Below are 72089 nucleotides of genomic sequence, written 5' to 3'. Positions count from 1 at the left end.
AACGAACGAGAATTGCTGAGACAAATCGATGAGAAGTTGAACACAGCCACAACAAACTTGAATATAATTCAACATATTCCAGCCGTCAAGGAATACATCAAGAATGTGATGGAAAGAGGACTGGCAAGTGAAATGATGAACAATCAAGAAACACAATGCTCTCAGAAATTCATCTTCAACCACATTCCAATCTGGAGAATTGAATTTATTCCTAATCAAGGGCTGACGAAACAAGTGAATTCAGGGCTGGGAAAAATACGCACTTTAGAAACAGACCACAGGATGAGCACTATTCAGGTGAAATCTGAGACAGAAGCGTTAAAGAAAGAGATGCTAGTGTTGATAACTAAATCCTTTACAGGAGAACTCAATCATGATCCAAGGGATGTTATAGACATTCAAATCAAGCCTGAAGAAAATGTGAAAATAGAAAAGAAATATGTGAGAACTGATGGTAAAGTAGAAGTTGAATTCATGGCTAAAGTAGCTGGTCAGTTGACAGCAGAGGTTCAAGTGAATGGGAATCATGTATCTAACAGTCCACTAGTGGTGAATGTCAAGCCACAAGAGATGAGAACAACAGGACAGTTTAACATGAAAGGTGTAAATATTAGATCAAGAGGTTTGAGAGCGATAGCGAAGAATAAAGACAACAGCAGGATCGCTGTTTCAAATGATTCTTCTGACTGTGTCCATGTATTCACCACTGATGGAGATCTCTTATTGACGTATGATAGTCAAGGTAGTGAACAGGGACAGTTGTCTGATCCTGAAGGTTTAGCATTTCTGAATGATACAGATTTAGTCATAGCAGACTGGGGTAATGATAGAATATGTATAGTGAACACTACAACAGGGACATTGGTAAAAACCTTTGGTAACCAAGGTAACGGGGATGGACAGTTTGATAATCCATGTGGAGTACACGTTGATGACGATGGTAACATCATTGTGTGTGATCGTGGTAATCATCGTGTTCAAGTCTTCACAAGAGACGGTGACTATCAATATCAGTTTGGTTTGACAACACAGGACGAGTTTGATCCAATTGATGTGATAACACATGATGGACTGTTTTACGTCAGTGATAATAATAATCACGTTATTCATGTATTTGAGAAGAAAGGTAACGTACCGACTAGAATATCGACGATTGATGGTCAAGGCAGTGCTGATGGTCAGCTAGATGGACCATGGGGCCTGGCTATTGATAATGACCATCATCTACTGGTGTGTGATTATGGTAATAACCGCGTACAAAAATTCACATTGGATGGTCGTTTTGTAGGAAAGACTTGTGACTGTAATCGAGAACCCTAGCATATATAACTTGTTTTAAAGGATGGTCAGTTATTAGTTACGCATGCTTCAGGTGTCTGGTGTGTAAAGTAGAATTTGGCTAGTTATTTTACAGTAAGTTATTTGATCGGTATGTCATATTGCATGATATCCTAGTGTTTGACTTGTGCTAAAATATGACCATTTCAAGTTTAAACATTTAATATCTATTTTTATTCTTTTTTACATTTCTTTGCTTGATTTTTTGCTTGAAATTTCAGCTTACACTTGCTTGACAAGTGAAACTTCACGAACTGTTAAAAGCTTAACCTAGATATAGAACCCTAGATATATAACTGTTTTAAAGGATGGTCAGTTATTAGTTAGTACGGAAGGTTCTGGTGTCTGGTGTGTAAAGTAGAATTACCCATTATTTTCTGGAACATACTTTGATTTGTTTGACAAATTGATATCGCAGTGTTTGACATGTCCTAAAATATGATCATTTGGAGATTAATATGCATTTTATATCTATTTTTATTATATAGTTAGGATAGTTCGGGCACGGTGATTAGCCGAAAACTGTGCTTTATTTAGTGAACGGGGCGCGCCAAGTGCTGCTAGATCCTGCGACCGTCGTTCTTTTTGCGTAAGTAAATTCAAAACCCAAATAAAATTAGTAATTATATAATAAAACGAATAAAAAAGGTTTTTCTGTACTCCGATCAGCGCCATAAGCACTCAAGAAGTGTGAGAAGCACTCGCAAACTGCTCGTGCTTCTCCTTATACTTCTTTCGTGCTTACTCTACGAATCACGAAAAAAGCTGTTTTATTTGTTAACTAATTATTTTTTACTTTCCATTTCTTTTGTTTTTATTTGGTTTCTTTTGCGTCGTTTCTTTTATTTTTGTTTTATTTTTACTACTTCTTCCTTTTATTACTTCTTATTCATTTATTAATCGTTTTTTTAGTTGCTTATTGTATTGGCCGTGATATAATTTGTCATAATAAAGAGACTCTCATTATTTCCGATTTCACTCTATTTGTTGTTTTGAAAAATATATATACAAAAGTACTTTGTAGTAGTGAATAGCCGAACTTCGTGCTATTTTTATCTCCACGTGTATAATTTTTTATCGCATACTATTAACCTTAATTTGAATAAAGACTTTTATAGTTCAAACACTAGGTCCAGAGGTAATATTCGTAAGAAATTTAAAATTAAAACTTAATTAGTGTCTGTGGACAACAAACATTTTTGTACCTGGGCCCGGTTGTACAAAGGGGGGATATCGCTATCCGACGGATAAATCCTTCTCCAGTGGATAAATCGATACTGTTTTCCAATAAATCTATCTATCAATGGATTGGATATATTCGTTGGATAGCGCTATCCGCCCTTCGTACAAGGGGGCCTTACGATTGGATAAAATATATATATTACCATACGAAATGCATCTTGTTGAACTCATCAGTATTTAGTTTTTTGCAGTAATGTCTGGTGGTGATGATGATGGTAGTGATGGTGATGATGATGATAGTGATGATGATGATTAACAATGTGGTGGTGGTTGTGATGAAGGTGATAAAAATGATGCTGTTACTAATGGTGTTTATGCTTCATGTTAATGATGATGTCTTGTTTGTTTATGATACTGATGATGATTGTTTGTCAAAGATAATTATGATGAAATTGAAGCTATTGATAATGAAATTAGCTAGCGCTATTGTTGATATGGATGGTAATAATATGATGTTGATGATGGTAATCATGACTGATGAGGGCCGATGAAGAAAATAATTTAAATATTAATATCTTTTTTTTCTGTCATTTTTTTTGGCCGATAAGTTGTGACATTTTGTGTTGTTCTTATTTTACCTCGCTAGAAAAAAAAAAAAAAAAAGCGAAAATAGACAGAATTGATCTCCCGATAGTTTAGTGTATGTTATGTGTCGAAACGGAAGACTGGATGATAAGTATGGAGTAAAATGTATTTATATTTATTTTGTCATATGTTTACCACACGTATCATTGGAAAAAGAAACGAGAATAGACGAGAAAGCTAAGAGACGTAAGTTATGCCGTCCAAAGTATAATGTTACAGGGATCTACGGCATAGGACAAGAGAAAATGAACAAAAGTTTTGGTATTCATGTTTGTAACCATCATTGGCACCGTTTAATGCTATTTTTAGAATCATATATTATTTGCCTTTTTTTTTTTCTTTTTAGAAACAAAAACAGTAAACAACGTAGCCACGAAGTTCGCGTGTGCAAACTATAACAACAACAATGGATCAAAGGAATGATTCAAAAAATATAGAGAGTCAAAGAGTGCTTATTATGGAGAACGGGATTCCTTCTCTCAATTAATTTTCTCTTGCATATGCTTATTATATAGAAAAATTCTAAAAGCAAAAAGACTGGTGTTGACGTTATAGCCTTGTAGCAGCTTTACGGCAAAACGTTCTCGTTTGTTACTCTAGTAATAAATGTAGTATTTTGTCTATTCATTTCCTTTCTTTATTTTTTCCTTCTTTGCTAAATTTTACCTTCCTTCTCATTTTTTCTTCTCCTTTACTCTTTCCTTGACCTCTTCTGCGCATTTTCACAGGATCACCAAAATTTCTTTTTGTTAGAATATAAATTCTACGCCACAGTGTGAGGTATCCTTGGGGGGCAGAAGGAGGGGAAGCGTTTGTTAAAGATTATTTCCATAGACTTAGTCTCCACTCAACTTTTATTACCACAGGATTACCAGAACAATCCCTGCGTCTCCTACGTTATCTTTACCAAGAAACATCCAAGAAAAATAACACCAAGTTAATGCACGACTTGCACCGATCAACAGAGCAATAATAGATAGGAATTATAATAAGTGTTTAATATTTTTGTCGATATTTATTTAAGATTATCATTTAAGATCAATTGATGATCTAGAATATTTATACTTTTGCTAATATAAACAATTTTCAGATAAACCATACGTGCTCAAAAATCTAGATGCATGAATACCAAGTCACAATGAACTCCGTACTACGCATGACACCAGAGGAAGACATTTCAATCTCGTACCCAGAGCCTGCGTTTCTTCTGGCCTGCGGTGAAGAACTAGTGCTCTGGCATAATTCATTTTTTGAAGACCAGGATTTCTTGGACTTCCCGTATAAGAGCGCGCATGCGTTCAAAGACTTGCCAAAAATAAAAAAAGGATGTTCCCGATTTCTAATTTTTATTTTGAAGGGAAGTACACACCATCTCTGCCTTAAAGGATGGTTTTCATTGTTTATATTTCGATTCACTTGCGCATGCGCCAAAAATGGATTATGCCATAGCCCTCGTTTTTTGCCGCAGGTAAAAAAAAAAAAACGCAGGCTCTGGGTGCGAGATTGAAGACGTTTGCTCCAAGTCTACATGAAAAGGAGTCTACAATTTTCTTTCATTCTTGCTTGACAAATTCGTGGTTCCGGCTCCACTTAGTTACTTTTGCAAAACTCCTTTTACTGTCCTGTGAAATAAAATAAAATTGCCCCGTAATCCTCCTAGTACTCTTTGAAGCAGATACTTTGAAGTTGTTTGTGGGACAATATTTGAATTTCATTGGGAAAACTGCTGCAATGGTGATTAGTTCAATTTTGTCCTAGTTGGACCTGTGAATGGACTACACATGCATATAACTAAATAAGTTATTGAAAAGTCTTCCATATTGTCTTATGTAATATACTGTATCTTGGGCTTGCAAAAGTAATCGTAAGAGTATATTTGGAGAAAATGAAGATCATTTTTAATACTGAAGCGATCTTTATATCTTAGCCAGAGCCCCCTAATTCCTTTTCTGCGCATGCTCGACAAAATGAAATGCACGTATGGGGAAACTAGTGTGGCTAAACGAACAAGAACTCATTTCACACCGGTTTAATCCTTTGAGAATTACTATTTAGTATTTATTACAACTGAGAATATACATAAATATGAATATAGTTTTCAAATAAAGGATCTTATTCTGAAGGGAATGAAATAGGAAAACACTTCACCCAAGTCACTTGAATAGTCTAAAGTTGTTGATCTCAAAAATTCAGGTTTTGCAAAGGGTAATAGCTCGCATAATTCATAACACTTAATGTAAACTGGTCGAATGAATGTAACTATCTTATAGCTGATTAGTGGAAGCATACCATTGCGCAACAGAGTAGTTGCATGATAATTTAAATATGATTTTGGGGTTCTCATACTAAGTTATTTACCTTCGCAGTTTTTGTTCGTAATAATCATCGTTACTTATACTGTCATGATTTATAATTTTCGTTTCAATTTTCTATTTATTGTTAAAATGATCGTGTATTTGAATGCAAACAATGACTTTTTGTGTGGAATATAAGACAGACTTTGATTCTTTAAATTTTCTCATTTTGTTGCTTTTTTGATTTTGTTTTATTTATTTGTTTGTTTTCGTTTATTTATTTGTTTATCTTATCTCATTTTGTTGTTTTTTTATTTACCTTGTAAACCAATATTTATTTAAAATTGTTTTGATTTCATTAAATTTGAATCACGTTGATATTTTTCATACTTTGACATTCTTATTCAAATGCATATATAACATTGTCACAGTACCCACCAACGGGATCCAAGTGTTCTTCTAATGTATGTAGAAAATAAACGTCACAAAAAATTCCATGACAATTCCGAGACAAAGTATTAAATTATACATTTATGGCGTGACAACATTTCAAAGAAGTAACGTCACGCTCATTTCCAAGAATCGCCTGTCGACAATAGACTGACAAACAACATTATTCAAAAAACTCCCTCAGCTCGTCTCGTCTCAACTCCTGAAGACATGGAATCGTTTGTTGAAGATCTTAGGAAGGAACTCCAATGTTCCCTGTGTAATGATACTTTCACTGAACCAAAGATCTTACCTTGTTTCCACACATTTTGTAAACCTTGCGTCAAACGACACGCCGAGCAAGTCGACCAAATCAACATCTTCAAGTGTCCTCGATGCAAATCACAGACTTCTCTACCAGAACTAAGCAGCGTCGAAGATCTACAGCCAAGTCTACTACATTCAAGAATCGTGAATGGTCTGGCGTTGATAGAAGGAGAAAAGGCTTGTTCTGTTTCTGAGAGTCATTCGTCAGCTTCTTGGTATTGTTTTGATTGTGATCATTCACTGTGTCAAGAATGCGAGAAGAGCCATTCGTTCTTCATTAAAGATCACAAGGTCGTTCGCCTGGCGGATTCGAAGAAAGAAGATATTCAGTTCGTAATCACAAGAGAATATCCTTGTTCAAGTCACCCTCATTACAGACTAGAGTTCTTCTGCGAAGATTGCGATGCAATGATTTGCGTGACATGCTTGAGACACGATCACAAGGATCATAACACAATGTCATTAGATAAGTTTGCTTCGATCAAGAAAGCAGTATTGTCAAAGCATCTGCAGGTACTAGAGCAGTTGAGATTAGATGACAAGGAAAAGCAACAACAAGAAAAGATTGCTATCACAATCAAACAACAAGGAGAAAAGGCAAAAAAAAGAAGTCAAAGACAAAACCAAGAACATCATCCAAATACTACAAGACAACGAACGAGAATTGCTGAGACAAATCGATGAGAAGTTGGACACAGCCACAACAAACTTGAATATAATTCAACATATTCCAGCCGTCAAGGAATACATCAAGAATGTGATGGAAAGAGGACTGGCAAGTGAAATGATGAACATTCAAGAGACACAATGCTCCCACAGATTCATCTTCAACCATATTCCACCATACTCTAGAATACAATATGTTGCTAATGAAGAGCTGATGCGACAAGTGAATTCAGGGCTGGGAGAAATACAAACTTGTTTGAAAACAGACCACACGAAGAGCACTATTCAGGTGAAATCTGAGACAGAAGCTTTAAAGAAAGAAAAGCTGATAGTAACGACTAAAACCTCTGTAGGAGAACTCAATCATGATCCAAGGGATGTTATAGACGTTCAAATCAAGCCTGAAGAAAATGTGAAAATAGAAAAGAAATATGTGAGAACTGATGGTAAAGTAGAAGTTGAATTCATGGCTAAAGTAGCTGGTCAGTTGACAGCAGAGGTTCAAGTGAATGGGAATCATGTATCTAACAGTCCACTAGTGGTGAATGTCAAGCCACAAGAGATGAGAACAACAGGACAGTTTAATGTGAAAGGTGTAAATATTAGATCAAGAGGTTTGAGAGCTATAGCGAAGAATAAAGACAACAGCAGGATCGCTGTTTCAAATGATTCTTCTGACTGTGTCCATGTATTCACCACTGATGGAGATCTCTTATTGACGTATGGTAGTCAAGGTAGTGAACAGGGACAGTTGTATGGTCCTGAAGGTTTAGCATTTCTGAATGATACAGATTTAGTCATAGCAGACTATGGTAATCATAGAATATGTATAGTGAACACTACAACAGGGACATTTGTCAAAACCTTTGGTAACCAAGGTAACGGCGATGGAGAGTTTGATAATCCATGGGGAGTACACGTTGATGACGATGGTAACATCATTGTGTGTGATGGTGGTAATCATCGTGTTCAAGTCTTCACAAGAGACGGTGACTATCAATATCAGTTTGGTTTGACAACACAGGACGAGTTTGATCCAATTGATGTGATAACACATGATGGACTGTTTTACGTCAGTGATTATGATAATCACGTTATTCATGTATTTGAGAAGAAAGGTAACGTACCGACTAGAATATCGACGATTGGTGGTCAAGGCAGTGCTGATGGTCAGCTAAATGGAGCATGGGGCCTGGCTATTGATAATGACCATCATCTACTGGTGTGTGGTAATAACCGCGTACAAAAATTCACATTGGATGGTCGTTTTGTAGGAAGGACTTGTGATGTAATCGAGTACCCTATATGTATAACTGTTTTGAAGGATGGTCAGTTATTAGTTAGTACGTCGGGTTCTGGTGTCTGTTATATAAAGTAGAATTGCCCATTATTTTCTGTAACATACTTTGATTGGTTTGACAAATTGATATTGCAGTGTTTGACATGTCCTAAAATATAACCATTTGGAGATTAATATGCATTTTATATCTACCTTTATTTTATAGTTAGGATAGTTCGCGCGCGCTGATTATCCGAAAATTTTGGCTTTATTTAGTCAACGGGGCAGTGCTGATGCCCTCTGCGCGCGCCCAGTGCTGCTAGATCCAGCGGCTGTTTTTCTTTTTGCATAAATAAATTCAATACCGAAATATAATTAGTAACTATATAATAAAACGAATAAAACAGCTTTTTCTGAGCTCCGATCAGTAATAAAGGGCTTATTAGGCGCCATAAGCACTCAAGAAGTGTGAGAAGCACTCGCAAAGTGCTCGTGCTTCTCCTTACACTTTTTTCGTGCTTACGTGACTTCCTGAACGGAGCATGGAAAAAGCTGTTTTATTAGTTACATAATTATTTTTTACTTTTGATTTCTTTCGCTTTTGTTTGGTTTCTTTCGCGTAGTTTATTTGAATTTTGTTCTATTTTAACTCGTTCTTCCTTTTATTAATATCTTATTCATTTTTATCGTTTTTTTGTAGTTTTGTATTGGCCGTTATATAATCTTTCATGACAAAGCGGATCGTATTATTTAAGATCTCATTTTATTTGTTGTTTTAAAAAAACTATAGAAAAGAACTTTGTAGTAGTGAATAGCCGAGCTTCGTGCTATTTTTATCTCTACGTGTATATAATACTTTTACGCATACTATTAACCTTAATTTGAATGAAAACTTTCATAGTTAAAACACTAGGTACAAAGGTAATATTCGTAAGAAATCTAAAATGAAAACTTAATTAGTGTCTCTGAACAACAAACATTTTTGTATCTGGGCCCGGTTGTACAATAAGGGTGGATATTGCTATCCGACGGATAAATCCTTATCCAGTGGATAAATCAATGCTGTTTTCCAATAAATCCATCTATCAATGAATAGGATTTATCCGTTGGATAGCGCTATCCGCCCTTGGTACAAGGGGGCCTGACGATTGGAAAAAATATATATATTACCATACGAAATGCATCTTGTTGAACTCGTCAGTATTTAGTTTACGGCTTGTTTTTGCAGTAATATCTTTGATGATGGTGATGATGACGATGATGATGGTGATGATGACGATGTGGGTGATGATGATGGTGATGATGATGATTAACAATGTGGGGGTGGTGCCGATAAAGATGATGAAAATGATATCGTTACTAATGGTGTTTATGCTTGATGTTAATGATGATGTCTTGTTTGTTTGTGATACTAATGATGATTGTTTGTCAAAAGATATAACTAGCTAAAAACTAGTGTGAGCTGCGTCGGTGTTTCTAATGAAACAGTAATGATGAAAAGGTAAATTATACACCGTGAAAAGATGAAAAAACTTACTGACGTTTCGGACGCTAGTCCTTCGTCGGAGTAAAAGAGAAAGAAGTGGTAGAAAGGAGTGTATATATGATAGAATAAGACAAAAGAAACCAATGAGAGCAAGGTAGGCAAGGAAACAAAAACAAACAATCAAAAGACAAAAGAAAAGGTTAGTTGAAAATAAAGCGTTCATTAATTCCGTTGGGACTAAGAGTGCCCAATAGGTGAATAAGCCGCATTTCTTTGGTCTTGCGACAATCATTGTTGCCGTTAAGCAAAGAAAGACAGAAAACAATGAAGTCAGAAAGAGAATGGTTGGCTAGATTAAAATGGCGGGAAACTGGTTTGGTGGGATCGTTATTGCGAATATCATAAAGATGATTGCAAATGCGATCACCAAGACGGCGGCCAGTCTCGCCCACATACAAAAGATTACAGCGGGTACATTCAATACAATATACAACATTAGAAGTGGTACAAACAAAATGGTCAGTGATTTTAACAGTTGATTTAGGACCGACAACAGAAGTGTGAGAGACTATGTGAGGACAAGTATAACAACGTTTACGAGAACAGCGAAAAGTACCAGGTTCTTTGTTAGAGGGAAGAACTCCCTTGACCAAGAAAGAACGGAAATTACGATCACGTTTATAGGAAAAGAGAGGGCGGTTGTTGAAAATAGCAGAAGTGCGAGTATCAGGAGTCAAGCAGAGAAAAGTTGCGGTTAACAATGGGTTTAATGGAAATGTTAATAGGATGATACGTAAGAGTGAAAGGAATGCGGTCATTAGAGGGACGAGTGTGAGGAGTGAGAGCGGTGGTACGATCAATAGTAGAAACTTTACGAATGGCGCGATCAATAACATGAGCAGGATAATTACGCTTAAGGAAGAAGGAACGCATCTCAGAACATTTAACAGAAAAATCAAGATCATCACTACACAAACGACGAAGACGAAGAAATTGCGAGAACGGAATAGCGTTAAGAGTGTGCTTAGGATGAGAAGACGAGTAGAGTAAATAAGAATGAGAGTCAGTAGGTTTGTAATGGACACTAGTGCTAAGACGGTCGTCATTAACACTAAGCAAGATGTCAAGGAAAGTGACTGATGTTTCACTAACCTCCCACGTAAAGTCTAAGGCAGGGTGAAAAGAGTTAACAAAAGAGATGAAAGAATCTAAGTCATTACGCGAACAAGAAGTAGCACCAATACAATCATCAATATACCGTCCAAAAAACTCAGGTTTAGGTCCAGTATATTGTTGAAAAACAAGGTTTTCGATATAACCAACAAACAAATTGGCATAACTAGGGCCCATCTTAGTACCCATAGCAACACCGTTTATCTGCCGATAATACCGATCACCGAAAGAAAAACAATTAAGAGTAAGAACAAGTTCAGCTAAGCGTAACAAAGTGGGAGTGCTGGGCTCGAGGACAGGACGAAGATCGAAAAAATGCTGAAGAGCACGAAGGCCCTCATCATTAGGAATAACAGTATACAAAGATTTGACATCCATAGTAAACAAAAGCTTAGAAGAGTTATCAGGAAAGCGAAAATCATTAAAAATACTAAGAGCGTGATTAGTATCCTTAATAAAAATTAGTTAAAGACCACTGTTACAACTCTTTCATTTCTGATGGCTCTTTACCCTCCACTGCTAAAAACCCTTTTTGGTGATTACTCCCTCGAATTCTCACGTCTATTTTCTTTTCTCTTCCTAAGATTTCACAAAGCTAACAACCCTGGCCGTCCTATTGTTTCTGCTGCTTGGTAGTTGTCCCTACCCGAACTCATCTCTAGCTATCTAGATTCTCTTCATGCTGCCTATTGTTCAGTCCTTTACCCTACTTATATTAAGGATTACTAATCACGCTCTTAGTATTTTTAATGAGTTTTCGCTTTCCTGATAACTCGTCTAAGCTTTGTTTACTATGGATGTCAAATCTTTGTATACTGTTATTCCTAATGATGAGGGCCTTCGTGCTCTTCAGCATTTTTTCGATCTTCGTCCTGTCTCGAGCCCAGCACTCCCACCTTTGTTACGCTTAGCTGAACTTGTTCTTACTCTTAATTGTTTTTCTTTCGGTGATCGGTATTATCGGCAGATAAACGGTGTTGCTATGGGTACTAAGATGGGCCCTAGTTATGCCAATTTGTTTGTTGGTTATATCGAAAACCTTGTTTTTCAACAATATACTGGACCTAAACCTGAGTTTTTTGGACGGTATATTGATGATTGTATTGGTGCTACTTCTTGTTCGCGTAATGACTTAGATTCTTTCATCTCTTTTGTTAACTCTTTTCACCCTGCCTTAGACTTTACGTGGGAGGTTAGTGAAACATCAGTCACTTTCCTTGACATCTTGCTTAGTGTTAATGACGACCGTCTTAGCACTAGTGTCCATTACAAACCTACTGACTCTCATTCTTATTTACTCTACTCGTCTTCTCATCCTAAGCACACTCTTAACGCTATTCCGTTCTCGCAATTTCTTCGTCTTCGTCGTTTGTGTAGTGATGATCTTGATTTTTCTGTTAAATGTTCTGAGATGCGTTCCTTCTTCCTTAAGCGTAATTATCCTGCTCATGTTATTGATCGCGTCATTCGTAAAGTTTCTACTATTGATCGTACCACCGCTCTCACTCCTCACACTCGTCCCTCTAATGACCGCATTCCTTTCACTCTTACGTATCATCCTATTAACATTTCCATTAAACCCATTGTTAACCGCAACTTTTCTCTGCTTGACTCTGATACTCGCACTTCTGCTATTTTCAACAACCGCCCTCTCTTTTCCTATAAACGTGATCGTAATTTCCGTTCTTTCTTGGTCAAGGGAGTTCTTCCCTCTAACAAAGAACCTGGTACTTTTCGCTGTTCTCGTAAACGTTGTTATACTTGTCCTCACATAGTCTCTCACACTTCTGTTGTCGGTCCTAAATCAACTGTTAAAATCACTGACCATTTTGTTTGTACCACTTCTAATGTTGTATATTGTATTGAATGTACCCGCTGTAATCTTTTGTATGTGGGCAAGACTGGCCGCCGTCTTGGTGATCGCATTTGCAATCATCTTTATGATATTCGCAATAACGATCCCACCAAACCAGTTTCCCGCCATTTTAATCTAGCCAACCATTCTCTTTCTGACTTCATTGTTTTCTGTCTTTCTTTGCTTAACGGCAACAATGATTGTCGCAAGACCAAAGAAATGCGGCTTATTCACCTATTGGGCACTCTTAGTCCCAACGGAATTAATGAACGCTTTATTTTCAACTAACCTTTTCTTTTGTCTTTTGATTGTTTGTTTTTGTTTCCTTGCCTACCTTGCTCTCATTGGTTTCTTTTGTCTTATTCTATCATATATACACTCCTTTCTACCACTTCTTTCTCTTTTACTCCGACGAAGGACTAGCGTCCGAAACCGCAGTAAGTTTTTTCATCTTTTCACGGTGTATAATTTACCTTTTCATCATTATTGTTTGTCAAAGATAATTATAATGAAATTTAAGCTATTAAGAGCGACTGTCAAGAAATATCGAGCACGGGGCGTCCACAGTCAAAAAATAAAAGTTCATTTTTGGTCTGTAGACACTGTTTGATGAGTTTATGAACGTACTGGGGTCGGTTTTTCGATCTACGTAAAAAATCCGGATTTTTTTGAAAAAAACGATTTCACCACCTGTCGGTCTAAAAATTGCTCAAGAAACGGCTGCGAATTACGCTTTCAAAAACATTCTCGCTCCAAGTGAAAACCCAAGTTACAATCAAATTTGCAACTGAATTCAAGAAAAGGGGTGTTGAACAATTGTTCCAGGTGATTTTAGACGTTTTAAACTAAACTTTAGATAGAAAAAATTGCATTCTTCCAGCACAGTTATTCACAGTCTCGATTTTACCTCACATTTATAAAAGCGATTTTTTGCATGTGGCCATTCTCCAATTTTTACAAAACTCAAGCTGTACAATGTTCAAATGATAGAATAACACGAACTACAAAAATTAGTTTGGGTTTTTCCACAGGCCTTATGAAAACTTTATGCGAAGTTGGAAAAATTTGCCATGCAAATATGCAAATTAGCAGTTTGTTTACATCTCCACACCACAGATCACGGCCGCGAAAAAAGTCATCTAAAATAGTTTTAACAGCTTATTAATCCACACATTAGCCTATCTAAGGACTATGTAAGCATGATTGGCCTTTGTTATTATTTTAAACGATTATTTGTTGAAGTTAAGCCTACACTTCCGGTGTTGAAGACACTCAGCTTGCTTGCCTCGGTGGCATTCCATCGGTGCGTAGTAAACTTAGCAATCATAAATGACTGTTAACATGCTCTATAAACGTTACTATTCCTCACTAGTGGTATCCAGCTTATCACATAGTATTTTCACATACTGAGTATGCTTGAAAGTTTGCATTACTTTGTAAATAAGCAGGGATCAAACCTGTCAAAGCGGATTATGTGAGCTGATGGCGTGACAAACGACAGTTTGCGCGGAGCCGGACGTGACGTCGTTTGGTACAGTACGTTTTTTATTGCCTGAACATCTTGTGATTTTGCATAAACTAAAGAGAATCACTCGTTATCAAGATTTGTTTTTTTTTAGCTGTCATATGTTTTCTTGCCTGATCGAAGTCATGTTTAAAATTGGTTACATGTATAATGAGTGCAGTTGTAGACTGATATGCAATTCCCCCTCCCCTACCCCACTAGCTTCATGGCTGTACAATAGATCGAATGTATGATAGACTCGCCTGGTTTCGTGGAAGCGTAAATCTGATATAAGACTATGAGAAAAAAGAAAATACATTTTAAAGTATATATATTTGTATATATATATAACATTTTATGTCGATAGTGCGATTTGATAGAACTGTGATCTGAACATGACGCGTGTGTGGCCGAAATGTCCAGGAATTTGATATAGTTTCAATCAAATTCCAAAAATTTGTTGTACATTACCAGGTAGACAAAAATAAAAGCAGCATTTAACAAAGTGTTTATAGTCAGTATAGGAATTTGTTAATTATGGTGAGCATCAGTTATGGAGGCTCGTGAATCATGTTCTTTTCAAGCTATCATTGGTGCATGGTCATTGTGGGTTTGACCCAAAAGAAAGAAGTAGATCTGTCACTAACGTTCCTTTGACAAGATGTAAACGGGATATCGCCGAGGACAAACGATGTTTTAGTATAGTTGAAGTTGAAACCGAGGTCGAATTAATTCTCGCAAGTGTATGTATTTTTGAGCCCTCTAGAAACATAGACAGCCTTACAATCTGTCGGAATCACCGTGCGTTTGGGCGTCAGCTGGAAACGGAAATTAGCGAAATGTTCTGTACCCGTAACTCTTTCTCAGCACAAAGCCGATGTCAAAAGGAATCCAAAAGCAGAGTGGGGTTTGAGCAAAAGTGGATCGAAAACTGTGTTAAAAGAGACTGGTGTTTTTCTTACTGTTGGTTCAGAAAGGTTGGTGGATTGCTAGCATTACATTGACTAATATAAATACGGTCTATACGACGCCATGACTACTTGCGCAGTGCTCAGTTAGGAAATTGTGCAAGCTTGACGCTACTACATCATTGATTAGGGACTGGTCATAAAATATAGGGGGGGGGGGGTGGGGGTGGGCAAAATCAGAATAGAATCAGTGTTTTTTATCGTGGCCCACATAAAATGATGCTGAAAATCCTGATGACCCAAAACCAGTTTAGAAGCAAAATTGCAGGCCCACCCATTGTAGTTGTCAAATTTTATCAACAGCCCACCCCTTTTAAGGAGTTCAAAATTATGTGACCCATCCCCTGATTTTGCCCCCCAACCCCCCATACTTTATGACCAGTCCCTTACACATATAGAAATAGTCTTGGGGAGGCCAACGAAGAGAGTGAAGTTATCTTACGAATGGAAGAATTGACTTTGTTAAGTCGAACAACACGAGGGACGCAAGCTACTTGATTGCAAATCGATGTGGGATGTGGTTCGATGATTCCAGATAACTTATTATATAAATTAGTTCTTTGATGTCTGAATTCCATGAGACATTAGGATGCGTTCATAATGTATGGCAGAGAGTGGTGGTGAGGGGGGGGAGGGGCAGATGAAATTTAGTGGGGATCGGAAAAAGTTTTACCAATAAAAAGGGGGGGTGGGTGGGTTGAAAACCTTTTTTCAGAGAGAAATGGGGGGAGATGCAAAATTTTTAGAAGAAGCTACGAGAGTTTGCCGGGGGGGGGGGGGGTATATTATTTTTTGGGGGACTTTTGGGTGGTCTTAAGAATTGTTTTGTCATTTAAAGATTTCATCTGCCCCCGCCCTTTCTGCCATACAATATGAACGCAGCCTTATTCAAATCGGGGTCTTTTTGTCGTAAAGAACAATATCATTGAAAGCTCATAGAGAGTCTTGATAACGAGTGATTCTCTTTAGTTTATGCAAAATCACAAGATGTTCAGGCAATAAAAAACGTACTGTACCAAACGACGTCACGTCCGGCTCCGCGCAAACTGTCGTTTGTCACGCCATCAGCTCACATAATCCGCTTTGACAGGTTTGATCCCTGCTTATTTACAAAGTAATGCAAACTTTCAAGCATACTCAGTATGTGAAAATACTATGTGATAAGCTGGATACCACTAGTGAGGAATAGTAACGTTTATAGAGCATGTTAACAGTCATTTATGATTACTAAGTTTACTACGCACCGATGGAATGCCACCGAGGCAAGCAGGCTGAGTGTCTTCAACACCGGAAGTGTAGGCTTAACTTCAACAAATAATCGTTTAAAATAATAACAAAGGCCAATCATGCTTACATAGTCCTTAGATAGGCTAATGTGTGGATTAATAAGCTGTTAAAACTATTTTAGATGACTTTTTTCGCGGCCGTGATCTGTGGTGTGGAGATGTAAACAAACTGCTAATTTGCATATTTGCATGGCAAATTTTTCCAACTTCGCATAAAGTTTTCATAAGGCCTGTGGAAAAACCCAAACTAATTTTTGTAGTTCGTGTTATTCTATCATTTGAACATTGTACAGCTTGAGTTTTGTAAAAATTGGAGAATGGCCACATGCAAAAAATCGCTTTTATAAATGTGAGGTAAAATCGAGACTGTGAATAACTGTGCTGGAAGAATGCAATTTTTTCTATCTAAAGTTTAGTTTAAAACGTCTAAAATCACCTGGAACAATTGTTCAACACCCCTTTTCTTGAATTCAGTTGCAAATTTGATTGTAACTTGGGTTTTCACTTGGAGCGAGAATGTTTTTGAAAGCGTAATTCGCAGCCGTTTCTTGAGCAATTTTTAGACCGACAGGTGGTGAAATCGTTTTTTTCAAAAAAATCCGGATTTTTTACGTAGATCGAAAAACCGACCCCAGTACGTTCATGAACTCATCTAATAGTGTCTACAGACCAAAAATGAAGGACTTTTATTTTTTTGATTGTGGCCACAAATTTTCGATTTTGCTCGATATTTCTGGACAGTCGCTCTTAATAATAAAATTAGCCATTGTTGATATGGATGGTAATAATATGATGTTGATGATAACAATTTTGATGATGGTAATCATGAGTGATGCGGGCCGATGAAGAAAATAATTTAAACGCTAATTTCTTTTTCTGTCAACTTTTTTGTCCGATAAGCTGTGACATTTTGTCTTGTTCTTATTTTATTTCACTAAGAAAACGAAAAAAAAAAAAAACGAAAATAGACATAATTGACCTACCGATAGTTTAGTGTAAGTTATGTGTCGAAGCGGAAGACTGGATGATAAGTATGGAGTAAAATGTATTTATATGATTCATTTTATCATATGTTTACCACACGTATCATTCAAGTAAGAAACGAAAATAGACGAGAAAGCTAAGAGACGTACGTTTCACCGTCCAAAGTACATTGTTACTAGGATGTACGGCATAGGACTAGAGAAAATGAACAAAATGTTTTGTATTCAAGTTTGTAGCTAGTCATTGGCACCGTTTCATGCTATTTTTAGAATCTTTTTTGCCATCTTTTTGTTATTTATGCACGCGTATACTACGCGCGTTGTATTGTGTTTGGTCTCCTTTTTGAGAAACAAACAGCAAACAACGTAGCCACGCAGTTCGAGTGTGCAAACAACAAAGACGACAACAATGGATCAAAGGGATGATTCTAAAAATAGCATCAAAGATTCTAAAAATAGCATCAAAGAGTGCTTATTATGGAGAACGGGGATTCCTTCTCTCAGATCATTTTCTCTTGCATAGGCTTATTATTATACATAGAAAAGGCTAAAAGCAAAAAGATTGATGTCGACGTCATAGCCTTGTAGTAGCTTTATGGCAAAACCTTCTCGTTTGTTACTCAAGTAAATAGTGTACTATTTTGTCTATTCTTTCCTTTCTTCATTTTTTCCTTCTTTGCTAAATTTTACCTTCCTTCTCATTTTTTCTTCTCCTTCCTTCCTTCCTTTACCTCTTTCTGTGCATTTCCACTGGATCACCAAAATTTCTTTTTGTTGGAATATAAATTCCACGTCACTATGTGTGGTATCCTTGGGTGGAGAAGGAGGGGAAGTGTTTGTTGAAGATTACTTACATTGACTTAGTCTCCACTCAACTCTTATAACCACAGGATTACCAGAACAACCCTGCGTCACCTACGTTATCTTAACCAAGAAACATCCAAGAAAAACAACGCCAAGTTAATGCACGACCTGCACCAATAAACAGAGCATTAATAGAAGGAATTATAACAAGTGATTAATATTTTTGTAGATATTTATTAAAGATTATCAATTAAGACCAATTAATGATCTAGAATATTCATACTTTCGCTAATATAAATGATTTTCAGATAAATCTTTCGTGTTCAAAAATCTAAATACACGAATACCAAATCGCAATGAACCTCGTACTACGCATGACACCAGAGGAAGACATTTCGATCTCGTACCCAGAGCCTGCGTTTCTTCTGGCCTGCGTAGAAGAACGAGGGCTCTGGCATAATCAGTTTTTGAGACCAGGATTTCTTGGACTTCCGGTAAAACAGCACATGCGTTCAAAGACTTGCCAAAAATAAAAAGGTTCCCGATTTCTATTTTGTTTAATGGGAAGTAAACACAATCTCTGTCTTAAAGGATTATTCAGTTTTATTATTTATATTTGACTTCAATTGCGCATGCGCCACAAATGGATTATGGGTAATTATGGGTATTATGGGTAGTTTTCAATTTAAAAAACCTATTAATAAAAGTTAAATACAATGTTTTGGATGAAATATAATCATAGCGTACATTGTGAGGATTAATACTAGATATTTGGCTAATCTTTGGTTGAAAATCGTTATCATTAAAAAATCTGGAAATCTGGAAATTAGTTTATATGTGAATATGTAGATATACTTGACTTTTGCAGAATTTTTGCAAAACGCTGTGTGTATATATATATATATATATATATATATGTATATATATACATATATATATATATATATATATTCAAAAAACTCATTAATAATTCATGAAGGAAACAATAGAAATCATAACCGTGAAGGAGATTTTATATCTGATATACAATCGTCTTCAATTACATAAACTTTAACTTGGATTTCCTCTATCAAACTTGGTTCATTTCGTAAAGAATTCGGTACAATATGAGAACTTACATAATGAGTTTTTTAAGCCGTTCAATAAACTCGCAGATCGAGTTTTATCGGGTCTAAAACCACTCGGCTGCGCCTCGTGTTTTATACCCGATAAAACACTCCTGCTCGTTTATTAAACAGCACATATACACTGCGGTTTGCATAAACTTTGATCATTTATATATATGTACAATTACATCAAAAGTATGTCAGAAATTATGGGATGTCATCCCTGATTTTTTTTCCAGACAGCCCTAGTGATGGACAACTCTAAAACAATATCAAGGATCATATCCCATAATTTTTGATATACTTGTATATATGCACAAGTGGTCAATGTTTATGCAAACCGCAATATATATATATATATAATACGATTCCAGCTCCTTTTCTGAAACGAACAAGGCATGCAATTGCCGACAAAAGAACGCCTGCCCCCTCGACAGAAACTGCCTGCAATCATCAGTAATCTACCAAGCCTCAGTAACACGCAACAAAGACAACAACAAGACGAAAACCTACATCGGACTCACGAAAAACGACTTCAAAGCAAGATACAGAAACCACACCGCATCACTTCGCCACGCTAGACATAGGAACTCTACGGAGCTTAGTAAATACATCTGGACTCTTAAGGACAACAACATCGAACGTTAACACTTTATTTCCTGGCGCATTCTCTCTTCACACTCGTCGTACAACAGTTCCAACAAAAGATGCAACCTATGCCTTAAAGAAATTTTTTTAATCATTTGCCAACCGGAACTTTCTACCCTTAACAAACGTAATGAGCTTGCGTCGTCTTGCCGCCATACGCCCTTTTACGCAGTAATTGAACGTTAGATATCGCACCGCATAAGTTAGATTGGTTTGATTAGTTCATTATTATTATCATTATTATTATTATTATTATTATTATTATTACTATTATTATTATTATTATTATTATTATTATGTAAATTAATTGGTATATAAGCGTTGGTAAAGCATATTCTTATTAAATCCCCTGATGAGTGGGCAACCACGAAACAGTCTTGTAGGAATGAAATTGTAGTTCATTTGTCTTTTTCTTTTCTTACTATATATATCACGCTCTACACCCATGTATTGAGCACTGTTTCACAGAAATCAATTAGAGATTTCCGATTTAGCGGATTAGCGATAGTAGTATTCCACGCTCATTAATCCACACGGAATATAGGCCTGAGTATCAGGCCTTCCGAGGGGGAGGGGGAGAGAAGGGAAAGAAGCCGACTCTCTCTTTCCCCTTTCCCGGAGAGCCTGATACTCTGCTACCCAGAATATAGGTTAACTCAGTAAATGTTTTGTTTTCTATTGCTTAACGAGCACTATTTTTTTACCTAATATTCTGAACTGGTACTGTTTTATATGACCTTTTTGAGCTAAGATATGGTTTGTTGATATGAGTACACAATAAACGAATAAGCAAATTATTTTTGCTGACGAACATGTATTATATCAACTAAAGTTGTTAAGGCCGATTTACACGTAACAACGTTTGCTTACGAGTGTCGCATGCAATCTGCTTACGCCACCCTCACAAACACGGCTACCACTGAGGATTTTAAGACATGATTTAAAACCCTACAGCAATCGCATACGACAGTGGTAGCCATGTTGTAAGGATGGCGTAAGCAGATTGCATGTGACACTCGTAAGCAAACGTTGTATCGTGTAAATCGGCCTTCATACTACAGTGTTCTCAAATCTACAATGAAAAATCCAAGTTACACTTGTAAGCAAACTCTTTGGAAAGAAAGAGGTTGACGAAACGTTATCAAAGTTTCTCGAATATTCCACAAATTGTATCGTTAGGGGGAAATCAGTCTATGTAAAGAAACGAGTTGATATTCCCTTTCCTACAGTCCTCTAAGAATTATTCTCCTTCGATTTGCAAGAAATCCACAAGTTGCTACTACGATGGGTTGGAATGGTCTCATGTGACGAAAGATGTCTGCGGAAGCCGAATATACTTTAAGAGAACCAATAGCGTGCTCCACTCGGATACGAAGTGATCTCAGGGCCCTGTTAGCATCTCGCTGTCTTCTGTTGTGGACAATACGTCTTGGTGTAATGAGAGGAGGGCGGTTAGCATATCCCCCATCAGCAAGCAGCCTTGCTCGTTGTGGAAGATTCCTTATTCTCCTGTGTCCTATAGCAGGAAGTCGTCTGAATGTTTCTGCATCGTTCATACGCCCCTGGAAACAGAAAAATGTATGCATTTATCTTTCAGTAGTAAACAAATGTGTCAGGGTAAATCATATCGTTATGACCATCATGTTCATTCATTCATTCATTCATTCATTCATTCATCCATTCATTCATTGACTGACTGACCGACTGACCGACTGACCGACTGACCGACTGACCGACTGACCGACTGACCGACTGACCGACTGACCGACTGACCGACTGACCGACTGACCGACTGACCGACTGACCGACTGACCGACTGACCGACTGACCGACTGACCGACTGACCGACTGACCGACTGACCGACTGACCGACTGACCGACTGACCGACTGACCGACTGACCGACTGACCGACTGACCGACTGACCGACTGACCGACTGACCGACTGACCGACTGACCGACTGACCGACTGACCGACTGACCGACTGACCGACTGACCCTGACCGACTGACCGACTGACCTGACTGACTGACTGATTGATTGATCACTCTCTTAAATTTAGACAAGTCTACAAACTTACCCAGCTACAAGTAGTACTTTCAATCCGTCTGCATCGATTACTATTTGCGTACTTATAAAGTGGTATTTCTTGTCGCTTCTATAAAACTCTGCTTGTCTTGGGCCAGATGGTCTTTGAATTCTGTGTGTCGTGTGGCGTCTATCATACCTACAGTGTTTGAAAAATGTGTCCAGAAAGTTACTCCAAACCCTTAGAGAGTGCCATGTGATAAAATTTTGATAGCGGACAAACAGAATTGGAACGATATGATAGATTTCTTCAGCAACGGTACTTATGCTTATTCTAAAGATGAATGCGAGGACGTACAGTTTCGGGTATTGCCTTAGCCACATAACCACCATGAGGACTCTGTTTGTGACGTCAAGTTTGCAAGCTCTTCGTTTATTAGTTGCTGGTACTCGAGGTGTATGTCTTGGAAGAGTAACGTCTACGGCTATTCTTCTTATAATAGCATCAAAGGATTCAGGTGTTTCCCCGGTCATATACCAAAAAACGCGTGGGTACCTCCGTACTAAACGATCATTATCGATGCCATTGTTTTGGCGGTGAAGAAGCTGATTGCCAAGAAGTCGGGCTAAGAGGTTAAATCTCCCTGTTGGTACTATAGAGACCAGCATAAGAAGTGCTATGAGCAGATTCCCTATAACATGGGTAGGAAATAGAGGAACTAGGCGTGGTGAATTTGGAGCACAAGTTTTACAACTGTAACCACAGACAACAGCGTCATCACAACAAAGGTTGGGAAAGGAGGAACATCCATTAGTTATTTTGAACTTAATAATAAATACCTATAAACTTTTACAAAGGCGAAGATATGCAAATAATTTTCTACAACTTGTCAAAGAGTGCGTGCACTAAGAATGTATGCATTATTATTAACATAATTAGGAAACAAAGCACAAACACAATTAGGAAGCACAAGAAGGTTGATAACATTCACACTTTGCGCACGTGGGCACGTTTGCTAGCAAGGCACTCTTTTCATCATTCGTACAGGAACATTGAACACGACTGGAAAACCTGAAAAAACAAAGAAAAGCAAGAAGAAATAATACAGAACTGGAGGATATTCTCATTCTTCAGGCTGTAAATACATGTGAGAGAGAGTGGAAAAGCGTGTTGAGGTACATGAGACGACACGCAGAAGTGATGGGAAATTGGTCGAGGATAAGTCCGCTTGCAAGGCTTTACTAGAGCGCCTAAGAAAACGAGCTTCTAAACTGCTCAACAACGCTCTACTTACAAGGTAAAATCAATTATTAAACTGGTGCAAAGTGCTTTCCGTAAGTTAAAAGGATAATAATATAAAATTGTTCTTATAGGAATGACGATACCACGTCAACAGACAAAACGCATCGGGAAACACCATCAACTTCAAAAATAATTGATGATGAATTCGAGTCTTCTCAATCTAGCAGCGAGGAAAGTGCTAAACAAGAAATTGCAGAAATTAATACTAGGAAAACGAAGTATGTGGTTGACGTGGATGACAAAAACCTACAGCTTGACGACTCGACAGAAATTCTCAAGACGATCAACAATAGAAGGGAACTTGAGAAAGACGGAAAATAGGCAATCAGATAATAATTTAATATTTTGTAATAATTTGTGCTCAAATTCTTAGATATTGCTTGTAAAACGTGGTTTTTATGTGTTCTTTTTATCTTAGGAAAAGAACTTCAGTGAAGCCGGAGAACAAGTCTAGCAAAAGACAAAAAGTGACGAGAGAGGATAAACTTGACCGCTTGCTGGACGCAATCCCTGATGTTCTCGAGTCAGCTCAAACTGCTGCTCGAGAGCATAAGAAAGCTTTGGCAAGCTGGAGGGCTATTCATGGCTTGGTGTCTTCTGATGAAGACTAGAATATTTATTTGTCTTTTGTGGCAGTTACGTTTTGTACGTATATGTACATGCTAACATGACATCTGTCTGATGAAAAATAGAATATTGAGTGGTTATCCTTCTGTAGTTGTAGCGTAGCAAATCCATGGGGGGTTTGTAGGAATGCTACCATTTCCGACCAATGAGGAGCTTTGTTTATATTTACGTCATTAAAAATAGCTTCCCATCCGGTCTGTGTTGTCACGCTGGCTTTATATCCACTCCGCACAAGTTTAAAAATTTCCACGATTGCAACTAAATAAATTATAAGGGCAGAAGACATCACCGGGCCTATAGGCCCAAATTTAGCTGCGGGAGCAAGACTGCCCGCGAAGAATAGAGCGGAAGCTTTAGATGGAAAGACTGCTCGAACTTACGAGTTGCGGCTTATTGCTCTTGAACAGTTTGCTGCCTGCAACGGAGACGATGCTGTTCTTTTTGGGGCAAACAAAAGACCCTTTTTGGCCGCAACAATTCAAACATTCATGCGTAAGTATGATATTATATTATAACAAAAGATAAGTGGGGTCAATCGCGGGTAATGTTAATGTTAAGGTCTCTGGTCCTTTTGTTCCATAACACGTGTACCGGATTCTATCGTTGAAAAGATTTTTGGTGCATATTTATTGTGTTCGTAGGGTATCATTGTAATATTACCAATTGCTGTTGGCTCGTTAACTGTAAATTATACCCTTTTATGTAGAAAATGTTTATACTTGACTTAATGCGGGACTGCAGAGTGTGAGCGCGGCTCCCGCCGTATGCTAATGAAAAGGTTTCGTACCCAGTCTATCTCCCGCAGAAATTATGCATATCAGTCGTCGCCAACACCGCGGTCAAACGTCTGCGCATGCGTGAAGGACTAGCATCAAAATGGCGGATAATCTTACATGTTTTTCTGGATGAGTAAACTGTTTTCTTCGATCTTTTCGGATTGCAGCCCTGTTGCATACGTTGTTTTGTGATTTTCTTCCCTTTTATGTCGTGGAAGATAAGTGAATTACACAAAATGTCCGCAGCAGAGGATATTCCTATTGATTTTTTTGAAGGAAACCAGAAAATCCGAAGGAAAATGATCTTATATAAGATTGCCGAAGGTGAGTTGATGCTTTATTTTATAGGATTGATCGATCGTACTACAGTGCAGATATGTACCGCTGGGACATGATATACTATCTTAAGCCTTTATGTGCTAAGAAGCGTCAGTCAATGAAAATACTTGTCAAAAATTTTTAAATTGAAGTCAAATACATATGATTGTTTACTTGACTTTTTAAAGGCTGCAGAGCCAGCACTGAATCCATAGAAAGTATTCTTAATTAAGCACTCCACGAAGCAATAAATTTACAATTTCAAACAAGAACTTTACTAAAACTGTAAAGATATCAAAACTTTATCAAACCTTTTCCATGGCAATGAGTGTAGGTATAACCTTAGAAATTCAGATGACTTCTCAATACCAAGATTTAACACTATAACACATGGGAAGCACAGTATAAGGTATATATAGGTCCTTTCATTTGGTCAAAGCTTAATAAATCGCTCAAAATGGCTGAATCAATTAATATATTAGAAATCAAGAAAGGAAGTTGGACTTGGCCGTGACTATCTCTGCTCAGGAGTGTAAAGACTGCTTTTTGTGTCTACATTAATTCATGTCTCTACTTGTTCTATTGAATAATTTAATTTTTATGGGTAATGCAGTGTGCTGCAGTTTTCCATACCAGCGAACTCAAATGTCCTGATAGTAGTTTCAGTGTCTGGATAGACGTGGGGCGTCTGACTTGGCCAGGGTGCAAACCTGTGGTACACAGCTATTATTTTATTATCTACACATATAATTCATGTATAACATACCAGTTGCACTAGGGATATTGGAAGGGAGAGGGTAGAGTGGGGGGGAGGGGGGTGGAATAGATGGTGTTGGGGTGGGAATGTAAATAGGAAATAACTAACAATTAACTATGGATTTTAAGGGTTTTTATTAGGGTTAGATAGGTGTCTCCAATGAGTTTCTTAATTGTAAGCTAGAAAGAAAGACACATTAATAAAGTTGTTATTATTATTATTATTATTATTATTATTATTATTATGTAATATCAATGTTGATGGATTTTGTATGGATATAATTATTTCTTAAAAAAACGTTTATGTACACATGTAATATATTGTTTATATATTGCTTATAAATTGTTTTGCATTTATCAAAAATCCATCTAAATCTTTGCAGGGTGGTCTTACCAACCAATGCTCCATAAATTAGTTGCCATGAAGATGACTATCCATGAGAAGAATGTTATTTGCCTGGCCAATTAAACACACAGACATTTAGCCATTGATGATAATGATGGCTGCTATATTGGGTTCTTGACAAGTCTTTGCAAAAAGAATGCCAGTGAAGACTGTGGGACAGCTGGATTTGTATTAATAAAATCCACATCAAAAGAATCATCAACAGTAATTCCTTGAAATGAATGATTAGACTGATGTATATCACTGCCTCAGATACAGAAAAGTGAATTGGGCGCCCACCAGTAACTTGATCATGTATGTTGTTGCCCTTTCCGATACAGGATGTGATTACCATTTGCCACAATATTGACATTGTTTGGTCAGGGATTGGTAAAACCATTCTGTTTGCTATATAACACTTTGAAAGAATGATATTGATGAAAGTGCATGCTGTTAAGCCATTCCTTCCATTAAGTGTGGACTGTGATATCTGCTTTTCAAATAACCAGAACTTTCCATATTGAGTTGAAACAGATAATACATGGGCATGATGAGTTCCTTGGCCAGATAGAGAGCCAGAAGAATTTGCACTTGCATTTGAGCTTCTTGAAGGTTGAGGGACAGAAAATGTATTTAAAATTGTTTCAACATGGTTCTTCCAATCTGTGGATTCATAATAGTCAGGGCCATGACTGTTTATATCTGGAACTTTATCTGGACTGTTTCATTTTCCTCATTATTACTTATATTATTGATACTGTTAGATGTACTTGTAGGCAAAAGAAGAGATGTGTTAAAAGAATTTGTCAGTTTATCCAATTTGTTCATGAGTGGCTGAGAGCAGTGAGGACAATGTTTCTTTAAAGTTTGCTCAGTCCCTATGATACATGTGCAAACACATTTTCTAGATATACCATTTATGACTATATTAGGTGTAGACATAGGCAAATAGCTGGAATAGTAGGTTGGATTTCTAAAAGAGAGGAGACCATGTGGGTGGCAAGAGACAGTTTGAGGCTCGTGTCTGGTAATCTAATGGTATAGATATTGTGAAAATCATCAAGTAAGAGCATCATAAAGGAATGTTTCTGTAAACAGACAAATAGAAAAAAATTAGGACTGATAAAATTAATATAAGATTGATTTATCTAAAAAAAAAAAAGAAAAAAAAAACCTTAGTAGCATTTTGAATCTTGCTATGGAGGAGAGTGGGGTAGTCCTTCCGTAGTTGACTATTGTGGCGATCTACAGTTCTTGGAGCTATACTGTATCCCAGCACAGGCCCGTTGTTCCATGGTTATTCAAAAAAATTCCCATGTCTTTTTGCAATAGTCCCCTTCACAGTTCCCTGTGCCATCTTGAAAGGTAGCCGTGCCTTTGCATCGAAGCAAGACGAACGGTGAGCTTGTAATGATAGAGACATGTGAATAATTGGTCTTTTGCTTATAATACTTTCTTATGCAAAGCACATGCTTGCTTAATTAACTCCTGTCATTTTTTATATTATTTTATAGCTGTCAAGCAAACTATAAAGCAGCTAATAAAAAGGTCAGCTCGACCCAAAACCAAGGACACAAAGCAAGGGAGGGTACCATATGAACCAAAAAAGGCACCTCCTTTTACTCTGCAGCAGATGAGCAGAATACGCAATTACTGCGTGAAGACAGTTGAGGTACCCAGTTGTGAAGATTCTAAAAGTGTTTATAGCATGCATGCACTTTCATACATTATAATATTATAGATGCTTTTCACAGCAGCTATGTTTGATGGCAGGAACAATGCACTTTTTTCTAAACATGCCTGCTATTATGATGTCACATGAAAAACCTCTATTACTAATTTAAACTTAAAAATTTAATACTATGAATTTTTGTCCTTATTTAATATCAGTAATTTAATAATTATCAACAATTGTCACACACTTAAATCTCCAGGGTTTGCGTGGCTTATGGCTGTGGACAGTCACACTTCTTTCTTTTGCCCTCTTCTAGAGAGGAGAGGAACCTCTCCACTTGAAGATGAAGCATATAAAATTGCCTCACAACTTCTCAGGTACATAATAATGATTTTCAAAAATTTAGAACACAGGAATTGGCACCAAAATGGTACATGGGAAGTACTGGAATATTGTATCGCTATCAGTGAAAAGAGAATTCATTCTGTTCATGATTTTTCTTCTGTAAATGTTTGTTCAATGCAAAAAGATATGATATAAGAAATTACCCTAAAAGGTATGAAGTCATGTTACCTAATTAAAAGGTTCACAGATCACCCTATAACTTGGACAGAGGAAGTCCCCCTTCCCCTCCAGATCTAGTTGTTTAATAATCATGAATTACTGCACTGACATAATACCTGAAGGCTTCTTATCCAAAGTCAATACCTTTTGTCTCAGCTTGTCATGCTCTATCTTTTAAAGCTGAGGGGTTTTGATTTCATTGTATATGTTGTTTTTGTATTATGATTTCACTATTCTACAATTTATTTAAATATTTTATTGCAACTTTAATTTGCAGCTGACTCTGGTAAATGACCCCACTGATTAGAGGTAAAAATTCCATGGTCTAAAGCAGATAAAAGCAAATGGTAAGTACAATCAACACCAAGTAAACATTTTCCCCAATATAAATACACCTTACACAACTATATCAGGAATGCCAACTCTTGCATGTAATTTTAGGATTATGGACCTTGTTTGGTCTCCAGGGTCTTCCAAATCCCATGTATTGAGGCTTTGCACCATCAGTTTCCCGGGGGAGAAAGACTCTATTGTTAAGCTCCTTGTCATGGCTGCCATCACGTGATTAACTGGAATATTGACTAAATAGTTACCATTGTTCTAAAGCTTGTTTTGTTTCACTGTTTCAGTGAATTAAATTAATTCAATGTCAATATTACCACAAAGGTGACCTGCAGTGACCAATTTTCCAGTTTTGAAAAAAAAAAAAAATTGGGGGGGGGGGGGGGGCCGCGTTGGGAATGGGGCTATGGGGTTTTCACATACATGTTTTATAATTTTTCAATGTTTAACGTTGCAGGAGTCACCCTTACGTTGTGGTCTAACCCAATAAACTCAGAGCTGTGTCCAGTTACTGCCCTTTTGGTGTGGCTACTCGTTGAAGGTAAATTAATTAGCCTATAATAAAGAATTCATGAATGCATATATATGTTATCTGTTAGCTGTTCATGAATAGCTCAAATCCAAACTATTTGCCAGACAAAACGTTTTTGACCATATATTTTGTTTATACCCCATTTTTATGAGAAAATTAATTTTGTTCTGGGAGTTCTTTTCATGTTTTCCAGTTTCAATACCTCTTTAGTCAACTGAGCTGTGTGCTGCATTGACAGCATCAGTATACCCTAAATAGTTGTAGTGCATTCAGTTTTGCATATTTGTTAAATAAATGTTTTGTCGCGTTTCCGAACACATGTGGTGTTGGGCACCAGAGTTCGCCAGGTTAACCACTCAGAGTCGATGTACAATAGCTTGGTAGATTTCTTTATTGATAATTAACTAACCAAATTAATTGTTATGACTCACTTGCAGTAAAAACTAAAGAGCGACTAATAAGCAATTATTGGATGGGGTTGAGCATGATATTGTAAATTTTCAAGGCAGCCAAGGTCTTGATATTTACAGTATTATTGTCTTGTATCTGACTACAAATTATTAAAATAATTTTCTTGTCATTAAGTGGAAAGTCAGACTCATTTCTTGGTAGCTACGATAAACATGCAGTAAAGCTCGGGGCCTAGGGATTGAGTGGTCTTTCAGGATAAAGAGGATAGGTGTTACGTTTAAGGGTTCAACGGTAATCGTGGTGTTATCCAACTTATTTTATTATAACTAAAACGTTTTACATACGTTGCTCCCCGCCATGTGGTCACACAGTGCAATCACGTGACCACCACAGGTAGCCCAAACTACATAACAATAGGGATGCTCGTTGACGAGAAATCGGGAAAAAATATATATAAATACAAAGACGATTCAGAAGTTTGATTTAGTTTACGGCACCTATTTAACGGTTTGACTGAATTCACAACGCATCTATCAGCTACGCGATGTACCTATTCCGTTGGTATATGCCTATTCCGCCTATAATCCGCTAAATCGGAAATCTCTATTCTATACTTTATATATTTTCTTGGCCAGATTCACTTTTATCTTGAAAATTTTAGCGAAACACAAAGGAACTAACCTAGACGTTTGATAAGTAATCTACAGTATTCGTGTCCGTGTTGTATCCAATATCGGATACAATAATGCCACTCATGCTGTTTATATTACATACAGCCGTTTGCAATAAAACTATGGCCGTTTCAAATATAAATACAAGTATATCAAAAGTAAGGGTATGTGAGGTCGGAAATTAATTTTTCCGAAATTAATTCCAAGGGCTTTCGCCCGGAATAACCTCGTTCCCAAGCACTACAACTTACCTATATTATCTTTCTTCAAAAGTATATCAGACACGTTGGGATATCTTTATTGATATTTTTTTCTGAAAGCCCTAGTGATTCACAACTCGAATGAAATATAAGGGAGGTTTTTCCATAATTTTTGACATGCTTTTGATAAACTTGTATATTTTTAAGCGGCCATAACTTTGTAACTTTCTCACAGTAACCCCCATCAGGATCCAAGTGCTCTTCTAAATGAAGTGCAGTTTTCGTATGACTGTGAAAAGCTCAAGGCACGAACACGTTCTTGACACGGTTAGGAATACGCCAGACCAATCACATTGCTCGAGAATTCACTCTCCATCCAATCAAATACCCAGAACACGGCATAAACACGGCGCGGACACAGTCACGCCAAGATCACGGCACTTTTAGACCAATCACATTGCGCGAGGAAAAAAATCAGCCAATTAAAATTCTAGAAAACATCACGGTCACGACACGGCACTGAACTTTTCACAGTCATACGAAAACTGCACTATTTAGAAAATAGTGATAACACAAAATTCCATGAAATTTCCTAGGCTATGTATAAAATTATACGTTCATGGTGTGACAACATTTCAAAGAAGTAAGGTCACACTTATTTCCAGAAACTTTCCTGAAGAAATGGAATCGTTCGTTGAAGACCTTAAGAAAGAACTCCAATGTTCCCTGTGTAATGATAATTTGACTGAACCAAAGATCTTGTCTTGTTTCCACACATTTTGTAAGACTTGCGTCAAACGACACGCCGAGCAAGTTGACCAAATCAACATCTTCAAGTGTCCTCGATGCAAATCACAGACTTCTCTACAAGAACTAAGCAGCTTCGTTTATTTACAGCCCAGCCTTCTGCATTTTCGAATGTTGAAGGGTCTGGCGTTGATAGAAGGTGAAAAGGGTTGTTCTCTTTCTGAGAGTCATTCGTCAGCTTCTTGGTATTGTTTTGACTGTGATCACTCGATGTGTGACGAATGCGAGAAGAGTCATTCATTGTTCATTAAAGATCACAAGGTCGTTCGTCTGCCTGATTTGAGGAAAGAAGATATTGAGTTCGTAATAACAAGAGAAAATCCGTGTACAAGCCACCCTCGTCACAGGCTAGAGCTCTTCTGCGAAGATTGCGATGCAATGATTTGCAGGACATGCTTGATAGATCACAAGGACCATAAGACAATGTTATTAGATAAGTTTGCTTCGATCAAGAAAGCTGAATTGTCAAAGCATCTGCAGGTATTAGAGCAGTTGAGATTAGATGACAAGGAAAAGCAAGAACAAGAAAAGATTGCTATCACAATCAAACAACAAGGAGAAAAGGCTAAAAAAGAAGTCAAAGACAAAACCAAGAAAATCATCCAAATACTACAAGACAACGAACGAGAACTGCTGAGACAAATCGATGAGAAATTGGACACAGCCACAACAAACTTGAATATAATTCATCATATTCCAGCCGTTAAGGAATACATCAAGAATGTGATGGAAAGAGGACTGGCAAGTGAAATGATGAAAATTCAAGAGACACAATGTTCTCAGAAATTTGTCTTCAACCCCATTCCACCATACTCTAGAATACAATATGTTGCTAATGAAGAGCTGATGCGACAAGTGAATTCATGGCTGGGAGAAATACAAACTTGTTCCGAAACAGATCATACGAAGAGCACTATTCAGGTGAAATCTGAGACAGAAGCTTTAAAGAAAGAAAACCTGATAGTAACGACTAAAAGCTCTACAGGAGAACTTTATCATGATCCAAAGGATGTTATAGACGTCCAAATCAAGCCTAAAGAAAATGTGAAAATAGAAAAGAAAGATGTGACAATTGATGGTAAAGTAGAAGTTGAATTCATGGCTAAAGTAGCTGGTCAGTTGACAGCAGAGGTTCAAGTGAATGGGAATCATGTATCTAACAGTCCACTAGTGGTGAATGTCAAGCCACAAGAGATGAGGACAACAGGACAGTTTAATGTGAAAGGTGTAAATAGAGATTCTAGTTATTTGAGAGGTATAGCGGTAAACAGAGAGAATAGCAGGATCGCTGTTTCAAATGATTTATCTGAATGTGTCCATGTATTCACCACTGCTGGAGATCTCTTACTGACGTATGGTAGTCGAGATAGAGCACAGGGACAGTGGCCTGAAGGTTTAGCATTTCTGAATGATATAGATTTAGTCATAGCTGATTATGGTAATCACAGAATATGTATAGTGAACACTACAACAGGGACATTGGTAAAAACCTTTGGTAACCAAGGTAACGGGGATGGAGAGTTTCAATGTCCATGGGGTGTACACGTTGATGACGATGGTAACATCATTGTGTGTAATGGTGGTAATCATCGCGTTCAAGTCTTCACAAGAGACGGTGACTATCAATATCAGTTTGGTTTGACAACACAGGACGAGTTTGATCCATGTGATGTGATAACACATGATGGAATGTTTTACGTCACTGATAATGATAATCATGTTATTCATGTATTTGAGAAGAAAGGTAACGTACCGACTAGAATATCGACGATTGGTGGTAAAGGCAGTGCTGATGGTCAGCTGGATAGACCATAGGGCCTTGCTATTGAGAATGACCATCATCTACTCGTGTGTGATTATAATAATAACCGCGTACAAAAATTCACATTTGATGGTCGTTTTGTAGGAAGGACTTGTGACGTAATCGAGGACCCTACATATATAACTGTTTTAAGGGATGGTCAGTTATTAGTTAGTACGGAAGGTTCTGGTGTCTGGTGTGTAATGTAGAATTTGGCTAGTTATTTTACAGTAAGTTATTTGATCGGTATGTCATATTGCATGATATCCTAGTGTTTGACTTGTGCTAAAATATGACCATTTCAAGTTTAAACATTTAATATCTATTTTTATTCTTTTTTACATTTTTTTGCTTGATTTTTTGCTTGAAATTTCAGCTTACACTTGCTTGACAAGTGAAACTTCACGAACTGTTAAAAGCTTAACAGTTCGAAATGGGAAAACACTACACCTTAGCAACAAGCTGTATCAAGCTTGCAGAAATTCACTTCTGCCAAAAATACCATAATTTCTAGAATGTATAGGCTTAGCCTCGGATCCAGGAGCCGGTTGTTTGTTATTCTATGAATGTTTGCTTTTGTTTTCTGTATCAAAAGTGAGGCAAAGCCGCACATTCTAGATATAGTATTTTGAAGAGTACATACATACATACATACACTTTATTGCACTCCCAAAAGGGCTTTTCAGGCCAATTTACAATAAGAAAATACTAAAGAAATACATGTACAATCAAAGAAACTAATAAGAAAAAATATATAATTATTATCCTATAAATAAATCTTATGTATAACTATGTATAATTATTGTTATACTATAGATAAAGTCTTATAGGTCGTGTCTTTTGAGAAAACGATCTAAAAGTAGTTCTTTGAGGGAGGCTTTAAAAGCTTTTGTGGACTTTGAGCCTATTTTGATTAAGGTTGACCGGCTGTTCCAAATTTTAGTACCTTTGTAAGAGAAACTCTGTTGGCCAGTGGCTGTTCTACACTTAGGGATTTGTAGGTCACCTTTCTTTCGAGTGTCCTTTGAGTGAACATCAGAACGCTTTTAGTGACAAACATAGACGAGAGGTAATCAGGAGCCAAGGAGTTCATGCATTTAAACAATAGCAATGCATCTCGTAAGTACATTGTGTCCACAATAGGTAATAACTTTTAAGTAATAACATTGAAGCAACTTAAAAGTTGCTTCAATGTTGGGGTTATGTGCTCGTATTTCCTTTTCCCAGACAGAATACGCGCAGCGAAGTTCTGTACAAGTTGGAGTTTAGAGATGTTACTCTTACTAGTGCTTGACCATACACTGACCATACAGCTTGCTGAAAGCGAGAGAATTTATGACGATGGACAGACTAGACGCATCTAACAGATGGCGGATCCTGCTGATCATGGACAATTTACCCATAAGCGACGATACCAAGGAGTCAATGTGGTCACTAAATGAGAGATGGTTGTCCAATATAACTCCAAGGTCTTTAACTGAGTTAACCACTAATAATTCTTTACCAAGGAACGATATTAGTGGGATGGTGCATCGAGAAAACATTTGTCGAAAGCCAAAAACACAAAACTGCGTTTTGTCTGGATTTATCAGGAGGGAATTATCACTACAACAGGCAGCAACTCTCAGTAGATCATTCTTTAAGTCCCCAAGGCCTTTGGAAGGTTCCCCTTGTGATGTATAATTTGGAATCATCAACAGAGGACTCAACGTCACAGGACTCACACACAGATGGTAAATCATTGATATAAATATTAAATAACAATGGACCCAGTATTGAGCCTTGAGGTACCCCATGTTTTAACACCAGAGGACTGAATAGAGAGGTGTTGATACGTACACGTTGAACTCTGTCGGACAAATAGCTTCTGAACCACTTCAGTACTATGGGAGAGACACCAAGATTGTCAAGTTTCACAAGTAATCTTCCATGGTCAATGCTATCAAACGCTTTTCTAAAGTCAAATAGAAGTGCTGCGGTGATCTTCCTTTCATCAATCGCTCTATACAATTGACTTGTAAAGTAGATTCCAAGCGTTTCAGTGGAGTGAAGCTTCTTGTTCCCGCTCTGATGGGGTGAGAGCAACGCATTGAAACTCAGGTAGCTAAGTTAATTGGTCATGCACAATTCTCTCAACAGCTTTCGAAACTGCAGGAAGTAGGGATATCGGTCTATTGTTGCTGGCTACTTCATGATCCCCATCTTTGAGGTGTGGAATAACTTCAGCTGTTTTCCAGGTTATAGGGAAGATTCCACTACGAAGTGATTCATTGATCAAATCAGTGAGAACCTGGATGATGTGAGGTAGACCAATTTTGATCACCCTTATACTGACCTTTTCATGACCAGGGGATTTGTTTGAAGCCATTTGCATGATGGTGTCTCTGACTTTAGTGACAGTAACGCGCTGCTGAAAGTTAAATGAAGGAGAGATTGCCAAAGACGTGCAGCTGCAGCTAAATTCAGGATTCAAAGACAAAGAATCATTGGACTGTAATCTGAAATCATTGGCCAGTTACTGAGCCTTTTGGGCAGCTTTCTCTCCAACAGAAGAGAAAAACGTGCTGAAGTAATTTGCAACCTCCACACAGTCACGTGAATATGGCAAACAGGAGGTGCCAGAGGGGTTGAGACATCGTCGGACAGTTTTCCATATAGACGTCCTGTTTTCTTTGTTGCTCGCTATTTCATCTCTAACATAGTTGGTTTCTACTTTTCTAATCCTCGCTTTAACATCTTGACGAATGTTGCGATAAACTTCCCAATCTCCAGAGTTACAGGAGTTGCGGGCTATTCGATGTAGACTGTCACGATGTTTCATGAGTACCTTTAACTCCGCAGTGATGAATGGAGTTGAAGTATGTCTTACTTTGAGGGTTCTTATAGGGGCATGCTGGACCAAGACCTGAAGAAAAAGGTGGCTAAAGCAATCTACCGTGTCTTCAAGCTTATCAAACAGGCTGGTAACACCCCAAGGAACTATTGCAAGGTCACTAGCAAAGAATTCCGCATTGAAATTCTTGTAGGACCTTGTAGTGATCGAGGTTGGCTTGGCTCTGGCTACCTTAAGGTTGAGTTTTGCATATACTGGAAAGTGATCGCTAATGGTTATATCAAGGACATCACAGAGCTTCACAACACTTGCATTGGAGGTGTAAATGGGATCAATCAGTGTGCTGGAAGACTCATTAACCCGGGTGGGCTTGGAGACTAATTGTGTCAAATTTTAAAAGGCAGTAAAGTTCTTGATAGCAGTGGTCTCCGGGATATCACAAAATAAGTTGCAGTTCAAGTCACCTGTTATGAAAATATCTTTTCCAAGTGTTAGAGCTTGGCAGTACGCGGGGACAAGTTTATCTTCTAGACAAGATATGGGACAGCCAGGGGTTCTGTACACTATGCAAAGGATAATTGATTTAAGTTTCTTGTGCTGTAGCTGGATCCAATACTGCTGAAACCCGTCAATGGTAAATTATGTAAGATCTTATAAACGGTTGACCTTCAGGAGGTTGCGAACATAGGCACAAACTCCACCACCTGCTTTGCCAACTCGATCAGATCTTATAAGCCGGAACCATTGATGTTTATTTCCGTGTTCTTAACGGTGGTATTAAGCCATGTTTCAGAGATGGTAAATACATCGAAGTCATTGTTGTCCATGGGTTCTTTGACCTGGAGGAAATTTTCGCGATTCTTCAGCGAGCGCACATTCAAGTGTGAGGTAGTAACATCATGCGTCAAGGTCTTAGGATGATCGATTCTAAGCCTCCGGTTCACAGTAGGGAGGGTATAGCAAGGAGTACGGGACCTACGTTGACTACGGTTTTTACACTCTATTCGTTATTCTTGTAGGTATTCGATGGTTGGTAGGTCCAGGTTAGTAGAAATATCTCCACCCCTTAACAGCACTTGTCTTGAGGAGCATGAATTAGGGTAATACACACATCGTCCCTTGGTTCTTTTGGGCTTCCTGTGTGCATATTGTGTAGTGAATATATAGAACACCGTTAGGCTAGTGAGATTAAACAAAGCCACGCGCAAGCCATTTCAAACATTTCGTGCGCGTTAGTATTGTTATACTGAAGAAGATCTGTGATCGAAACGTCTATGTGTAAAACTTTATTAAAACATATTAACCTAACTGAAAAGTATAAAATAATAAAGTAGCTGATGTCAAAAAATTATCTCACCCTTAAAGATTTGGCATAAGGTAATCAATTTGCATATTCATTAATATTAATGCCAATACTGCAAGAGGTATTGTGTTATTATGTCATAGCTCATAAATAGCTGTACGGTTGCGCAATAGGATGGGATAAAATAGTATTTTCATAAAAGATTCTTGGGTTATCAATGTAATATTAACATTGCTATTTTTGTTCATAATTATTATTGTTTTACGTTCATGATTTTTTTAAAATTTTCTATTCATTGTTATATTACACCTTTTGCTGTTCATTAACCGCAAAGGAATATTCATTGAAGCGAAGAAGCGTTGTCATTAGAGCGAACAGGCATACAATAAGTCAAACGGAGTCTCAATAGTGCGATGGAACGTTCATTAAGAAATTTAGCATTGAATTTATAGCAATAAATCTTTGTAAAAATTAAAGTACACAATTCTGCTTCCTCTTTCTGACACTAGTGCTTATTGTTAAGTATTAGCTTTTGTTTCTGAAAATAAACGACGGCCATAATTGCGTTAGGTCTATTCATTTTTTTTTTTACCATGGTTTCTTGTAACTTCCAAAACCCAAAAAACGACTCGACGTACACCTAGTACTCGTTTTATTATTTTCTATGTGTTTTCACATTGATATTTTTCATATCTTGAAATAAATATTCCAATGCATTTGATAACTTCCTCACACTGTGAGTACACCCCGCGGAATCCAAGTGCTCTTCTAATTTATTCAGTTATGACTAATAACTAATTTCTAGAAAATACTTCACTTCGCTTTAAATTCCAAGAAACACTATATTCATACTATGAATAACAAGGTATCTCAAATTCGGCTCTTGCAGCATCTCCGCTAGAGACCCAATAAATAAATCGTATACTAAATTATGCAATCGATATGATTATGAATTCACACCATTTCAAGGATGTATGGTTACGTGCTATTTCCAATAATCACCTGATCATAGACGTCTGACAAACATCATCAGATCTTTTTATAGAGCTCCCTAGACTCGTCTCGTCTCAACTCTTGAAGATATGCAATCGTTTGTTGAAGAACTTAAGGAGGAACTCCGATGTTCCCTGTGTAATGATACTTTCACTGAACCAAATATCTTGTCTTGTTTCCACACATTTTGTAAGCCTTGCGTCAAACGACACGCCGAGCAAGTTGACCAAATCAACATCTTCAAGTGTCCTCGATGCAAATCACAAACTTCTCTATCAGAACTAAGCAGCGTCGAAGATCTACAGCCAAGTCTAATGCATTCAAGAATCTTGAAGGCTCTGGCGTTGGTAGAAGGAGAAAAGGCTTGTTCTGCTTCTGAGAGTCATTCCTACGCTTCTTGGTATTGTTTTGACTGTGATCACTCGATGTGTGATGAATGCGAGAAGAGTCATTCGCTCTTCCTTAAAGATCACAAGGTCGTTCGCCTGGCGGATTTGAAGAAAGAAGATATTCAGTTCCGTAATCACAAGAGAAAGTCCTTGTACAAGTCACCCTCAGCACAGGCTAGAATTCTTCTGCGAAGATTGTGATGCAATGATTTGCTTGACATGCTTGAGAGATCACAGGATTCATAAGACAATGTCATTACATGAGTTTGCTTCGATCAAGAAAGCTGAATTGTCAAAGCATCTGCAGGTACTAGAGCAGTTGAGATTAGATGACAAGGAAAAGCAACAACAAGAAAAGATTGCTAACGCAATCAAACAACAAGGAGAAAAGGCAAAAAAAGGAGTCAAAGACAAAACCAAGAAAATCATCCAAATACTACAAGACAACGAACGAGAATTGCTGAGACAAATCGATGAGAAGTTGAACACAGCCACAACAAACTTGAATATAATTCATCATATTCCAGCCGCCAAGGAATACATCAAGAATATGATGGAAAGAGGACTGACAAATGAAATGATGAACATTCAAGAGACACAATGCTCTCAGATATTCATCTTCAACCATATTCCACCATACTCTAGAATACAATATGTTGCTAATGCAGAGCTGATGCGACAAGTGAATTCAGGGCTGGGAGAAATACAAACTTGTTTGAAAACAGACCCTACTAAGAGCACTATTCAGGTGAAATCTAAGATAGAAGCTTCAGAGAATAAAAAGCTGTTAGAAGAAGCCAATCATGATCCAAGGGATGATATCGACGTCCAAATCAAGCGTGAAGAAAATGTGAAAATAGAAAATAAATACTTGACAACTGATGGTAAAGTAGAAGTTGAATTCATGTCTACAGTACCTGGTCCGTTGACAGCAGAGGTTCAAGTGAATCGGAATCATGTATCTAACAGTCCACTAGTGGCGAATGTCAAGCCACAAGTGATGAGAACAACAGGACAGTTTAACATGAAAGGTGTAAATAGAGATTCTAGTTTTTTGAGAGGTATAGCAGTTAATAGAAGCAATAACAGGATCGCTGTTTCAAAAGATTCTTCTGACTGTGTCCATGTATTCACCACCGATGGAGATCTCTTACTGACGTTTGTTAGCCAAGATAGTGCACAGGGACAGTGGCCTGAAGGTTTAGCATTTCTGAATGATATAGATTTAGTCATAGCCGATTATGGTAATCACAGAATATGCATAGTGAACACTACAACAGGGACATTGGTAAAAACCTTTGGTAACCAAGGTAACGGGGATGGAGAGTTTTATTTTCCATGGGGTGTACACGTTGATGACGATGGTAGCATCATTGTGTGTGATGGTGATAATCATCGTGTTCAAGTCTTCACAAGAGACGGTGACCATCAATATCAGTTTGGTTTGACAACACAGGACACGTTTGATCCAATTGATGTGATAACACATGATGGAATGTTTTACGTCAGTGATTGTAATAATCACGTTATTCATGTATTTGAGAAGAAAGGTAACGTACCGACTAGAATATCGACGATTGGTCGTGAAGGCGGTGCTGATGGTCAGCTGAATAGACCATGGGGTCTGGCTATTGATAATGACTATTACCTACTGGTGTGTGATTATGGTAATAACCGCGTACAAAAATTCACATTGAATGGTCGTTTTATAGGAAAGACTTTTGACGTAATCGAGGACCCTACATATATAACTGTTTTGAAGGATGGTCAGTTGTTAGTTAGTACGTCGGGTTCTGGTGTCTGGTGTGTAAAGTAGAATTGACTATTATTTTCTGTATCATACTTTGATTGGTTTGACAAATGGATACCACAGTGTTTGAAATGTCCTTAAATATGACCATTTGGAGTTAAATATACATTTTATAACTATTTTTATTATATATCTAGGATAGTACGCGCGCGCTGATTGCTCAAAAACTGTGCTTCAAGCTGGTGTCCATTTCATTAGATTTTAACAATTGTTGCAGTTGCTGTACTCTTTAAACTTACTTCTCCTACAGTCGGCGCCATTTTGTTGCGCGTCATATCGGCGATGGACATGTTACACAAATCGATTTGCTGAAAATTCGTTATCTTGCGTTGCAGCCATTTTTGAATTGAATTTGAATTTGAATTTTTGGGTTAGAAGCTAATCGCTTAAATATGGAGAGGGAGTCATAAGTCAATTTGGGGTTTTGCTTGCTATTAAATTGAAAATATGCATATAAATGTATTTAAAATAAGCATTCATTTTTATATTGTTTACTGTATAAAGAACACAACTTGTCACAGGTGGAACCTCAAAGCCATAATGTGTTGAAATATAATGTATAAACTGAGTATCCTTTGTAATAAAAACAGTACAAAAAACAGTCACTAAAAACAGTACAAGTCACAACTTTCTATACTGTACTGTGGTAAAGCTATGCCACATTGATTGACTGTATATAAGACAACTGACTATGTCGTGTCTTTTTTGTCATCTTTTGAGATGACAGCGAAACGTTGTCTTTTACGACTAGCATTCTTATTGAATAATTAATTGTTCTCTATCAGTCGGTGACAATCGCACGATGGAGAGCAAAATTCACATTTGTCTTCGCGTTATACGCCAGGAAAACAAGAAGCCGTTTTACATCATATTTCATCAAGGATGTCCCAAATATCGACAACGCGCAGGCGCTAAAAGATTTTCTGCTTGAGCGCCGTTCAGACGAGATATCGCCGGCTACAGAGAGTAGCTTCGAAATAGGTTGCTTTGGGGATAAGAGCCAAAAAAATAGTGTTTCCAGTCCAGTACAACTTGTTCAAGACGTGTTAGATAACATAAGCGGCAGCTAATAACTGTGAATTAATTATCCCCATGATCCTGTTCGGTCTGGGCGCGTAGGGATGAAGCCGATCAAACGACAACGTTTAGTCAAAGGACTGTATATAAAGACAGAAAACTGTAGTAAATGTAAAACCCGGTTCATACGTCGAACTTTTCATGCGCCGAACCAAATGTTAAGAATTAAGATCATGAAAAGTACGACGTCTGAACCAATTAAGTTCGACCATAACATTGAGATCGACTGAAGTGGTCGGGAATTGCGACTTCAGAGCTACTCTGATTCAAACGACGAACTTTTCATGAACCGAACCTAACGCATATGTTATATTTAATCGCAAAAAGGGGAGGGAGGGGGGGGGGGGGGGGGGGACAAGCAGGTTTATCATGAGCTGTGCGCATAAACATCAACATGGCTTCCTGTGTTATATGAGAGGCTCGGCAGCTGGTTCCGGACCTCGGGAAAGCAAAATGGCGTCCGATGATACGTGTAATTTGTGTTTTGCAACAACGAAATACGCTTGTATTTCTTGTGAAATGCCAATATGCAATAAGTGTTCATGTTTTGAAAGTGACGAAGAATAGCCTGGTTGGGTTGCAGGAAGAAGTATAGGATGGCCGAGCCGGGGAATTCGGCACTGCGGAAGAGTCTGATTTCTATATTACCGTATGTTAACCGCTGTCCTAAATGCTTGACTTGGAAAAATCTAATTGGATTGACTGAATTTGGTACGACGTCCGAATCAATTAAAGTAGATATTTGACGATCTTTGGTCGATCCTCAACGTGTTAGGCTCGGTTCATGAAAAGTTTGACGTATGAACTGGGCCTAATAGTTTCATGAGAGGTTTCGGCCTTCTTCCTCAGCAAAAAACTGTAAATTTGCAAAATAGCTCAACGTCTTATAAAATTAATTATAGTTAGAGTTACTATTCTTCGATTGCACTTTACGTCATCGCGGCCATATTGGTACCATTTAACAAAAGATTTCTCATTAGCATCCATTGTTAACGGTACCACAATGGCCGCCATGTTTTTGTTTTTTAACTCTCTTAGGAATGCCTGCAACCCATCAATTTTCCTTATTCATTCAGATTGTGAAAGACAGACAGTCGACTACGAAACCTAGTTATTGTTTATCGAAAACCTGACTTAGTTTGAAATGGGATTAATGTTCATGAACTTTTAAAAAATGTTAGTGCATATTATGTGTTTTTGATTTTCATTCTTCTTCTTCTTGATTTCCGCCTTAGCGTCCATTAATGGTCATCTATAAAATTCTGTCAAATTCACAGAAGACAAGGTATTATAATGGTTGATCGCTTGCCTTTAGGTTTTGAAACTCGGTCCCAGACCCCAAATTTTATCCCTAAATTATAGCGGAGCACCATACCTAAGAAAAAGTGGTAAACTATCGAGTTGATTTTTCATGGATTGGCTGACGTCACTTCCGTCCGTCCGTCCGTCCGTCCGGGCGTGTACACAAAGATCCCGATTGGCTGGTGGTTAGATTATCTTTTTTTTTTGGCGGGAATGTCGACGCGTTGCAACATCCGGGTACACATAAAGTTAAATCCGGCTATTAAACTTTTGTAAAAAACGTTTTACACCTTTTATTATATTACGTGTAGAAATACCGAAAGATAACAACACAATTTTTTATCCAAGCTTATATATTTACTCTGTTTACGATGGAACCCCTTTCCGAAATCGATATGTCGAAAGAAAGCTTAGAGGAGAATGAAGCCAAAAAAGAAAGGCCTGAAGTAAAAGAGTTTTTTTCGGAAGAGGAAAAACTCTGGAGGCGTGAAAAAGAAAGGCAAAGACGAAGGAATGTCACCAAAGAAAAGCGGCAAGCAGAGAGAGAGAGAAAACGCAAATCCAGGCGGGACTTCGAATATGAACAAGGAGAACATGATCGTGAAAGAAAAAGGAATATGTGGCAAAACGTGACGGATGAACAAAGAGAAAATGAACGTGAAAGACAAAAGGAATTTGAGGCAAAACTACTAGCTAAGGCGACTCTCAAATGCACAGAAAAAAACGCTTTAGGGCAAGTTATAGACCAAAGACAATTAAAAAAACTTTCATGTATTCAAAGATGGATTAAGAAGTGTTCTCCAAGAATTCAGGTGTGTTGTTTAGCAAACAATCGTTTATTATTTTTTGACAAGCATTTTTTCTCGACGAATCGACAAATCAAAGACTTTCCCTCAAAACTTTTAATATTTCCGTAGATAAGATTATTTTATTTTAATGTTGGAGTAAATATAACATGAAGAGCATATTACAACAAATATTCGTCCTTTATTTAGCTTTGTAAATCTTTAGCAATTCGGTTGTTTTTAACCAACTATCGTATGTTTTTCGTTCAAGAAAGATTCGCCTCCTATCGCGGGGTCCCATCGGCAAAACAACGAAGACTTTCATTTAATAATTTTATTTTTACAGATAATTTATTTAAGTATTGAATGAAATATAAATTTACACCAAATATTCAACTGTTTATTAAGCTGCATTCGAGCAAGTCTGATCATTAAAATGAGCTTAAATTTTGTGTTGTTGAGAGATGTTGTTGTAGAAAGACCTAGACTTTCACTTTAAAAAACCGTAAAAAATATTCAAAAACATTTACAAACGCCAATTTACTGACAAAGAAATTCGTCATTTTACATTGCCTTTATTTTCTATTTTGTCTCAGTTGTTCTTGTCAAGTTTAACTGAATGTAAACTTCGTCTCGTTCTGTAAAAGACGTAATGATTAAAGTAAGCTTATATTTTGCTCACCTTAACCAGTTTCCAAGTCTGTTTTTTGGCCTTGATTTTTCCTAAATCTCCAGATTTTCGATTTCAATGAAAGACATCCGAGGTCAATTTCACTAAACTTGATATTGTATTGGATTATCTGTAGTTATCTTTCGTTTTTTTTTAAGTAAAAGAGATTCAAAGGCTAAAAATGTCGGTTTTTTTTGGAAAACTTTGTCGAAGAACCTTCCAAGAGCAAAACTAGCCCCTGGGGGTGGTGGTGAGTTGTGTACAAAATTCCTAAGTGGGAGAGTATGTACTCGCGCAAAAACAAAAAAAAACAAAACAAAAAAAAAAAAAAAAAAAACAAAAAAAACAAAAAACGGACAAACAAAAAAAAAAACCATGTAGTGCATTTCGATTCGATTTCACTGCATGGTTTTTATTATGGGAGAAATTATCTTCATCTCGAATAAAAAATAATTGTAGATTTTTTCCCCGATCTTATATTTACCTTTCAGTTTCATTCAAATCGTTCTCCCTGTGACTTCCGTATCGGGGGCTCCGCTTTTAGGCACTGCCTAAATATATATATATTAGAAAAATGGTCAATTTGTTCGAGCAAAGTTGAAAATGTCACCATGCTATGGCAGTTTACTTTTCCGCGCTGCTCTTGTGATTTCAGTTACATGATTATCGTGCTCTTTAAAAAGTTTAAAATATATATGAAATCCAGTTATTTTGAACTTGAAGTTGTCAGGCTCAAATGAAGAAATGTATGGCGTCCGGTCACGCGGCTATCGCGTTTACGGAGTAAAATCCAAATTTTGTCCTTTGACAATCACGAAATGACACGTGTTCATTCGGTTTATAAAAAAATGGAATCTAGAGAAGAATTTATTGGAAAATTAAATTAACTTCTTGTCACAAAAAAATGGCAGCCTTTTCAAAAAAGCACAGCGTTTTCCCAGTTTACACAAGATAGCCAAGAACTTAATATTTACGTCTTTGCTTGTTGGGTTCCTAGTTTATCGCGGCTCTTGGTGGCAAACGAAGCTCGAAACGCAGTCCCAAGAAAATATCCTACTTTCCCGCAGGGATTACAAGGGTAGGCTTAGGATTCGTTTAGGTTTTTTTGAAAGCCAGGCAATTTTGTGAAGCTATTTACAATTACATTTACCAGTTAGGTCATTCGCTCAACACAGCATTTTTTCTAGATTCGATACTAAAAAATATCAAGGAAAACCCTCGACTTATCGATTTACATATCCGTCTTTCGATGTGCAACCCACTATAAATATCGGTGAAAATGCGAGAAACGATTGATTGGTGAAATTTGTTTGAGACGGAAGCGATATCAATACAAATTCGCTTCATGGGAGAGAGAAAGTGTCGCACTTGACAGGGCAACTGTTTGGCATGAAACTGTTCTTATTGATTTTCCAAATACTTTATTTTATGCGTGCAATAAAAATCGTTTAACTTCGGTTAACATACATTTTTCTTGTTCATCCGATTTATCTGATTATTTTTGTCCGATTTATTTTTGAAGATTTCACACTTTTGTATATTTTGAACATTTACTTGTTATTCTAGTAAAGTTACGCTTTTTAGCGCTGCTGGCGAACTTCTCTGTAAAACGTCATCTTCTTTTTCATCGTCGGTCGCTTCATCCAAAGTCTTTAACTTGCTCATTAATGTATTCACAACAGGTGACTGATTTCTCTTTGTCAGCGTCCTATTTCCTGTATTATCAAGTGCTTTATTCCTTATATCATAAGAGCCCCTTCTAGCTTTACCCGGAGTTAAAGTCTGTTTTGGTTGCTGAGGACTCATGTTTAGCTTTGCTATGACATTGATCGATCCTCGGCGAATCTTCGGAGAGGGAGACCACGACTGAGAACCCCTCCGAGAATCTCCCGAAGACGCCAGTGAAAGTCTTCGGTTCTGACCCGTTGAGATTCCTGCTGTTGCAATAGATCTTCGGCGAAAGGCACTATTTGTATTAAGAATATTATTTGTTGTTCTGGCTACGCTGAATCGACGATTTAGTAACGATCTTGGGTCTAATCCCGAACCGGGGAAAAAATCTAGTGTTTCTGAGAAATCGGAGCTTTCCGATGCTGTATCTTCGCTTGCTTCGGGTTCTACTATCACTGGTTTCGGCTTAATACTAGGACGAAAAGCACCCGAGAGCTGCCCCTCGTAGTATTCAAATAACTTCCTGAGATTATCTCTGTGAGTTTTTTGAGATTTTCCTGTGACTGGAGCAGTGTGAGGTCTTGTTTTTTGTTCTATGTTTTCGTCAACATCAAGCGATCCCCGAGGCGACTCCTCTCTCATTTGTAGTTGTAAAGTCATAAAGAGTGGAGACTTTGAAGCTGATCGTATACTCTCTTCCGTTCTCTCCCATTCACCAGCAGTTTTAAAACAAACTTTGTCTCTGGCTTGCTTCGAAGCTTTTCCTTCGGAAATCAGAATTCTGGCGCAAAGAAAGTGTCCGGCTTTCGAAGCACAGATAAGAGGAGTTTCTCCTCGCTTGTTGACTTTATCAACACTCAATTTAAACTTATTTAACGTTTTTATCAATAAATTCAATACCACGAAGTTGCCTGACGAAGCGGCGTAATGTAAAGCAGTGTTTCCTTCGTTGTCTGGCGAATTTAGATCAAATGTATGAGCTTCGTTGATCATTAATCCAACCAGCTGCTCGCGACCAAACTTACAAGCATACGAGAGAGCAGTCATGCCTGTCTTGTCTCTCAAGCTAACTTTCGCTCCATTTTGTAACAAAAGTTTCGCTATTTTAGCAGCTTTTGTCTCCTCTTCGAGAAAACAAACTTCCATTAGTGCTGTTCGCTTGTCAGGAGTTCTGGCGTTCACATCGATTGCCATATCGATAAGTAACTTTGCTTGATAAAATCGCTTGTTTTTGAGAGCTGAACAAAGGGCTGCCATAATTCACTGAAGTTACAGTAAATTGAATAAATCTAGACGAATTTAAAGCAAGGATTTGAAAAGAATATATTATAATAGGTCACGTCTTTATCACATCTTTATGAAACCGAGAAATGAAAGGTTCAACATTAGCCAATCGTTTTGCGATTCATTGTATTTACCCAACTACTTGTCACTACGTAACTAGGGAAGAACGAAACAGAGTGTAGTCATAACACTGTATAAACAAAACAAAACTGCACCTGTTCAAACACTGTTTTCTTCAAACAAAACCTTAATATTTTTTGAACAAAATTATAGGCAACTCAAGCAAAGTCGGGGTCTTTGTTTCGCATTATTGTGGGTAAATGTAAAAGTTTTAAATTCAATCTAACTAAAACGCATAGTGAAAACGTAGAAAAGTACTATTAAAAATACGTTTTCCGGTGATTCTAAGTATTCTTAATTTCCTGCTGTCGTATTTGAATAAATAATATTGAATATGCAATAAAATTGTTTTGTGTTTAGTGTTCAAATTCCCAACGTTTTTCAATTTCATGTGTGATTTAGACTAATAGATTGAGACAAAGTATTTATATGTGTTTGAGGACAATAATATTGAGCATATAATCAATAAAAACTAGGAATTATTGAATAACGTCATTTTTCATGACGACTGATACATTCAAACTCAGGAACTTCATTTATTTTTGAGGTAGTAGGAACTTGTAGATAAATTGGATCACCATAAAAATCTTTGTGAAACTGACGTTTCGGACGTTAGTCCTTCGTCGGAGTAAGCTTTTTACTGTAATCCAATTTATCCACAAGTTTCTGCTGTTTTATTCAGAAACACCGACGCAGTCCACGCTAGTTCTACTAGTTATCACCACTAATTTTGAGGTAGCTCTCTGTACTTTTTTACCACATTTTAATTCAAATTCGGAAAACAGTTTGTCCTGTCTTAACTGCTTTGGTCGATTGAATTTTCAGTACAATTTTTTTCAACTAAGAAGCTCAGCCATTTTAAAATATTGGACGTTACCACAGAAACGATAAACAAATACGCTTGAAATCACTTAATTCTAATATAAAAATGCTGTCTTCATTTTACATGTACCCGAAAAAAATTAAGTTAAGAAATATAAAATAATGTAACATTTTAGACACTCTAAAATCTTAGCACGTGAGATGCTGTGAGAGAACACAAGAAAAATGTAGAAAACCACGTTTCGAGAAGTAAAGCAGTTATATTTTTCATATATAATCAACTCTCGTTACAGCGGACATCGTCGGGAATGTCACTCATTAGTCCGTAATAGCAAACGTCCACAATAGAGAGAATCAATTAAGGTCATTTCTTTGTCAGTATATTTTACACCGGGGATTTGGCTTCAGGTTTTGCTCTATCAAAAGCACAATCCGTTTCTCGTTTAATAAATTAAGGAAATAATGAAAAAATAATAATGATCGAGCGAGGTTTTGGTAAGCGAACACTCTCTGTTCTTTCATTTTCTTTCCGGCCTTAATTACAAGGGATTTTATAAATGTCTTCTACCCTCTCGAGGTTTTTTGAACGATAAGAGAAAAATGCAATGTTTTCCTGTAAAAATGGGTCCCACATGGAAAGAAACGGCTATGGATGCTAAGACATGACAGAGACCGGCGATATTTCGGGCTTACTGCTCATAGCAGGGGGGCAGAAATCTCCAGCGTAGCCGTACTCCATTAAAGTCGATTTCCAAAGCTCATTATAAATTTGCGCGAAAAAAGGAAAACCAAGAAAATACCAAGGAAAACTAGAGGAAATTATTTTTTTAAGCAAGCTTAATCCACATCATTAACTTTAACTTATATTAACTTAGACCTCTTTTAGAAATCCGGAGATGAAAGATCAGTTTTGTCAGTTTAAGTGGCCGGTAATTGCGGACAATACGACCTGGTTAATCAAGAGAAGAAAAAAAAAAAAAAAAAGTAAATCCGTCTCCTTGGCTTAGCAAATCAAATTGGGAACTGGGGAGGCGTATCCTGGTGCACATGCGCATTTGAGGTGCTCCCTACGACTGACCACATTTCTAAGTCTTAAATAAAGATCCTTAAAATTCTATGGAACCCTAAATAAACTCTGAAACGAGGGCCTTAAAAGTGAACTTCTAAATTCTAATTCAATCTTTTGCTTTCACCTAATACGGAGCATAGGGTTCTGTTGGTATTTTCTCACGCTGTGATATAACAGGGAAAACTAGTTCTCCATTTTCACATCCCAATAAAGCATGTAGGGGTTTGGGGAGAAAACGAAAGAAAAAAAAGCCCTCGCATATTATAGTAAAGACTGCATTTTCATAGTTTAGATTCCAAGTTCAAACTTCATCTACAAAACTGCCTTTTTGCCTGGCAGAGAAAACGGCTGATTGATTTGTTTCCGGCGCGCATCGTAGTTGACTAGGACTCTTTAAAGAGAACCATTCATAACAGCGGAAAAGCCTTCAAATTTCATCGATTCCTGCGAGCCATGCCACACGACGCAATAATGTATTGCACGCAATGTTGCTGAAATAGGTAACGATCCTTCTTCAGCAGGGCCAGGTTCTCCGAAGCGTGTTCTTAATTAAACAAAAGCGATGAGAAATTCGGTATAAAAAATCGCATGCGCACTGAAAACAATCGTTAAACTATGAACTGGCTTATTTCCTCAATCTCAATATAATCTTCGGGACACGATTGCAAATCCTACATACGTGTCGTACTAATTTCCTCTCTCTTTAGTTTCTTTAAAGTAGCTAGAATAAACACTTAAGAATTAAAAGTAAATGTTTTCTTCAAAGTAAGCTTCAAAAACATGTTGCCGTGCAAATTTATGACGAGCTTTGGTAATCGACTTTAAAGAATATTCTTCGCAATTACCGGCCACTAAATTGACAAAACTGATGTTTCATCTCCGGATTTCTAAAAGAGGTCAAAGTTAATATACGTTAAAGTTAATAGTATGGATTAAGTTTGCTAAAAAAAAAACAATTCCCTCTAGTTTTCCTTGGTATTTCCTTTGTTTTCCTTTTTTCGCGCAAATTTATGATGAGCTTTTGAGATCGACTTTAGATTATATTCTCCGCAATTATCGGCCCCTGTTTTGGACTCCCTCGGTTACGCCTCGTGAGTCCACAACATTTTGAAGGCTAGATGACGAAAATCATGTTAAACAAGAGAACATAACACGGATCAAAAACAGGAAGAGTTGGTTAAATTTTTATTCATTACGAATATTAGCCTTGTTATCATCTTTAATGGTTTAATTATTTGAAGTCCACTTAGCTTTGAACCTCATTTCCTGTAGTTTTGCTGCTTTTATTTGAAATTTGTTTATGAATTATGACAAATCTTTATCGCGCTACGTACGGTGTGACATTTGAAAGGAAAAAATTAATAGATAAATGAGTTTAAACATTGTTTTCACATTGATATTAGCAAAGTTTTGTAGCGATAAAAATAGATAAAAAATGACGAAATTTCAAATGATGGAAATCATGATTTTTTTTTACACACAGATCGGTTTTTTACACACGGATGGTTTTTTATTCTAATATTGGGATTTATTGCTCTTTCCTAGAATGTGAAGACTCAGACACAAGCAGCCCAATCTCTCGGTTTTTGTCTGTATGAATATTGCGAAAAAACGATATTTAAGTCTATTTATGTCTATCTTGTTTTGGTTGTTATTTGTACGGACAAAAAGCCTAGCTTATTTCAAGGTTTTTCTTACCTCATATTCCCCCACGTCTTTTTTTCGTATAAATAACAACTACAACAGGCACAAGAAGTTCCATATGATTTTATTACAAATAAGAAATAATTCATCATTTTAAAATCGATATCAGGGAGTCTTCATATGCTCACCTATTTAATTAAACGTTGTCGGTTGGAGCACTGAAATCTGATGGCAGGTAATTCAACACGCTTAAATGTTAAATAGATTCACTACCGAATAAGGTACGTAGTTCCCCTTAAGATTGGAATATGAGGCATGGTCTTTGAGTTAGAAATGTAATTTTTTCTTTGTAGTTTCTTAACCAGAAAATATAAAAGCACAAACATTCAATTTAACTTAGACTTTGAAGTCAAACGTCTTTTTTTCGTATAAATAACAACTACAACAGACACAAGAAGTTCCATATGATTTTATTACAAATAAGGAATAATTCATAATTTCAAAATCGATATCAGGGAGTCTTCATATGCTCACCTATTTAATTAAACGTTGTCGGTTGGAGCACTGAAATCTGATGGCAGGTAATTCAACACGCTTAAATGTTAAATAGATTCACTACCGAATAAGGTACGTAGTTCCCCTTAAGATTGGAATATGAGGCATAATCTTTGAGTTAGAAATGTAATTTTTTCTTTGTAGTTTCTTAACCAGAAAATATAAAAGCACAAACATTCAATTTAACTTAGACTTTGAAGTCAAACGTCTTTTTTTCGTATAAATAACAACTACAACAGACACAAGAAGTTCCATATGATTTTATTACAAATAAGAAATAATTCATAATTTCAAAATCGATATCAGGGAGTCTTCATATGCTCACCTATTTAATTAAACGTTGTCGGTTGGAGCACTGAAATCTGATGGCAGGTAATTCAACACGCTTAAATGTTAAATAGATTCACTACCGAATAAGGTACGTAGTTCCCCTTTAGATTGGAATATGAGGCATAATATTTGAGTTAGAAATGTAATTTTTTCATTGTAGTTTCTTAACCAGAAAATATAAAAGCACAAACATTCAATTTAACTTAGACTTTGAAGTCAAACGCTTTTAGATTAAAAATCTCGAGACTCAGAACAATTAAACTATGTCGGAGCACTGACGTATAGGATAATAGCGTTACGCAATAATAATAATACTTTATTCAAAATGTAGATTACATATTTTGAAAAGGAAGACATTGAGGTTAGCCCTATATAAGTCCCCTAATTTAAAAATAAATAAATAATTTTAAGAACTAATAATATATATATATATATGTACAATACTAACTTCAAAAAATGTTCATGTGTTTCTTAAGTCTTGTTTTAAATTTATTTACGTTGGGTTCATCTGTATGATTTACTACGTTATTAGGAAGATCATTCCAAGATTTGATTATTCGCACAAAAAAAGAATATTTGTAACAATTTATCCTAGCAGATTTGGTCTGTATTTTAAATTGGTGATTAGCTCTCGTTTTCGTACTTTTACAAAGTTCAAAATAGTCACTGAAATCTAGACCGTTCATCTTGTGTACAATCTTATAGCACTCAACTAGAGAGAGGAATTCCCTTCTAAGTTGCAAAGAGTTCCATTTGAGTATCTTACATCTGTCTTCATATGCCATCTCTTGTCGTTTTTGACCTAGTGCGATGCGTGACGCTCTTCGTTGTATAGATTCAATTGCATGGATATCCTTTACTAGGTGTGGTGCCCAAACTGGGCATGCATATTCCAGAATGGGACGGACCAGTGATTTATAGAGTATGGAAAAGATTTCCTTATTTCTACTACCCGTGGTACGTTTAACTAAACCAAGGACTTTATTTGCTTTATGTACAATTGCTTCTACATGTTTGGACCAACTTAGATCGCTCGACATTGTAACTCCAAGGTCTTTGTAGTCATGTACGTTCTTTAATGCTGTGTCGGATATGTGATATTGTGTTTTATTCTTATCACCCTTATGAGTTATCCTCATGGCTTCACACTTTTTAGGGTTAAACTTGACTTGCCAATCCGCCGCCCAGTCTTCTAAAGAAGCAAGGTCCGACTGTAGAGCTGTTACATCCCCAACGTCGGTTAGTCGTCTATAGATCTTAGTATCATCAGCGAACAATTTGATGCTTGATGTGGCTACATTTGGAATGTCATTTACATATAACAGAAACAAGATCGGCCCCAGAATTGAACCTTGCGGGACACCCGATGTTACTGGAGACCAATCAGAAAAGGATCCACGTATTTGCACTCTTTGTTTTCTATTAGTTAGAAAATTCCTGAACCACAATAGTAATTGATCGTCAATGCCATACCTGTTAAGCTTGAAGAGTAGGCGTTCATGTGGAACGCTGTCAAACGCCTTTGACAGGTCTAAAAAGATAACATCTGTCGCTTTTGAGGTATTTCTTGATAAACACCAGTCATTATAGCTACTTAGAAGTTGGGCTACCGTTGATCTGCCTTTTAAGTATCCAAATTGATTTTGGTTTAATAGTTGATGTTCTGTCCAGAAGGCTATGACTCTTGATCGTACTATTTTCTCTGCCACTTTACAAATGATAGATGTCAACGAGATTTGACGGTAATTTTCCTTGTTGTGTTTTGGACCTTTTTTGTGGATTGGAGTTATATTTGCAATTTTCCAGTCCGATGGAAGTGTACCAGAATAAAACGACTTGTTAAACATCTTGCACAGTGATGTGGATAATTCCTTTGCACATTCTTTCAAGATACGCGGTAGTACTTGATCGGGCCCAGGGGACTTGTGAATGTTCAATTCTTTTAGATAACTTTCCACTTCATTAGCTGAACATTGAACGTTGCGTAACTTTTCAGTAACAACAAAGCCAAATTCTGGAAGGATGCATTGTTCTCGTGTAAATACAGATGAAAAGTATTCATTCATGTGTTGTGCTATGTCTTGATCACTTGTCACTTCTTGACTTCCTTCTTTCAGCAACACTAAGTCGTTGGTACCTTTTCGTTTTGATTTCATGTAGTTCCAGAATGGCTTTGAATTGTTCTCGGATTTTAGTTTGTTTGCTAGATCTTTCAGATGGTTCCATTTTGCTGAATTGCAACTCGCCAATAATGAAAGAAAAACGAACTTAAAATGATTGACTAGTTTGAAAATATATTAATCAACTATTAATGAAGAAATAATCAAATCGACTTTACTAAATAGGATTTTACATGTTAAATGCGAAGTTTTGCCATATAGATATGATGATTAATAATTATGATAGAAGCATTACATGTTTTTCTTAAGGACAACACTGAGTCTTGGCGCAATTCAAAAAACATTATTTGCGAAAAAAGAAAGCCTTTACGTTTTGCCTCAGGGAAGCATCCTTCCATGCGATAGCTACTGATAACTGGGAAAAATGAATATAAACTATGAATATTAATGTGTTTGCGTATTGATGGGTTCCAAGCATTCCCAAGAGAGTTAAAAGATAAAAACATGGCGGCCATTGTGGTAACGTTATCAATGGATGCTAATGAGAAATCTTTTGTTAAATGGTACCAACATGTCCGCGATGACGTAACGTGCAAACGAAGAATTTCGTCATGCACATGTTCATCACTTGTAATGCTATCAGAATGTTGCCAAACAGTCTCAAACCAATTTTTGAAAAATATGACAATTTAGAAGATGTGGGCAGACAATTTGATACGTTTTACAACTTGTCAAAAAGTTGTGAATATTAAATAAATCATTTATATCGACTATCTAATTTACCTTGATAGGTCTTATCGGGAAGTTTAAAATAATATGTTGCAATCAGTGCTCTAGCAGGAGCCATATGGTCATATTAATGAGCAACAATCATTATAATTTTGTTCTAATGTAAGACATATTTCTATTACCTAAAAGATCAAACCTTCAAGGAGGGTTCCGTGGACCCCTTTGACCCCCTGGATCCGCCACTGATGATAACGTTCACCATATATGGTCAGTAATTGGTACCATATTCACTAAAGTGCTTTCCTAATTGCATGCTGACCCCCTCTGTTTCCACGAGCGAATGTTCACAGGTTTTTCTGAACTGCAGCAGAAGAACAAAATTCAGGTGAGAAATATAATCTAGTGTTATTTTGAACAAAAACCTTTATTTTAATTTTCTTCTCAAAACCGGTTAAAAATAGCGTCCAATTTATTTTGACAACCTTGCACGGTGAGCATTTTCCCCAGCTATACCAATTTATCATAGGCATGCACAATCTAAAATGGATGGGATTTTATATAACGCTACAGGTTTGGACGGCAAAAAGCCTAACAAATCTAAACCCCACTCAATAAGGCAGAATCTCAACTGATTTTTTGCAGCACTAACGGTAAAGTTACAGTAATAGTGAAATTCAGTCTGGAATAGCGGATTCTTTATGGTGAAGATAAGAGACGCCTTCATTATTTCCCAAGCGTTTAACCGACGCATATGATAAAAACGAGGTGCCTTTTAAATATATATTCTAAATAACGAACGAACAAAAGCTAGCTTCATTTGTCTTATCACCTAAAGAATAAGGCTATCTTTCCTTCTACAAAACTATATAATAATGATACGAAAATATTGATAAAAACGCATATGATAAAAACGAAGTGCCTTTTAAATATATATTCTAAATAGCGAACGAACAAAAGCTAGCTTCATTTGTCTTATCACCTAAAGAATAAGGCTGTCTTTCCTTCTACAAAACTATATAATAATGATACGAAAATATTTAAAACTGAAAAAAAAAAAAAGAAAAGAAATCCAGCGAATCTATTAAACTTAAATTTAAGAACTTGTATGATATCCTATATATTTATAATTTTTAATTTATGAATTTATATATTCATGCATTAGATCTGCCTGGCAGCAGTGTCTGATGGAAAACCAATGTCCATAAGAACACCTTGCACAGGAGCTATCGTTGACAAACGTTTAGAAAATTTCAGTTTTACTAGGTAAACATTTGATCTTCATTAATTTATAAATAACTCAGGACTGAATCTATTTTGGTTTTCTAGAGTCTTTTGAGGCAATGTTATCATAGTGTTACACTCCCCTGGCTTGTATCGCAAATTCTATATTTAAAAATCATTCTTCGAAGGCGAAGTAAATATCGGGGAATATTTATTTACCGAGACGTGAGTCTTTTAGAATTTTTAACACAAGTGAATTTAGGAAATAATAAGGAGAGATTTATTTTTCAAATTTTATTTATCTCTGCAAGCAGCACAAATTGACAAACGAGCGTGCCCGTGCGCAAGTTATATTAATTCACTGTAGGTGAATATAGCAGCATGAGACGTAAATTGTGACCAATGAGCGCGCCGGATTTATTATATTCATTTGTGTAAAATATTGGCAAAAAATCTCGTCATAAAAATGAAACTCATCATTACTATTAAACACCACAGCAAGTAAAGCATTTGTTGGCGCAACTCAACAGGGTAGAACTGAAAACATGTGAAGGCGCCGTTGGCAGCCGTCATACAGTCACGTCCTTGCATGACCGTATCTCGGTAGCACAGCTCATACCAGCATGAACCGCGAAGCGATAATTATGATCATCGGTTTTCCCGATAAAAATTTGGTAGAATTTCAAATTCAAACAATGAATTTTACTTGAAAAAATAATAATAATAATAAACTTATTTATAAGATTTTTATTATATACAACATAAAATCAGTAACCAGCTTGGGTTCCTGTATCCACTAATTCCGAGAACTAATATCCAAACCACATTTCGTATTAATCATCTAAGGCATTTTTTGTAAAACCTCTTAATCTCTTAGGCTTTTGGTCTAAAAATTATCTTACAAATTGCCAAAACCTTAACTGGATTTATGGAACCACCGATTCAAATTCAAATACGGTTTCCACCAAGAAAACCAAGTTGGCGGTAAAATGTGGCACCATCTATAGACAGCTGACACTGATGAACTTTGCATTAAGGTATCAGGGTACCCCTAGCGACCATTTTGCATTCAACTCTTAATAGCGCAAAACCTTTTAATCAAAACCTCAACAAAGTATACATTTTCTGAAAGCTGAATAAATGTAGAAACCGCTCCACCTTTCCTTTTCGTAAAATACATTTATCCTTTTAAGTTAGAGCGAATTATTCACATTTTCACCGTGGCATCTTCGCGGAGTTCGATGACAGCCGGTGATGATCGGAAACCAATGCTTATTACCTTTCCGAGATCACAAGACATCACTTGTCAAAATTGTCTTCGATTTTTGATTAGTTGCCCCGTTGCTTTTTTATACGCTCTTAAAGTTATGACGCTGCTATATCACCTGTATGTAAGCCAAAATCTACGATAACTTTGGAAGCAAGCAAAATTCAAAATTCGGAGACATATTTTTGAAGAATAACTATCCAAGATGACTTCCTCAAAATTTCAGTTAAATCGGTCAAATTCCCTTTGACATCTGACTCAAAATGTACGGGTAACTGAACGCAAAATCACTTCCGAGAAAAAAGCAAAAACGTTTCTGATTGAGCGGAAGCACCTTTGTTGACACAAACCATTTTTTTTTTATTACTCGCTATTAAAAATCACTATCGAAATTTTTTGGGGGGGAAAATCGAAGAATATTAGTATAGGAAATCGCACGATCTCGAGTACAATTTGGAAATTAATAGACACGAGTCTCGCCTAAAGGCCCGTGCAATTACAAGAACTTTCAAAACATTACAATTGTCTATTAATTCCAAATTGTACGAGAAGATCGTGTGATTTTTTGTTTATAGTTCACTCAGCAAAATTTCAGTAAAAAATGCGCATCGACGCCGTTCATCTTTGTCTATTTGGCGGCCGATTTTCAGTCCATCGTGCAACTGAAATGCATAAAAAAGATTAGTTCTTACAGCTTTAAAATTTTTGTTTATATGTTTTTTAAGTACAAAATGATAGAAAATAATTGTTTTGACATTGTTTTGGCCTTGTTGCCATAGCGACTTAATTCGGTACTCCTACGGAGTACAATTAACGCTATAATTGTACTCCACCAATCAGAGTCGAGTAATTTTGTTGAGTGTACTATAATATATTTGATCGCAAAATGTGAAAATGTAAAAATCGATACTTTTGAGCAATTTCGGGGTACCCTGATACCTTAAGAGCGAGTCCGTGTGAAAACCATGCAGGCAGGTCTACATGTAATGGTACCTCACCGATTTTCTTTAAACTTAGCTTGTTCGTACATCTTGATGAGCTTACTACTCAAGCAAAGTTGCTTGACCTTAGCGTAAAAAGCGTTGGAGTTACAGTTGTTTGAATGTTTTACCCTCAAAACGGCCAAAATTAGCATAAACTTTTCCTGAAGTTTGAGGGTCTCGTATTTTCTCTACATTTTAGATAGAGAATTCATATCTTGTCCACGACTGACTTGTGACTTTATAGGCATTTTAAAGTAAATAAAAACTTAAGTATTTAAAATTTGATAAATCTGTAGATTTTTGAATTATGGAGTTGTTTTCAAGCTTATAAAAATATTATAAAAGATTAGAAAGGAGCTATGTTCAAATATGCGGCTTCATTTCCTTCGACTTCGAAAGCTATCACAGATATATCAATGATAGGGCAACCTGTTTAGCAAAAAAATCTTTGTAAAAGTTTCATTTCTCTAGGAAAAATTACATCTCAAATAGATGAAATTTCGCTTGTTAGAAGGTGTCACGTGACCCAACAATACGTCCATGACGATATTTTCAAACAAAAAACGGCGTAGACTTAGGCCATAATATAATGTATAAAAACCCAGTTTACCTTGTAAGAATAGTAAATACAAGTTCACAATTTAGATTTGTTGTTTACATATATATATATTCTGTGCTCGTTGACTCAAATATAAGGCACTTTGTTTTGCTGGCTAATTTGGGTAAAAATAGAACATGTGAAGATCGATGCTTTTTATACAATTTCATCTTAATTTCGAATTTATATCTCTGTGATCTAATTGCATTTTTGTTGTAAAGAAAACAATATTGTGACTTTTAAAATCGCCTTTAATACACCTATTATCAAAATAATGCGACCTAGGCGTATAACTTCAGTTAATCAAGTTACGACGGGCCGAATTCATTCCGATCGCAAGCGATGAAGAAATCCCCTTATTCGTTCGACATCCACTTAACTTTATGTTGCTATAAACAAAACTATGCTCACATACGATAAACCAAACTCAAAAATACTTTAACATTTTAATATTTTTATCTGATACGATCGATCAGGATCGAAATCAAAATATCTTGTTCATTTCAGGCGTGAGAATAGTTGTCTCTGATTGGTTGCGCGGAATTTCTTTTAACTCGGTAAATGCTAACTTTATCATCATCACTATTACATGATCCAGCTTGTTCATCTAATCACGACGAACTTGGAAAATTTTAAGATCCTATATTATTTTTTTAGATTTCTTTAATTAGATCTTATTAACCGAGCGGGAGGTCTGTACGGGATAATCTTGACCGAGGTCTGTACCTGACCGAGGTCAAGATTGTCCCGTACAGACTGACCGAGCTCGGTTGATAAGAGTTTTATTATATGACCACTTTTCATTGAAAATGGCAAAATGTTTTCGCCGTAAGATTAATATGCGATCGGACCGGTTAATACCGGATAATCTAGACCAGTCCGCGATCTATCCAATCAGATTGCTCGATTTGCTAGTGTCCAGGCTCTAAGATTCACAGTCATATAATAATACATCTTATAGACTTCTCATAGACTTCTTGCTTCGAATGTGCACGTAAGGAGAATTTACTTAGACTTTGTTTTTTTTCGATCTTTTCGCGTGTTTGTTATCTTATAAAACAAATCAAAAATAGTTTTCTGTGTTTGATACTCTGATCAAAACACGCGGGATGTTGGGAGAACACTCGAGAAGCTGGAAACCACTCCGCTACGCGTCGTGGTTTCCTACGCTCCTCTCGTGTTCTCTCAACATCCCGCGTGTTTTGATCAGAGTATCAAACACGGAAAACTGTTTTTGATCTGTTAATTATAAAATAATTGGGATATTACTCGCGCTATGATTGGTCGAAAACCATGTTTGATGAGAGTATCAAAACACGCTACCGTCATTTTTAATCTATCGCGTGCGCTCATTGGTCAGTTTGAATAAGACTGCACGTAGGGAGAATTTACTTAGACTTTGCTTTCCGCTACGCGTCGTGGTTTCCTACGCTCCTCTCGTGTTCTCTCAACATCCCACGTGTTTTGATCAGAGTATCAAACACGGAAAACTGTTTTTGATCTGTTGAATCTAAAGACGTCCAGATCAATCAATGTGTACTGTATTTTGGTGTATGGCTTTTTGACTTTGTTTATGTTGTATCATTCTTTCGCAAACAGTAAGTAGTAGAGCTAAATATCTGACTTCTTCTAGATTGTTTTCCTTTATTTACTACTGGCTTGCCATAGTTTTTCATTTGATGAGTTATCTTAGTTTGTTGTAATAAGCCATTAGCTCGTCATATAAGACAATCTCTAAATCACGCAATTTGCGGTGCTCTCATGATTCACAATCAATACTTTACAAAAATATTTTTTTCGTGCACTTGTTTCCCATTATCTATAACTGAGTACTTTTAGAAGCCCGCCGCAGCTAGAATATACGATGTTTATTTCCGAGGCCAAAAATACCTGTTTTAAATCTCGGTTCCAACGACTTAATCGTAAATTACCTTAATTATTATGTTTCGAATTGCAATGATAGTTTGCTACCTTCATCGTAGTGTTCAATAGATATACTACACTTGTATAAGTTTCCATTTCGAAAAGAGCTGTAGTTTTAGAGAACTGTTATTGTGAATTTCGCTCTAATTTCAAGTAATTTGCATATTTTGTCTGGGCATGATTCATTCGACGTCCATATCTTCTCGGCGTTTTAGAACTTTTCGTCTGATATTCCACACATTTAATAATCACATCAAAGTACATAACTGTGCAAAATATCAAGAGAATCGGAGATACTCCATGTAGACACATTTTTCAGCATTGCATGGTTTCAGGTGGACTCGCTCTTAAGTGATTTCCAACGCAAGTGAAAAATATTCGTTTTTTATCAATAATATTTTCATTTTTATTTCTCCTCATTCACTTTCTACTGTATTTCTCTTTCTTACTTTCGTTCGGTCATTCACTCATTTATTCCTCCATCTTTCTTATATTTCATTCATTATTTCGTTTTTCGTTTTCACACGGCATGTGAAGATTTTTTAAAAAATCTTAACTCATTGTACCTCTGTGTATGAATAAACATGAATTTGAAATCTTTCTTTCTTTCTTTCTGCAAGTTTGGTGCTTAATTTAGCTGATTTTTAGAAAAAAGGAAATCGCAAAGATATGTCAAGTGTTGGTTGTATAAAGACTATATATAATATGTGTATGAGAATTATATATGAGAATTATATATGATATATATATTTGTACTGCAGTTGTAATGTATCAAACTGAACTGATCCTCGCAGTATATGAAGCAACTTATGCAGCTGCAAATTGAAAGACACAGAAAAAACTCTGAGTCTTGAGCGGGATAGGCGAGGGCAAAAATTGGTGAATAAATGAATAGATAAATAAACAAATAAACTATGGAAAAAACGTAGCTCTTTATAGGAGCAGGCGTAGCTTAGGTTGGTTAGTGCGCGACCTTCAGAGCTTGAGGTCCACGGTTCGATCCTTAGGATCTCCACGTCTGTTTCGACTTCTCTCTAATCCGTGTAGCTTCAGCTTTAAATACTCTTAAAATAGAGCACTGAGAGTGAGAGGGGGTAAAGTGCGCACCGTCGGCTTCCATCGATAGCAGTTGAATTTCAACTGAAGGAACTACCGACGTTAAATATAGGTACTTTACTTTACTTTACTTTACTTTAGGCGTATAAATTAACCAAAGAATAAACAAACAAGCGCGATACTTTTACCATATGTCTATATTTAATATATTTATTTTTTCCCTTTTTTTTATGTAATCTTTTCTAATGACCATCTAGAAAGCACTTGACCTGGGTATTACTAAGGTGATTACAAAACAGGATTGGAATGTAATTAGTAAGTTTTAATATGATTCAAATTTTATTGCAAGATTGTCGGCAAAGTTATCATATAGTTATTACGCTTCTTCCTTCGCTTGACTTTTCATCATTCTGAAGAAGACTGCCACATATACATTCGAAATGTCATGTCTACCCAAACTCAAACTTTCATTTATGATGAAGGTCTATTGGTCGCGTGTGACTGGGAATCGCAGTAAACGCGTGAAAACCGTAACTTCTCTTTTTTATCAATACAACTTATGATACTTATCACATAATCTCCCGCCACAAACGGCTATCTCCCTATATTACCCAATTTTTTGATATTTTGATACGGAAGAAGACCAGAAGATCTGGTATTTTGGTCTAATTAATTTTAGAAACTACTTAGCAAAATGTCGTATGGTTGTCATTGGTATCTAATTACAGCATGTTTCACAGAGGGTGTTTGTTCAGTCGCCATCAATCTATTGTTCTTTATTTGAATCTATAAATATTCACACATCCAAGAACTTATCGATCTCTTTTATATGCAGATCGCAGCTTCTGCAAGACGGACGAATACTGATGTTATTCACCGCTCATTTCTTTGAAGTTATCAACGCTTAAAGAACTACAATTGTGTCGGGTTATCAAAATGAACTGTACAGAAGTCAATCTTACTCTACGTCCAAATCTTAACAGTGTGAATGTATCTTGTAACGAGACGTTAAAGTTTCGCCAGAATCATCGCGTTCAAAACTGCAATCCTACAGAAAATATGGCTGTACTTATGCCATTGGCAATTTCGACAGCCCTTATCAACGGACTTGTTGTTTTTCTCTTTTACAAGAGAAAACAATTACGAACTCCTGGAAACTATGTCTTATTAAGCCTTGCGGTATCAGACTTCATTACTGGGGCGTTGGATATTCCAATCTTTATTACGTTTTGTTTCAAACTTGAAACAGATTTTCTTCAAGTCTTTGAGGTGCTTTGTAAACTGACTGCCATTCTTACGGCGTACCACATCGTCGCGGTAACTGCAGAAAAATGCATCGCGATTGTCAAACCATTTCAACACCGAGGCGCGAATCGAAAGACGTCATTTATCGTCATTGGGTTCATTTGGATTGTTTCCAGTGTGATATCAGTTCTACCATTCATTTGGAACTCTATTCTGCGTGGGAACCCACAGACAAGAAAGACAAGTGTCTATCTTCATCTTGGTCACGACGCGTTTTGCTTTATCGCCGTTTTTCTTATCCCATACATTTTTATCGTCTATGCTCAGATTGTCATGTTCAGAGCCATTTCATCAAGAACCAAACGATTTAATAAAGAAATGAGAAGCGACAAAAACAGCTCCCGGAGAAAAGCCTGTGCTTCGCATGAACGAAAGTGCATCGTTGTTTTCGCCACGATGGCTGTCTTGTTTGTCGTTTGCTGGTTGCCTTGGTTTATTTTATCTTTTTGCGCAACGATGACGGCCGTAAACTTGGAACTTCTACCAATTATGCTACGGTTGTCTCCATTGCTAGAAGCCTTCGCTATTATAAGATTTTCAACTTGCATAATCAATCCTTTCTTGTACACCTTTTTCAAGAGGGATTTCCTAGACGCGCTAAAAAGTACCTGTCCGTGCAGGTTTGACAGTGAAAGGGAATCGATTTTTGTCAGCCTCGAACAAAGGAAAAGTTACAATATATGTGCAACTGGTGTCGATTCAAAAACATGCATCTAATATGATGGATAGACTTGGGTTGTTGGTTCGCTATGATTGAGGATTTTTCTCAGGTTTTCCTGCCTCCGCAAAACTCAACACGCCAAATCTTAATCATGATCTGTGCTATTCACGTCCGGATGTTGCAGGGTGTGTTAACTGTGCCCACAAATTGACCAGTCAAGAGGTTGTTTCAGAGATTGAAGTGTAAGTTAGCCAAGCCCTGACTTTGATCAGCCCAGAGGTTGTTTAATGATTCGATCTGAGGGTTAGCCGTGCCCTGATATAGATCATTTATATACCAGGGCTTAATTTAAGGGTTCCAAAAGATTCATGCTTATAAGCCGTAATAAAGTATTAGGGCTAGTTTAGTTTTGCAATGTTAAAATATTGACAACAATCATTGTTTAACATAGTGTAAAAAATTAGCCGTTTTAGAAAGGATAGTTATACGAGAAAATGCGTGAAATAATCTCCATCAAGGAATAGATAATAGAAATGGTGTAGTTTAACAAGCAATTTCAAACTATATGAAATCATCTTTGTCTAAGATAAGAGATTTCAGATAGAATTGATAATAATAATGAATTGAAACAAAAACTTAATAAAAATACTCCGTAGCTCATCATTTTTTGGGGGAAAAAATCAGTGGGAGATTAAATTATTCACTAGAGTTCAAGGGCCATCAAAGTAAAAAAAATGATCTTATTCAAGTCTTAAGTATTCCTCGAAAAATTTATCATTTAATTTTGTTAATATTTTCTGAGGACGTTTGTAACCGTCTTAAAATAAACTCCTACCAGTAAAAACAATTAGTTCTCCGTGTCTTAAAATTAATCAAGATCCATTAAAAAGAGTGTCCAAGCGGAGAAAACCGGAATTTTCCCAGACGACATATTTTTTCTATAAAATGTCATCATTCCGCAACCTTTGCCAGAATGTTCGATCGTGGTCATATTTTTTACGCTCACTTGAAATTAGCGCGACGATTTATAATCCTTTTCTATATAATAATTAACTAAACTAGAGATTTAAATTCGTTGAGGTAAAGTTTTTTTAATTCAAAACAAAAAACGACAACAAACAAACAAACAAACAAAAACAAAAAACACAAAACGCAAAAAAACAACAAAAACAAAAACAAACAAAACAAAACAAACACAAAAGCAAACAAATTTGCCATAGGTTATTCCAAGACGACAAAGCGGGAGCTATGTCATAAACTATAAATAGAAATACCACGGAGACGAATATGAAATATAAGATCCCTGAACCGATTGGCATTATCCAAAGATTGCACCCTTTTGTCCTTCTCTATGCCACAGGTATCCCAAACCCAAGAAACCCTAAACCACTAATACATAGGGTGGAAGCCTCTGTTCTTGTTTTACTTAAGGCAGTTATTTTTGACGAATAATACAGAAATGTATAGGCTTCACGTTTTAGCTCTTTGTTATGAAAGCTGAGGTTGGAAAATATCGAACTTTTCATTTTACTACCATTGTCGTTGAAGTGCACGAAATGTTTGTTGACATGCTGGAATGCACACTTGGGTGTAGTGACTCACTACTTAAAAGGATCTTCCGCTATGAAATATAGAGATCAACCGTGTAAAATTTAAAAGCTTTTTCTTATAATCCATCGCAACTTTTAAGACATTTAATACACTAGATTGCCATAGGGCACATGCATTAATTTATTCGAGGCTGATTGAAGTTCATATGAACATATCCTTAAAATAACTATTGTACCTGACGAAAGCATTTCCGATGTTATACACAAGCCCCTTAAAAAAAGCGAAAACAACAGCAACATAAAACAACAACCTGAGCAACGAAAAGAAAAGACTCGTTTTCTTGTTTTAGCGTTCAATTGTGGAATCGAATTCCTAATTCTATACGGGACTTATCAAAACCGGCTTTCAAAAAGAAAATTAGACAGCTTCTCTTTAGTTATTTAAATAGATATGGCTATGATGTTGAAATCTCCAATCTTTTTTCCTCTAAATAAAATAGTGCACGATATAATAATGTCATTATTTGTTCTAAAGTCAATATTTCCTTCTTATATGCTATTAATTAATTTTTTTGTGTGTAAACATTTAATTTTTTTTCTTCTTCTTTTCTTCTGTTAAACCCAAACCCGCCCAGACTAGCTTAGCTATTTGCGGGGAGTGTATTTTATTCAACTATTGTAATTTATCTTTAAAAATTAATAAATTGTAAATTGTAGACTAAAAAAACAACAATTTGTAACGAAGGATTTATAAAATACTTGTACTCGTTTAGCTGATCTATGATAAAGTACAGATGGAGCTTCAGCGTGCTGATGTTTACGATACCGCGATGAACACAACCATTGGCAACTGAACTCCAGACTATATTAATAATAATAATAATAATAATAATAATAATAATAATAAACTAATAATTTTACTATAATATGAGATGTGATAAGAATATTGCTATAATTATAAAACAATAAAAAAAGAGAGATTATGAATATAAAATAACAAATATATATAATAATTACTTATTTATCTATGAAACATATTTGTAAAATAAATTTATATCTCAAAACACGAGTCCAGCTCTTCACACTAATATAAGAAAGTATATATAAATATGTATATAAATAAGAAGGGAAAAATATATATATATACATATATATATATATATATATATATTTTTTTTTTTTAATATCAAAATATTTATTGATAAATTTACAACAAAATAATATACAATCTTGAAGGATGTACATGGAATATACTTATAAACAAAAACCATTACATCAACAAACTATAAATAACATTACTATTACGAGAGCTACTATTTTTTTTTTTCCTATTAAATTTAGATTGTTCTTCTAATTATTATTGTCGTATATAATAGACAATACAAACAAACAAAACAACAAAAGAAAAAAAAATGTAATAGCTAATTAAACAGTCGTATAGACTGGGTAGAGGTTCCCCGTGGAGCCCAAATCGTAGAAGAACAGCAAAAATACTGTATTTAAGTAAAATATCAATTAATAGGAGATTATGCAGGAGGGGATAAAAAATGACCGGTTCCTAAGACATGGCTGTATTATCAAATGAATAAATTATTAGATATTATCCATAATAATCTTAATGACAATGGCTTCTTTCCCGAAGCAATGTCTGTTTTGAGTGACTTTCGATGTTACTAACGACATTGTTAATGAATATAAAAGACCATAGGTCGCGTCAGACAGTGTATATTCTAAGGGAATGAATTATTATATTATATGATCCATAATAATCTTAATAACAATAGCTTCTTTCCCGAAGCAATGCCAGTCTGCTTTAGTGACTTTTGATGTTAATTAATGACATTATTAATGAATATAAAAGACCATAGGTCTCGTAAGACAGTGTATTCTAAGTAATACCATGAACACCTCGGATTCTTTTTTCTTCCGAGGGCTTTACAAACCCGAATTTAGGATAGGATATTACATGTTATTTTCACATGTGAAAATATCAGTTTTTCGAAAAGGAGAAATATAGGTATTTTATGGATAATTATATGATTAATCATTATATTATATGATCCATAGTAATCTTAATAACAATGGCTTCTTTCCCGAAGCAACGCCGGTCTGTTTTCATCAAAAAAATCTGTTAACATTTATAAGCTCAAACTATCTGTTGGCCTATACATTCGCCTCTTATGGTTTCTTAGGTTTCGTAGCCTCGAAAACACGCTAACTACAGTAGTTCGCGAAGAACAGACGATTTACAGGGTCATTTAGGATGTTGTGTCACGCAGTTAGCCTCGTCCTGAAACGATTGAATGCGAGGCCACGTGGGGGATATCTATTGTTCCACTGAACATGGCTGCCGTGTGAAAGGTCCAAACAGCACCGTTCTCGACCAATCAAAGTGTGTACTATCTAATTAATCAATATAAAATATTCTTATATTTTATATGGTAATTTTTAGCTTGGTATCTCTGTGATATTCATGTTTTATCGTTTGTTGTTTGTCGTTTGTTGTTTGTCGTTTGTCGTTTGTCGTTTGTCGTTTGTCGTTTGTTGTTTGTCGTTTGTCGTTTGTCGTTTGTCGTTTGTCGTTTGTCGTTTGTCGTTTGCCGTTTTTTTGTTTTTTGCTTTTTGTTTTTTGTTTTTTGTTTTTTGTTTTTTGTTTTTTGTTTTTTGTTTTTTGTTTTTTGTTTTTTTGTTTTTTGTTTTTGTTTTTTGTTTTTTGTTTTTTGTTTTTTGTTTTTTGTTTTTTGTTTTTTGTTTTTTGTTTTTTGGTTTTTTGTTTTTTGCTTTTCTTTCTCTCACTCGGGGGGAGGTAAATTTTCGAGACCAAAATTTTTCTGTAGATGGAGAATCCTCTGTTCAATGTTTTGTGTGGTGTTTTTGAGCCGATGGAGCCACCATAACACTTGTTCTCAGAGAGATGCAGGCTTGCCGTTTGGGGTTTGCGACCAAGACTCGTTTATGCTAGTGCAATTTGACCGTAAAAAAATCTTGCCTCGACAAAAAACGTCTCTCTTCTATCAGCATTACAAAATATTCTATTTTAGTCAAACCGAATCCACGGACTTTCTTCTGTCTTCTACTCTATTCAAAGTATCCAATGTGCCCAGCACATTTGACACGTTTTCCCGTGTCAAAACTTGTTATCATTGTAAGTATTATCCTTTTCGAATGATTAATTTCCTGTTTTGTCTGTGGTTTATATTTAAGCGACATCCAAATCATATCGATATGTCATTTTTACTTTCCAGTTGAAAGCTCGCAATGCATAATTTTCCGACTTGAAAAAGAATCAATCCCTAACATGACCGCGCGCCTAGAGTCCTGGACGAAACATTTCCATGAAGGACGCCATTTTGTTTTGGGTGGGATTTGAATATGTGTTCTCTTGAAATGTAGTGCGAAATATTGTTGAAAAGAAGTCATAGCTGCACATTTGAAGTCTATAGTAATGTTTCAAGTTGTGTACAAGAAAAATTTTACAACAAAAGCTTATTTTAAGTGAGTGTTTATCCGTTTTTGTAATTCGTATAGCCAACAAAGTTAGCCTTAAAAAGTTCGATTATTACCGATCCACACATATCTTGTTTTTTCCCCTGCTTCTCGAGGCGCGCAAAGGTCTATTGGGTCTATTTTTTCAGCAAACACGATTTGCAATCTGATTGGCTAATCGATTTCCGTCAAATCACCTGGTTGGTATCCCCGTGGTATCCCTGTGATATCCATGTGGTATCCCTGTGGTATCCCTGTGATATCCCTGTTGTGGTACCTCTGTGGTATCTCTGTGGTATCTCTGTGGTATCTCTGTGGTATCTCTGTGGTATCTCTGTGGTATCTCTGTGGTATCTCTGTAGTATCCCTGTGGTATCTCTGTGGTATCTCTGTGGTATCTCTGTGGTATCTCTGTAGTATCCCTGTGGTATCCCTGTGGTATCCGTGTTATTTTTAGTTTGGTATTTCTGTGGTATCCCTGTTATTATAATCTTTCGTATTCCAGTGTTGCTAGAACACTCTGGAAAAATCTGGCAAGAATAAGTAAAAACCCTTAGCTCTCAAAAATACTTAAATAAAAAAAGAAACGCTATTTTCATAGGACTTTTACATAACAACCTCAAGCGGAATTACTATGGCAACCTGTCAATTCTTGTTTGGATTTTTTGTAATTGAATGCTTTAAAACATATTTTAAAAAGCTTTATTTGTGCAATGGGTTCCCATAAGAGTAGCCTCTGTAAGAAGGAAAAAGTAAGGGGGAGAGAGAGAGAAGAGAGAGAGAGAGGAGAGAGAGAGGAGAGAGAGAGAGAGAGAGAGAGAGAGAGAGAGAGAGAGAGAGAGAGAGATGACGATGATGATGATGATGATGATGATAGGAGAGAGGGGGTCAGTTTTAAATTGGGGAAGGAAGAAAGAAAGAAAAAAAGAAAGAAAGAATACAATACAATACAGTACAATGTGCTTTATTTATAACAGAGATTACAATAGAGAAAAATATAGATATATAAGTATATTTACAAAAGAATGGTAGAGGTTAATAATAATAATAATAATATATAAAAACTTGTAGAGCGCTTATACAAGTCTGTTCTAAGCGCTTTGAAAATAAATGATGATGAAAATGTTCACGATAAATTAAGGTTACCAATAATAACTATAAAGCTAAACGAACTAGGTAACAAAGAGTTAGAAAGAGAAAGAAAGAAAGAAAGAAAGAAAGAAAGAAAGAGTGAGTGAGTGAGTGAGTGATACTTTATTTATACTCGAAAAAAAATTCTATCAATATAAAAATTGCTTTACAAGAATGTCGAGTTAAATAAGAATACAATTTAGACAGCTAAAAAAGTTTATGAGAGTCCAACAGAAGAAAGCTTTTTTTTTAAATTCCCTTATACTTCTAGCTGACTTAATATCTGAAGGCAAAGAGTTCCATGCTTTTGCACCTTCATAGGAGAACGCACGTTTGAGGTACTCAGTGTTTGGTTTCGATAATTTTAAACACTTTTCTCCCTTCCGCAAATTATATTTTGTAGTTTGATACTCAAAGTCTTGTACATTATTGTGGCTTTATGTTTCTTCCGCCTGTTTTGAAGATTTTCCCATCCTAGAGACATTAAAATGTCGCGCGACCTAGTTTCATAATTACTCTTAGTTATAATTCGGCCTGCGCGATTTTGCATTTTTTGGAGTCTGTCAGCTGATGTTTTTGGTAAATTATCCCAAACCACATCGCAGTAGTCAAACCAAGGAGTTATCAGCGAATTATATATTGCAATCGCCGTCTCCTGGGGGACGTAATCACGAACCTGGCTAAGGCCAGCCAGGCCTGATGAAACTTTTTTACATATATGATCGACATGGTCAGCCCAGGACAGGCGTTGGTCGATTACAACCCCCAGGGTTTTGGCTGTTTGGACACGTGCGATTTGTTTACCTTCAAGGTAAACATGTGGTTTGGAACTTATTTGACGTAATTTGTCGTCAGACCCAATAAACATATATTCAGTCTTGAATTAAGGCTTAATCTATTTGCCATCAACCAGTTGGATATGCTAATAATATCAGAATTGATCTGCTCAGATAAAGATTTTACGGAAGTATTACAAGCCGTGAGGCTTGTGTCGTCCGCGTATATTCTTGTACTTGAAAAATGTACACTATTTGGTAAATCATTAATATACAATATGAATAATAATGGACCTAGGATTGACCCTTGGGGAATTCCACAAAGGGTTTGTTTTATAGTAGATAATGTATTATTCACGTTGCATCTCTGTCTTCGCTCAGTTAAATAGGATTTAAACCACTTCAATGAATTTTCTGCAATGCCGTAATTAGCTAATTTATGGAGAAGGATAGAGTGATTAACTGTATCAAACGCTTTCGTAAAATCAAGGAAGGTGATACAGTTAATCTTCCCTTCATCTATATTTGTAAGCCATTCAGTTGTAAGTTCCAGCAGAGCAGTAGTCGTTGAGTGCTGTGGTCTAAAACCTGATTGTTTTTCAGAGAGCAGGTTATTTGAACTAAGATAAGTATATAACTGGTTGAAGACAATTCTTTCGAAAAGTTTAGCAATGGCAGGAAGTACTGAGATAGGGCGATAATTGTTTAAATCATCTCTATCATTTGCTTTATGAATAGGAGTTACCTTGGCGAGTTTAAGGTCATTTGGAAAAATACCACTGTCTATAGATTGATTGAAAATCTTAACTAAGGGATTAATAATAATTGGAGCACCTTCCTTTATCAAGCGCACAGATATGCCGTCTAAGCCCGTTGCCTTATTACTTGATATAGAGTTTAAGATCTTAGATAATTCATCAGAAGTCGTGTGTTGTAATTTAAAGGTCGAGTTTGCTTTATTTAGGTAATAGTTAAAGCTTAGTGGTCCTTCCGGGATTGTACCGGCTAGCTTTGTCCCTATTTCAGAAAAATGAGCGTTAAAAAGCTCAGAGATTTCTTGAAAATCACAAATAGTGTTTTCCCCGCTCTTTAAGGAGGTTATACGAGTTTTGTCTTTACTTTTTTGAGATAAGACTTCATTTATTGTTTTCCAAACTTCGCTCGAATTTCTCGAGATTTGTGAAAAGTGAGTTTCATAGTATTTCTTCTTAGCTTTTTTGATTTCATTGTTTACTCGGTTTTTACTTGCTTTGTATTTTTCCCAGTCATTATTTTGGTTTGTCTTTATTGCTAATTGTTTTAGTTTGTCACGTTCGAGCATCAATTTTCGTATTTCAATTGTCAACCAAGGCGTCCTTCTATTTCTTATGCGCTTCCGCTTTAACGGTGCGTGCAATTCAATAATAGATAGAAACAATTCTTTCCATTTTAACCACATATCATTTGGGTCCTTTAAAT

General features: G+C 36.5%; 3 protein-coding genes, 1 long non-coding RNA gene and 2 pseudogenes across 4 annotated transcripts; 5 read left to right on the top strand and 1 right to left on the bottom strand.

The window, feature by feature from the left end:
• Window positions 1-6052: 6052 nt before the first annotated feature.
• On the top strand, window positions 6053-9339 carry LOC116293146 (E3 ubiquitin-protein ligase TRIM45-like; annotated as a pseudogene).
• A 15423-nt stretch (window positions 9340-24762) lies between these two features.
• Window positions 24763-29252, top strand: LOC116307787 (uncharacterized). The gene is made up of 5 exons (XR_016119903.1): window positions 24763-25030; window positions 26164-27837; window positions 28100-28217; window positions 28682-28751; window positions 29204-29252. It is a non-coding gene; the product is annotated as an uncharacterized LOC116307787 (long non-coding RNA).
• Window positions 29253-31190: 1938 nt separating this feature from the next.
• On the top strand, window positions 31191-33459 carry LOC116307789 (E3 ubiquitin-protein ligase TRIM45-like; annotated as a pseudogene).
• A 4876-nt stretch (window positions 33460-38335) lies between these two features.
• LOC116307785 (uncharacterized) lies at window positions 38336-41097 on the top strand. The gene has a single exon (XM_031718094.2). It carries the CDS (start codon window positions 38892-38894, stop codon window positions 40500-40502), a length of 1611 nt encoding a protein of 536 aa, XP_031573954.2. The 5' UTR covers window positions 38336-38891; the 3' UTR covers window positions 40503-41097.
• A 4153-nt stretch (window positions 41098-45250) lies between these two features.
• Window positions 45251-47365, bottom strand: LOC116307786 (uncharacterized). Its single transcript, XM_031718095.2, has one exon. It carries the CDS (start codon window positions 47256-47258, stop codon window positions 45888-45890), a length of 1371 nt encoding a protein of 456 aa, XP_031573955.2. The 5' UTR covers window positions 47259-47365; the 3' UTR covers window positions 45251-45887.
• Window positions 47366-54830: 7465 nt separating this feature from the next.
• LOC116307784 (melanopsin) lies at window positions 54831-64517 on the top strand. Its single transcript, XM_031718091.2, has 2 exons — window positions 54831-55059; window positions 62558-64517. The coding sequence occupies exon 2, from the start codon at window positions 62659-62661 to the stop codon at window positions 63742-63744; it is 1086 nt and encodes a 361-aa protein (XP_031573951.2). The 5' UTR covers window positions 54831-55059; window positions 62558-62658; the 3' UTR covers window positions 63745-64517.
• The last annotated feature ends 7572 nt before the right edge of the window (window positions 64518-72089 follow it).

This window comes from Actinia tenebrosa, unplaced genomic scaffold (genome assembly GCF_029948245.1).
Source record: "Actinia tenebrosa isolate PJP-AT-01 unplaced genomic scaffold, QUT_ActTen_1.0 PGA_scaffold15__27_contigs__length_11533743, whole genome shotgun sequence".
Taxonomy (NCBI): Eukaryota; Metazoa; Cnidaria; class Anthozoa; order Actiniaria; family Actiniidae; genus Actinia; species Actinia tenebrosa.
The sequence above is the reverse complement of the archived record's forward strand: the minus strand, read 5'-3'. Positions and strand labels throughout refer to the sequence as shown.

Excerpts from the sequence above, each read along its gene's own strand:
- LOC116307785 (XM_031718094.2), top strand. The coding sequence starts at position 38,892 with ATGATTTGCTTGACATGCTTGAGAGATCACAGGATTCATAAGACAATG.
- LOC116307786 (XM_031718095.2), bottom strand. The coding sequence starts at position 47,258 with ATGGCAGCCCTTTGTTCAGCTCTCAAAAACAAGCGATTTTATCAAGCA.
- LOC116307784 (XM_031718091.2), top strand. The coding sequence starts at position 62,659 with ATGAACTGTACAGAAGTCAATCTTACTCTACGTCCAAATCTTAACAGT.